This window comes from Leucoraja erinacea, chromosome 15, assembly GCF_028641065.1.
Source record: "Leucoraja erinacea ecotype New England chromosome 15, Leri_hhj_1, whole genome shotgun sequence".
In the NCBI taxonomy this organism is placed as follows: domain Eukaryota; kingdom Metazoa; phylum Chordata; class Chondrichthyes; order Rajiformes; family Rajidae; genus Leucoraja; species Leucoraja erinaceus.
The window spans coordinates 34,407,444-34,479,330 of NC_073391.1; the positions used below are offsets into that span (position 1 = coordinate 34,407,444).

The 71,887-nt window shown below is 49.7% G+C and overlaps 1 protein-coding gene across 1 annotated transcript; it reads right to left on the reverse strand.

Annotated features, from left to right (window-relative positions):
- Positions 1–11,794: 11,794 nt before the first annotated feature.
- LOC129704179 (solute carrier family 2, facilitated glucose transporter member 5-like) lies at positions 11,795–40,638 on the reverse strand. The gene is made up of 10 exons (XM_055647107.1): positions 40,479–40,638; positions 38,526–38,650; positions 36,188–36,333; positions 35,543–35,675; positions 32,949–33,142; positions 31,498–31,608; positions 25,489–25,590; positions 24,145–24,214; positions 16,027–16,154; positions 11,795–13,349 (listed from the first exon to the last, which is right to left on the reverse strand). Exons 1-10 carry the CDS (start codon positions 40,523–40,525, stop codon positions 13,107–13,109), a joined length of 1,299 nt encoding a protein of 432 aa, XP_055503082.1. The 5' UTR covers positions 40,526–40,638; the 3' UTR covers positions 11,795–13,106.
- Positions 40,639–71,887: the final 31,249 nt, after the last annotated feature.

Sequence of the window (71,887 nt, forward strand, 5' to 3'; positions counted from 1 at the left end):
TCAGAAGCCTGATAACAGAGGGGAAGATGTTGCCCCTGAGTCAGGTGGTGCTCGCTGTCAATACTGGTGGCCTTGCCAAGGCAGCGTGAAGTGTAGATGGAGTCAGTGGAAGGGTGGTTGGTTTGTGTGATGGTCTGGGATGCGTCCACAATTCTCTGCAATTTCTTGCCGTCTTGTCCCAAATTATGCTGTGATGCATCCGGATAAAAATACTTTCAATCCTCATCCCTGGAGAACTTGGATAGGTGATGTTTCGGGTCGCCTATCGGAAACATCACCTTGTTTCGGTCTGCGTGACGGACTGGGCTACACCCGCAGCTCCCTGCAATTTCGTGCGGTATTGGGCCAAGCTGTTCCCAAACCAAGCCGTGATTCATCCCGACAGTCTGCTCTCTACAGTATGATCCAAGGATTCTGGGGGGGAGCAAGTTATGGGAATGAGAGGTTGGAAGTGGCCCTGACACAAGATTGGCTTCTACTCCAAATGGAACAGGCAGGGAAGGGAGCAGCACAGTGGTGCAGTGAATAGAAACATAGAAACATAGAAATTAGGTGCAGGAGTAGGCCATTCGGCCCTTCGAGCCTGCACCGCCATTCAATATGATCATGGCTGATCATCCAACTCAGTATCCCGTACCTGCCTTCTCTCCATACCCCCTTAGCCACAAGGGCCACATCTAACTCCCTCTTAAATATAGCCAATGAACTGCTACCTCACAGCGCCAGTGTCCCAGGTTCGATCCTGACCTTGGATGCTGTCTGTGTGGAGTTTGCATGTTCACCCTGTGACCGCGTGGGCTCCGGTTTCCCTCCACATCCAATAGACATGCAGGTTTGTAGGTTAATCGGCCTCTGTAAATTGCCGCTCGTGTGTGGGGAGTGGTTGAGAAAATGGGATAATGAAGAACTAGTGGGAACGGGCGATCGATAGTTGTCGTGGACTTGGTGGATAAAAGAGCCTGTTTTCATGTTGTATTTCCCAACTAGACTCAAGCTAAACTTGTCAAAACTAAACATATTGCAGTTTTATAGGACTTTGATTAGGCCACATTTGGGGGTATTGTGTGCAGTTCTGGTCACCTCATTACAGGAAGGATGCTGTGGCTTTGTAGAGGGTGTAGAGGAGGTTTACCAGACTGCTGCATGGATTAGGGGGTATTAGTTACAAGTAGAGGTTGGACAAACTTGGACTGGATTCTTGGATCTAGAACATTGGAGGTTAAGTGTAGACGTGAGAAAAGTCTATAAAATTATGAGAAGCAAAATTATGAGTAGAGTAGACGGGCAGAATCTTTTCCGTGGATGGAAATATCAAAAGCGAACTTTACGGTAAGAGGGGCAAAGCTTAAAGTAAATGTACGGGGGCAAGCTCTTGTACACAGATGGTGGTGGATTCCTGGGATGTGCTGCCAGGGATGGTGGTGGAGGCAGATACCATGGTGACATTTAAGAGGCCTTTAGCTGAATATATGCATATGCAGGGAAAGAAGGGATACGGATCATAAGGTTCGTGTCATAGGAGCAGAAGGAGGCCATTCAGCCCATTGAGTCTACTCTGCCATTCAATCATTGCTCATCTATCTGTCTCTCTGAACCCCATTTTCCTGCCTTTTCCCCACACCCCATGACGCCCATACTAATCAACTATCTCTGCCTTAAAAAACCCAATGACCGCTGTTTGTGGCAGTGAATTCCACAATCGCTTGCAGTGAGTAGAGATGTGTTTAACTTGGCATCAATGTTGGGGATAGACATTGTGGGCCGAAGGGCCTGTCCTGTCCCTGTGCTGTGCTGTTCTATATCCTATCATGTTGGACCCAGATGCTTTGGGCCAAAGGGCCTTTTCCTGTGCTGTACTGGTGTGGGCTTCAATGGCTTTGGCTACTTGGAACAGGCACGGCCTCTTTCAGAGGGTGTGGATGGTGAGGAAGCCGCTAGCTACATTGAGGGTGGGGATGGGTGGTGTCACTGCGTGGAACCTGGTGCTGCTGGGGCAGACGTCTGGGGCTGGTCGAGGGGTCTCATTCTTGTTCTCTGCTGGAAATGGCATGTTTGGGAACGACTAGCCTGGGTGGCACCCCACCCCCCACCCCACCCACCACCCCACCCCCCCACGACCCCCTACGACACCCCCCCCCCTCCACCCCCCACCCACCACCCTAACCATCCCCTTCCAATGCCAGCGTACAATGCGTATTAGACAGACAGCAGACAGACAGAGACAGAGACAGACAGAGACAGACAGACAGACAGACAGACAGACAGACAGAGACAGACAGACAGACAGAGCAAGAGAGAGAGGGATGACTACCACATTGATAAATATGTGGACGGTAGCAGATGTATTGACAGATAGACTGATGGACACAGGGAGGGCGGCTGGTTTGACAGGGACTGACGGCTGGATAGCGTCAGTGACTGATGGGCAGGTAAATACCATAACTCTCAGTTGTGGAGTCTCCCTGTGCAGAGCTGTCCCTCTCCCTGCCCTGCCAGCAAGGCTTCACAGCTCTCTCTCTCTGTCTCGACTCCCTCTCACGCCGGCACGGCAGCTTTCCCTGGGATGTTGCACGTACAGCGAGGGGGGGGGGGAGGGGGTGGTGGTTGGTAGTGGGGGGGGGGGCCGTTATGCCACGGGCGGTGGGTGCAGGGTAGACAGAGCCGGGGAGAGCGGCAGGGGTGGGAGGTTGTGCGGGTTCACAGTGAGGTAACGAGAGACGGATGAGAGGCATGTGAATGAACCCTGCCCGAGTGAGGAGGAGGAGGGGGGGGGGGGGGGGGGGGGGGGGGGGGGAAAGGGGGGGGGGGGGGGGGGGGGCTGCATTATTTGTGTAACCGCAGATTTGGCTAATTTTATCAATTATTCAACAGATTTTCCCGTGGACTGGGTTGATTAGAAGGAATCTTTTTTTATTGCCGTGACACTGTGTGCAGAGAGAACAACAGGGGAAAGAACAGCTGAAAGGGAAAGGATTGTGCCTTTGGCAGTGCATGAACAATTAGTGCAGCTTGCATTGCTGTTTTTGCTGTTCTCTCCCTCTGTTCTGGCTTAATTGGAACCCAGAGAGAGCACTGAAATCACATTAAACTCAGCCCCGGCAGAGGGCCCATCCATCTTTTTTTATTACAGTGTAATGGGCCCTCTCACAAGTCGAAATCCGATTTGTCACTGGCCTTGTTCGCTGATAACTGGAATTTGTCATCTCATTCTCTCTCTGTTAATGTCATCATCCAGGGTCTGACAGCTGGTCCCATCAAGGGAGAGGGAAGGACGGAATATATCCGTCAACATAATATTTCTGAAACTACTGGGAAAAGACAGCAATAAATGCACATTAAGGACCTTATGAGTGGAAGTCTGTTGCCATTAATTAAAATGTGTGTGTTATTTGGAAGAAACATAGCAAAAACATATTCCTGCTCAAAGTGTTGGAGTCTCGAGGTTGATTTGGGGAAATGATGGCGGGGTCTGGCAGAGGTGAGTGTGTGAGAGGGGGAGAGAGAGGGAGGGAGAGGGAGGGAGAGTGAGAGAGTGGGTCAGTGAGAGAGAGAGAGAACGAGGGAGTGAGATGGTGTGAGAGAGAGAGAGAGAGAAAGAGAATGGGAGAGAGAGGGAGGGGGCAATCTGCAGTGATGGAGTGGCAGAGGAGAGGGAGAGAGAGGAAAGAGAGAGAGAGAGCGAGAGAGAGAGTGAGCGAGAGAGAGAGAGAGTGAGCGAGGACAGAGGAAATTATCCATCAGAGAAAGGATAACGACAATGGCTGCAGGTGTGAAAGAGAGGGACTGTGGTTTAGTGTGACTGCTGCAAGGCTCATTCCCCAAGGACCAGCAATTCATGGTAAAATATATCCAACCATCAGAGGCTGGCCTACTTATCGACCACTGATAGCAGGCACGTATGTTCCACACACAAGCCTGTGCCAGATAACAGCCGTAGGACTCATTGGACATGTCATCTTTGCAGAATCACAGAGACATCCAGCACAGAAACAGGCCCTTCATCCCAACTCGTACAAGCCGACCAAGATGCCTTATCCATGCCAGTCCCACCAGCATGCATTTGGCCCCTATCCCTCCAAACCTTTCCTGTCCATGTACCTGTCCAAATGTCTTTTAAATCCAGTATTGTACCTGCCTCAATTGTCTCCTTTTACAAGGTACACAAAAATGCTGGAGAAACGTTGCCTATTTCCTTCACTCCATAGATGCTGCTGCACCCGCTGAGTTTCTCCAGCATTTTTGTGTACCTTCGATTTTCCAGCATCTGCAGTTCCTTCTTCAATACAATACCCCCTCTACAGCTAGTTTCATATACCCACCACCCTCTGAGTGAAAATGTTGCCCCTCAGGATCCATTTCCCTTCTCACCTTAAACCTCTGCCCTTTTGGTTCTTGATTCCCCTCTTAAGGGTAAAAGACTATGTCCATTCACACTCTCTATTTCCCCCTCATGACTTTATGCACCTATACTTTAGCCTTCTAGGCTACAAGGAATAAAGTCCTAGCCTGCCCAACCTCTCCCTATAGCTCAGATCCTCGAGTCCTGGCAACATCCTCGTAAATCTTCTCTGCACTCTTTCCAACGTACCAACATGCTTCCTGTAGCAGGGAGACCAGAACTGAATACACAACTCCAACTGTGGCTTCATTCAGCTGATAATGTCCATGCCGGACTTGATGCCAAACTATTCTTCTCTATCCATATGTAATCCATACCTCCCTATCCATGCGCATCGTTTGTTATCTTCAAGTGTACCATAGAAACATAGACAAATAGGTGCAGGGGTAGGCCATTCGGCCCTTCAAACCAGCATCGCCATTCAATATGATCATGGCTGAACATCTAAAATCAGTACCCTGTCCCTGCTTTTCCCCCATATCCCTTAATTCCTTTAGCCCTAAGAGCTAAATCTAACTCTCTCTTGAAAACACTGAGGTACAGTTAGAAGCTTTTTGTTGCGTGCTATCCAGTCAGCGAAAAGACAATACATGATTACAACCTAAAAGCCTCATGAATGCCACTATTGTATCGGCCTGCACCAAAACACTTGTCCCGCACATATCCGTTAAAAACTCTCAACTTGAGGCTGTCTGTGACCTCCTACAACTCTGACTGTCTAATCTACTCCTCTCTTAATTTTAGCCAAGAGATATTGGGAACTCAAGCGATGGCCTGTTTTACCGAAACACATGGAAGCAGGCCCCCGCCATTCCATATCGCCGTTAACAAACAACCCATGCAAGTCTTGTTGTCACACATTCGCATCCTAGAGAGAATTTTACAGAAGCCAATTAACGTATAAACCTGGATGTCTTTGGAATGAGGGAGGAAACTGAAGCAACCCATGCGGTCACTGGGAGAACGTTAAAAACTCTGCGCAGACAGCACCTGTAGTCAGGATTGGACCAGCGCTGTAAGGCAGCAACTCTACTCCTCTCCTTGCAATTTTAGCTCAAGAGACGTTTCTGTGGATTGGGTGGTGGGTTGAGTAACTAGAGCTGGGAACTCCTGCTATCCATACGATCCATGAAAATGATCAAGTGAGAGGTGGGGCAGGGGGCAGGGCAGTGGGGGCGGTGCAAGGTCATACAGAGCTTGAACAGCAGGAAGGAGTCAGGAACCATGTGCAGGTATCAGGGGAATATCAGGAGGAGGTAGACGATGATGAAAATGATCAAGTGAAGGTGGGGGGGGGGGAGATACAGAACTCTGGTCAGAAGGTACAGGAGCCTGGGAACCGTGACCTTCGGGTTCAAGAACAGCTTCTTCCCCATAATCATCAGGCTCTTGAACAGTGGACAACACCAACCTCAACCCCAGCTCACCACCGACCCACCATGGACCTTGCACCACTCTGGTTGCACTAGCTACTTTGCTTTAAGCACTATCATGATCGAGTTTACTTCAAATAAAGAATAATTGATTGCATCTGTTGTCATTGCATCCAATATGCCGTAAAGCTGCAACAAATAGGAGCTTTATTATTCCGGCTGATACCCTGTGGATTTGATTTATAAACACTCTTGAGAGCACAATGAGAAGAAAGGATTTAGTTGTTTTAGTTTTAGTTTTAGAAATACAGTGCGGAAACAGGCCATTCGGCCCACCCAGTCCATGCCGACCAGCGACCACCCCGTACACTAGCACTATCCTACGCACTAGGGAAATTTTACAGGCCAATCAACCTACAAACCCACATGTCTATGGAGTGTGGGAGGAAACTGGAGCACCCGGAGAAAACCCACGCGGTCACAGGGAGAAAACTGCAAACTCTGTGCAGAGAGCAGCCATGGTCAGGATCGAACCTGGGTCACTGGCGCTGTGAGGCAGCAGTTCTACCACTGTGCCATCCCTGAGCCACTGTGCCATCCCTGGGCCACTGTGCCATCCCTGGGCCACTGTGCCATCCCTGGGCCACTGTGCCATCCCTGGGCCACTGTGCCATCCCTGGGCCACTGTGCCATCCCTGGGCCACTGTGCCATCCTAGCTCTTTGAGCTCTCTCACCCTAGGGAAAACGAACATGTTCTGGCGCCACCTTACAAATTCCAAGTCTCTGAAAAGTCCAAACTGGCCCAAGGAGATCCGCAGTCCTTTATTTCCTCACGTTCAGGCCCAGTGTCCAGGCGTCACTGGGTGGGTGAAGTAGGGGTCGGCCCGGCCCAGCGCGATGCCGTCGGCTCCTTCCACCGCCGCTTCGTGCAACTGCCGCGGGCTGCGCTCGATCTGCTCGCTCCTGTAGGGTCTCCCGCAGTCGCCTCCACCAACACCACCGCCCGCAACCACCGCAAACACGCCATCCGTCACCTCCAGCAGCCGCCCCTAGTCGAGGACGCCGTGTCCCAATTCCCTAACCGATCACGGAACTTTAGGGCGATTTCACTTCAGGGAGGTGGATAAACTGAATGCAACTCATGGTAAATCCGTTATAACTGTATCAGCAAGATGGGCATGTGAGAATGTCACTGATAACTCTAACAAATGATTAGATAAGGGGTTAATCTGCGACAACTCACACTGCCGTGCAAAGGCACATGGAGCCTGGCAAAATCAATGAGATTAGCCAGAGGACAAAGGAAAGGCTGGATAAAGTGGGATTGTTTTTCTTTGGAGTTTAGGAAGCTAAAGTGGTGACCCTACTGAGCTGTACAAGATCACGATGCACAGTGGTGCAGCGGTAGAGTTGCTGCCTCACAGCGCCAGAGACGCAGGTTCGATCCTGATTACGGGCCATGTCTGCATGGCGTTTGAACATTCTCCCTGTGACTGCGTGGGTTTTCTCCGGCTGCTCCAGCTTCCTCCTGCATCCCTGAGACGTTCGAGTTAGTAGGTTAATTGGCTTCTGTAGATTGTAAATTTGTCCCTGGTGTGTCGGATAGTGTTAGTGCATGGGGTGATCACAGGTGAGCACTGACTCGGTGGGCCGAAGGGCCTGTTTCCACGCTCTATCTCTAACAAAATGAGGGGCCTGGATAAAGTGAGCGTTCACAGTCCTTTGCCCAGGGTAGAGAATTCTAAAACTAGAACGCACAGGCTTAAGGTGAGAGGGGAGTGATTTAAGCCGGACCTCAGGGGCAACCTTTCCTCTCAGAGGGTGGTCCGTAATTGGAATGAGCTGCCAGAGGAATGTATAGCAGGGGGTACAATTATGACTTTTAAAAGATATTTGGATAGAAATACAGGTGGGTTTAGAGGGATATGGGCCAAATGCAGGCCAATGGGTATTAGTAGCTCAGTATGTCTTGGTTGGCATGGACATGGTGGGCCAAAGGGCCTGTTTCTGTGCTGTACATCTCTATGACTCAAAAAAGGTACAATTACCCAGGGTAGGGAAATCGAGAACAAGACAACAAAGGTTTAAGGGGAAAGATTTCGCCCCAGCGCAGAGGGAGAAGAGGAGGGAAGAGACTGCAGACCTAAGACTTTTGCCTCCATCACAGTGAGGAGATGCTGGGTGGACTCACTGTGGTGGATGTTAATATGTGTTTATTGTTGTTTTATTGTATTGTATTATATGTATGACTGCTGCAATTTCGTTCAGACTTCGGTCTGAATGACAATAAAAGGCTATCTATCTATTTAATAGGAACCTGAGGGGCAACTTTTTTTTACATGAAGGGTGGTGGGTATATGGAATGAGCTGTCAGAGGAGATAGTTGAGGCAGGTACTATAATACCATTTAAGAAACATTTAGACAGGTACACGAGCAGGATAGGTTTAGAGGGATATGGGCCTAATGCTGGATGTAGTTGTGGAATATGTAGTTGGGGTATATTGGTTGGCATGGGCAAGTTGGGCAAAAGGGCCTGTTTCCATCTTGTATGACCAAGGATTGGGTGGATAAGTAGTGACAGAATCTACGACCAGAAGGCACAGCCTCAGAATAAAAGGACATACCTTTAGAATGGAGATGAGGAGAAATGTCTTTAGCCAGAAGGTGGTGAGTCTGTGGAATTCATTGCCACAGACGGCAGTGGAGGCCAGGTCATTGGGTATTTTTAAAGCGGAGATTGACATATTCTTCCTTAGTAAGGGCATCAAAGATTAGGGGGAGAAGGCAGGAGAATGGGGGTTGATAGATCAGCCATGATTGAACGGTGGAGTAGACTCGAGCCACCATCTGTCCATTCCATCCACATATGCTGTGTCGAAAGGAACTGTAGATGCTGGCTTATACTGAAGATAGACACAAGAAACTGGAGTAACTCAGCGGGTCAGGCAGCATCTCTGGAAAAAACGGATGAGTGATGTTTCAAGTCTGAAGAAGAATCCCTCCCCAAAATGTCACCCATCCTTTTTCCCCAGAGACACTACACTGCCTGAGCCGCTGAGTTCCTCCACCACTTTGTGTTTTGCTCCAATCTCTCCTCTCTCCAAGCACAATTTCTATTCAATAGCATCTGTACAACGACTCGTCAGTTTTAATATGTGACAGGTGGTTATGTAAATGGCTTGACTTTAGCCTTCAGTCTTTACAGATGCAGCATGGAAACAGCTCCATTGGCCGACCGAACCTGCGCCGACCAGCGGTCATCCCGTACACTAGCGCTATCCTACACACTAGGGACAATTTACAATTTACAGAAGCCAATTAACCCACGTCTTTGGTGTGCGGAAGGAATCCGGAGCACCTGGAGAAAACCCACATGGTCACAGGGAGAACGTAAAAAATCCATACAAACAACGGCAGAGGTCAGTATCGAACCGGGGTCTCTGCCACGGTGAGGCAGCAATTCTACCGCTGCGCCACCGTGCCACCCCGACAGTGGGAGATTGCAACCTTCACGTGGCCCACCCCAATTTTCGACTAATGCAATCAACCCGACCTGCACAAACAAATAGTTCAAATAGTTCAAGAAGGAACTGCAGATGCTGGAAGATCGAAGGTACAAATAGAACAAGTCGACTTGCAACTTTAGGCTGTGCACGCCATAGGCCATGATCACATTGAATGTCGGTGCTGGCTCAAAGGGCTGAATGGCCTACTCCTGCATCTATTGTCTATGAGAAGTGCTGGGTGATACGGGATAGTGGGAGGGGAAAGATGCAGATTGAAAGGAACTAGAGGATTAGAGATGAGTGGACAGAGGAGGCGAAAGGAGCAGAGTGTCTCAGTGGGTTTGGAGTTGTTGGGAGAAACGTGTTTTTCTGCTGGGGGTGTAGGAGTGGGGGGGGGGGGGGGGGGAGGGTAGGAGAGGAGAAGGGAGGGGAGGGGGGAAAGAAAGCGGGGCCTTATTACTGGATACCAATTTCACCATATTGTACACTGTCCTCTGGGCTGGAGTTTTAGTGTGAGCTCATTTCTGCTCCTGTTCCGCCAGGTTTTAATGGAGCCCGAGACACACCTCTCTCTCTCTCAGCCGCGGCTGCTGGTGAAGGCGGGCCCGCTGGTGATACCTAATCTGCCCCGTCAGCCCTCTCTCCGAAATAGAAAAACACGCAGGCAGCAATTACCCATTCCCTCGCTCATCCCCACATTACTTAGCAGCAGGCCACGGATCGCAGATGGATTCTCTGCCTTGTTGGACGGGAGCAGGAGGAGGGGAATGAGAGAGAGGGGGGAGGGGTGGGTGGTTGATGGAGCTTCACCTAGAAGCCAGCTTATTGTTCAATGTGATTATCCGCCGCTGAAATACCTGGTTAATGCTATTTCTGCCTGCGACCCTATGCGTTGTGTGTTTACTAATGGGCCTGCCTGTCTCTCGGTATAGGTTCCGTACACTGCTAATTCCCTCGGCGAGGCACTAATGCATGTTCTCTGCAAATGAGGAACATAATTAACACTAAATTAAGGTGATACAGATGAAGACAACACAGGGTCTGACAACATGAGTGGTTTGGGAGAACAGAGAGCGCCTGTGATTCATTTTTTTAATTTACTGCGTGAATATACTGTTGGCTTAGCAAAAAAAAAAATAAGAGTCTTTAAATGGAGTTTCTCTTTCAATCCCCATTAAACTCAACTGCCCATATAATAGGACACAACACACAAAGGAAGTGAAGACTAGGCTTGCAGGACAAGTTAAAATGCCAGTGCTTCAAGCAGATTGCAAATTAGATCGTAACCCACACAGCGTGGAAACGGGCCCTTCGGCCCAACTCGTCCATGCCGACCAAGTCCCATTTGCCCTGGTTTTGGCCTAAGTGCAGGAAGGAACTGCAGTTGCTGGTTTAAGTATTAACGCACTGTGGATGGTTCCATTATAATCATGTATTGTCTTTCCGCTGACTGGTTAGCACGCCTCAAAAGCTTTTCACTGTACCTCGGCACACATGACATCAAACTAAACTCAACTGTGTGAAAATATCGCCCCTTAGATTTGTATTAAATCTTAACCCTCTCGCCTTAAAAATTTATGTTCTCTTGGCCTCGAGTCCCCTGCTCTGGGTAGCACTCTGTGTCTTTTTTCCATTGAGCCTGAAGGTGGACTCTCTCCCTGTCCCTGTCCAAACCTGTCCCTGATGTCGCCTCCTCCTGTCCTTGCTCGAAGGAGAACATCCCTGGTCTCTCCAGCACCACTGAAACAATGACTCTGGTGTGTATCAAAGATCAAAGTGCTGGCGTAACTCAGCGGGCCAGGCAACATCTCTGGAGAACATGGGTGGGTGACGTTTCGTGTCGGAGGCTTGGAGAGTCTCTGGCAAATCAGTAGAAACATAGAAACAAAACATTAGAAATTAGGTGCAGGAGTAGAGGCCATTCATCCCTTCGAGCCTGCACCGCCATTCAATATGATCATTCTTGATCATCCAACTCAGTATCCCGTACCTGCCTTCTCTCCATACCCTCTGATCCCCTTAGCCACAAGGGCCACATCTAACTCCCTCTTAAATATAGCCAATGAACTGGCCTCAACTACCCTCTGTGGCAGAGAGTTCCACAGATTCACCACTCTCTGTGTGACAAAAGCTCTCCTCATCTCGGTTTTAAAGGATGTTCCCCTTAAACTTAAGCTGTGACCCCTTGGTCCTGACTTCCCCATCGGGACCAATCTTCCCCCATCCCCCCCCAACCCCTTAAGAATTTTGTATTTATTCTATCAAGATCCCCTCTCAATCTCCTAAATTCTAGAGAGTATAAACCAAGTCTATCCAGTCTTTCTTCATAAGACAGTCCTGACACTGGACACTGACAATGACAATTAATAATGTCCTATCGAGGGATTGGCACGATGAGGGAATCGTGACAATCCCTCGATAACTTCCTTCAGAAGTATTTCATTGAAATAAACACAACAATATTTTGTTAAAACTCCAAAAATCCTTTATGTAAAAGTAAAAGCAAAAGCCTTGCATTTATTGAGAAGCTTCCAACACCTCTGGATTGTCCAAGCATTAAACAGCTCGCACAGCTGTACGGCAGAGAGAGAGATCTGTGTCTCCAGGTGCGCTAAACGTGGCGAGTCTGGTGGACAGGGCGGTGGAGAACTCTTGTAACCATGTCGGTGCCAGAAACGTGACAACTCTTGTGTACTGCCTGGGTGAGGTCTGTATATGAATTTACCTAACAAAGCATTTCACTGTACCTAGGTACATGTGATAATACAGTATATTTGAATCCTTAAATTGAATAATTGAATCAATGGTTGGGGAAGAAAGCGAGGGGGGTCTTGTCAAAATTACGTTTCATTGAGGGGGGACCTCATTGAAACGTACCGAGTAGTGAAAGACTTGGATAGAGTGGATGTGGAGAGGATGTTTCCACGAGTGAGAGAGTCTAGGACTTGAGGTCAGAGCCTCAGAATTAAAGGACGTTCCTTTAGGAAGGAGATAAGAATGAATTTCTTTAGTCAGAGGGTGGTGAATCTGTGGAATTCTTTGCCACACAAGGCTGTGGAGGCAAAGCCAATAGGTTTTTTTTAAGGCAGAGATAGATAGATTCTTGATTAGTACGGGTGCCAGGAGTTATGGGGAGAAGGCAGGAGAGTGGGGTTATGAGGGAGAGATATGCAAGAAGGAACTGCAGATGCTGGTTTAAACCAAAGATAGACACAAAAAGCTGGAGTAACTGAGCGGGACATGCAGCAAATCTGGAGGGAAGGAATGGGTGATGTTTCGGGTCGAGACCCTTCTTCAGACTGGTTAAGGATAAGGGAAAGGAGAGATATAGAGGTGATGTCGAGAGATGAAGAACAATGAATGAAAGATATGCAAAAAAAAAATAACGGTGAGAAAGGAAACGGGCTGTTTTTAGGGTGAAAATGAGAAGCTAGTGAGACTTGGGTGGGGGAGGGATAGAGAGAGAGGGGATACTGGGGCTACCTGAAGTGAGAGAAATCAAGATTCATATCACTGGGCTGTAAGCTGCCCAAGCGGAATATGAGGTGCTGTTCCTCCAATTTAGGGTTAGCCTCACTCTGACAATGGAGGAGACTGAGGGCAGTAAGGTCTATGTAGGAATTGGAAGGAGAATTAAAGTGTCCAGCAACCAGCAGGTCTGGTTGGTTCATGCGGGCCGAGCTATGAGGGAGAGAGATCGGTCAGCCATGGCCTAATTCTGCTCCTATTGCTTATGACCTTATGAAATGAACACCTCAACGACACGAAACAGAACAGCAGATGTGACCTGTCACAGTGCGTCCAATCTGCCCGCGGACGCCGCTTGCTAGAAAAACATGGAACTCTCGACAAGTGAAGAACTAGATTCCATTGTTCCGTATCCATTGAACCTCTTCAGCTGCAGCTCGTTGGGAGAACACTTAGACATGGCGGGGAGTTTGGGGGAGAACATGTGGCTGATCTCCACGAAGGTCTTGTTCTTGGTTTCAGGAATGACCACATACACGTAGATAGAGACGAGCCAGCAGATCCCGCAGAAGACCAGGTAGCAGTAGGCACCCGCCGACATCTGCAACACAGAGGGGGAGCTGGGTCAGGGGCGGGACTGAGGGAGGGGTGGGACTGATACAAACATAGAAAATAGGTGCAGGAGTAGGCCATTCGGCCCTTCGAGCCTGCACCGCCATTCGATATGATCATGGCTGATCATCCAACTCAGTATCCTGTACCTGCCTTCTCTCCATACCCCCTGATCCCTTTAGCCACAAGGGCCACATCTCACTCCCTCTTAAACATAGCCAATGAACTGGCCTCAACTACCTTCTGTGGCAGAGAATTCCAGAGGTTCACCACTCTGATTGGGGGTGGGGGGGGGGGGGGGGTGGGACTGAGGTAGGGTGGGGCTGATAGGGGGTGGGACTGAGGAGGGGGGTGGGACTGATGGGGAAAGTAGGACTGAGGGGAGGGGGTGGGACTGAGGAGGGGGGTGGGACTGAGGGGGGGGGTGGGACTGAGGGGGGTGGGGACTGATGGGGGGGGGTGGGACTGAGGAAGGGTGGGACTGAGGAGGGGTGGGACTGAGGGGGGGGTGAGGAACTGGGTGAGTGCCACACTGTGGGAGGGGTAGTATTGAGGGAGCAGTGTGCTGTGGGAGGGGGGTGGGGGGAGGGTATGTGGGTTGAGAGCATAAAACACATCAGACCACAGGGAGCAACAAATAATGTAACAAAACAGTGTAACAAAACAGTGTAACCAGATATAATTATGTAGATGTAGACACGGAACTGCGCTCAGACCATAACCCTCCATTCCTTTCCCATCCATATACCTATCCAATTTATTTTTAAATGATAAAATCGAACCTGTCTCCACCACTTCCACTGGAAGCTCATTCCACACCGCTACCACTCTGAGTAAAGAAGTTCCCCCTCATGTTACCCCTAAACGTTTGTCCCTTAATTCTGAAATCATGTCCTCTTGTTTGAATCTTCCCTACTCTCAATGGGAAAAGCTTATCCACGTCAACTCTGTCTATCCCTCTCATCATTTTAAAAACCTCTATCAAGCCCCCCCCTTAACCTTCTGCGCTCCAAAGAATAAAAACCTAACTTATTCAACCTTTCTCAGTAACTTAGTTGCTGAAACCCAGCCAACATTCTAGTAAATCTCCTCTGTACTCCTTCTATTTTGTTGACATCCTTCCTATAATTGGGCGACCAAAATTGTACACCATACTCCAGATTTGGTCTCACCAATGCCTTGTACAATTTTAACATTACATCCCAACTTCTATACTCAGATTGATTGAATGGCAGAATGGATTGAAGGGCCGAATAGCCTAATTCTGTTCCTATAACACGAATTTATGAACATAATCTGGCCTCGAAATTGCCCCGTGTGTGTAGGGAATGAATGAGAAAGTGGGATTACATCGAACTAGTGTGAACGGGAGATCGATGGTCGGTGTGGACTTTGTGCCCAAGTGCCTGTTTCATGCTGTTTCGCTAAACTAAAACTAAAAATGAACTAAAAAACACCTACACACCTGTATATATTATAAATGGAACTCTAGAAGTATAATCATAAGGTCATAAGGAATAGGAGTAGAATTGGATCAAGTCTACTCCGCCATTCAATCATGGCTGATCTATCTCTCCCTCCTCACCCCATTCTTCTGCCTACTCACCATGACCTCCCACACCTGTACTAATCAAGAATCTATCTATCTCTGCCTTAAAAATATCCACTGACGGGCCTCCACAGCCTTCTGTGGCAAAGATTCCACATTCACCACCCTCTGACTAAGGGAATGTCTCCTCATCTCTTTCCTAAAAGAACGTCCTTTAAGTCTGAGGTTATGATCCTGTGGAATTCTGTGTCATTAGAAGGAGCAAGACACATGTCCTATCAAACCTCTCCCTAGAACGCGTCTGTGGGTCCAGCTAACACCCTAGTAAATCTCTTCTGCGCCCTTTCCAACTTAAATCACTGTAAAGGGTTGACCAGAAGTGCATACAGAACTCCAGGTGTGGTCTCACTGACGACTTGTACAGTTGCATCATGATGTCCCAACATCTGTCCTCAACACCCTTCACAATGAAGGCGAGCGTGCCTAACGCCTTCTTCACCCCCCTGTCCACCTGACTCGCCACGTACAGGGAACCGTGAACCAGAGAGGCTCCCAGATCTCTCCGTTCTTCAACACGGTTCAATGTGCTAGTCATGGCCTGAGTTACAGGGAGAGGTTGGATAGGCTGGGAGTTTTTCCTCTGTAGACGTAGGAGGCTGGGGGGGGGGGGGGGTGTGACCTTACTGAGGTGTACAAGATCATGAGGGGCACGGATAAAGTGAACACTCACAGTCTATTCCCCAGGGTAGAGCATTCTAAAACTAGAGAGCGCAGGCATAAGGTGCGAGGGATGTGCGAGATTTAAGGGGGATCTCAGGGGGCACCTTTTTTCCACTCAGCGGGCAGTCCGTATCTGGAACAAGCTGCAAGAGGAAGCTATAGAAGTGGATACAATCACAATGTTTAAAATACATTGGGACGGGTCCATGGAGAGGAAGCGATTAGAGGGATATGGGCGAAATGTAGGAAATGGGTCGAGCCCAATATGTCAACTTGGTTAGCATGGGATGTTAAAGCATGTAACAGTGCCGTACCCAACACGTGACCATGGCCAGGTCACGCGTGGGCCACGGACCGTGTGCTGCCCTGTGTCACAGCCCGACACGCCCATACACACCTGTAAAAACGGGAAGACAAAACCAATGGTGAAGTTGGAGAGCCAGTTGAGGGAACCTCCAACAATGTACGCGGCCGGTCGGTGGGACTGCATGAAGAGCTCTGCCATCATGAGGAAGGGAACACCCGCTGGAGGAGAGAGAAGGTGGGGAGAGAGAGGGGAGGGATAGGGGGGGAGAGAGGGGAGGGAGAGAGGGGGGAGGGTGGAGGGAGAGGGGGAAGGAGATAGGGGGGAGAGAGAGGGGAGAGAGAGAGGGGAGGAGGAGGGGAGAGGAGAGGGGGAGAGGAGGAGAGAGGGGGAGGGAGGGAGAGGGGGGGGGAGGGAGAGGGGGAGGAGGAGAGAGGGAGAGAGAGGGAGGGAGGGGGAGAGGAGGGAGAGGGGGAGGGGAGAGGGGGAGGGGAGGGGAGGGGGGGGAGGGAGAGGGGGAGGGGGGGGGGGGAAAGAGGGAGAGAGAGGGAGGGAGGGGGGGGGAGGGGGAGGGAGAGAGAGAGAGAGGGGGAGAGAGGGGGAGAGAGAGGGGGAGAGAGAGGGGGAGAAAGAGGGAGGGGGAGAGAGAGAGGGGAGGGGGAGAGAGAGAGACAGAGGGAGAGGAGGAGAGAGAGAGGGAGAGAGAAGGAGAGGGAGGAGAGAGAGGGAGAGGGGGAGGGAGGGGGAGAGAGAGAGGGGTGGGAGGGAGAGAGGGGGAGAGAGAGAGGGAGAGGAGAGAGAGAGGGAGAGGGGAGAGGGGAGAGTGAGGGAGAGGGGGAGAGGGGGGGGGAGAGGGAGGGGGGGGAGGGAGGGGAGGAGGGGGAGGGAGGAGGGGGGGATGAGGGGGGGGGAGAGGGAGGAGGGGGGGAGAGGGGGAGGGGGGAGAGGGGAGAGAGGAGAGAGAGGAGGGAGGGGGAGGGAGGGAGGGAGGAAGAGAGGGAGAGGGGGAGAGAGAGGGGGAGGAGAGGGGAGAGAGAGGGGGAGAGAGGGAGAGGGGGCGAGAGAAGGGCAGGTATTAAGGTTAATCAAAATACGGCACCGGGTGATGTTTGAGGAGGCAGTTGGAGGGACGGAGATGGTGAGGGTGGGGGTGGGGCAGACAGAGGGATGTGGGAGGGGGAGGAGGGGACGAGAGAGAGAGGGTTACAGGGGAGAGTGGACGGTCCCACAGGGCGGACACCAGAACAGCCGAACCTCACACTGCAAACGTCACTCCCTCTACAGTATCCGGCCCTCACCAACCCCACAGAGTAGTACAGCACAGGGACAGGCCCTTCGGCCCACAATGTCCATGCCCAACATGATGCCAAGGCCAACTCTTATCTGCCTGCACAAGAGCCTCTTAAACGCCACTATCATGTCTGCCAGCGAGTAGTTGCTCCCAGCACCCAGCGTGGTGGGCAGGGAGGGGGTTTACGGAAAGGAGATTGGAGTCCCCTCACACCCACTCCTCACTCCAGCATTCCTGAGCGGGGGAGAGAAAGAGAGAGAGGGGAAAGAAAGAGAAAGAGCGCGCAAGACAGAGTGTGAGGAGAGCGGGAGGGGGAGAGCGAGAGAGGGGGGGAGAGAGAGACAGTGAGAGGGGGAGAGGGGGAGAGGGGGGGGGAGGAGGGGAGGGGGGGAGGGGGGGTGAGAGGGGGAGAGGGGGGAGAGAGGAGGAAGGAGGGGAGAGAAGGAAAGGGAGGGGAGAGGAACAAACAAGGAATTTGCCTTAATGCGCCATCCACAGGGGGGAGGGGGAGGGGGAGAGGGAGGGAGGTTATGGGAAGGGGGGGGGGGGGGAGAGAGAGAGAGAGATGGGGGGAGAAAGATGGGGGGGGAGAAAGAGCGGGGGAGGGGGGGGAGCAATGAGAGAGACAGAACCAGAGACACAGACAGAGCAGGGTGAAAACATGAACTGTCCTCTGCATACATTGCTCCATCGTTTGGCTCCCTCCCCATCATCTGCAACAGCGATGGAGACAGAGGTGTGATCCAATACACAGAGGATGCATTTAGCAAGAATTTAGTCCAAATCTGCATCATTTTTGCATAATGACATGGCAGAAGCTAATGTGATAAAATGGAAGTACACCCAATGTTGAACGCGATTGTTCATTAAGAATAAAAGAGTGGATAGATACATCATTGTTTATAAACAATGATCCATGGAAAGGACTAATTAAAGATGTAATTACACTGAATACTTTCTCAATTGTAAATGTAATATATTCTTCACGGACAGCACCAATACATCAAATACCTAAGACGCCAACATCCACATTTATCATCCTGAGGTGCTGCTGCTAATTTGCCTTCTCTGCTGCTTCCAGCGTTCAACTCCAGAGTTTAAGGGGATGTTGCCTGGACTGAGCTGCAGGGAGAGGTTGGGCAGGCTAGGTCCCTATTCCTTGGAGCACAGGAGGATGAGGGGTGATCTAGTGGAGGTGTATGAAATCATGAGGGGTACAGAGAACTAAGTGCACAGTCTTTTCCCCAGAGTGGGGGAATCTAGAACCAAAGCTCGTGGGTTTAAGGTGAGGGGGGAAAGATTGAATCGGAACGCGATGGGGCAACATTTAGTGGGGTGGATGTATGAAACGAGCTGCCAGAGGAGGTTGATGAGGCAGGTACTTTTAAAGGACATTTGGGGAGGTCTTAAGAGGTTGGACAGGCTAGATGCAGGAAGATTATTCCCGATGTTGGGGAAGTCCAGAACTAGGGGTCACAGTTTAAGGATAAGAGGGAAGTCTTTTAGGCCCGAGATGAGAAAATCATATTTTACACAGAGAGTGGTGAATCTGTGGAATTCTCTGCCACAGAAGGTAGTTGAGGCCAGTTCATTGGCTATATTTAAGAGGGAGTTAGATGTGGCCCTTGTGGCTAAAGGGATCAGGGGGTATGGAGAGAAGGCAGGGATGGGATACCGAGTTGGATGATCAGCCATGATCATATTGAATGGTGGTGCAGGCGCGAAGGGCCGAATGGCCTACTCCTGCACCTATTTTCTATGTTTCTATATTTCTACATGGATAGGAAAGGTTTAGAGGGATATGGGCCAAACCGGGCAGATGGGACTAGTATAGATGGGACATGGTGGTCGGCATGGACAAGCTGGGCCGAAGGGCCTGTTTCTGTACTGTTTCACAGTGGTGGGCATATGGAATGAGCTGCCAGAAGAGGTAGTTGAGGCAGGTACTATAGCAACAAGTAAAAGACATTTGATACACAAAAAGCTGGAGTAACTCAGCGGGACAGGCAGCATCTCTGGAGAGAAGAAATGGGTGATGTTTCAGGGTCAAGGCCCTTCTTCAGACTTCTCTTCAAGACATTTGGACAGGCACATGAGAGGGTTGTGTTGAGCTTCTGCTGTTGGAATAACTTAAATAACACGCACTGTGATTAAGATCCAAAGCGTTTATTAGCATTACAGCACAGGTAACTTCATCTTAGCACACAAGGGCAGAGAAGCTTTCTGTTAAACTAGTGGGCGTGGCTACACAGTATGACTCATAACATGAGTGACACTGATCTACATCCTCCCTCTTAAAGAATTCAATGTCAGTACAAAACCATTGACTAAATAAGGCAAGCATAACAATTGATAATACGCTGCAGGAAAGTCAAACATAGCCCGGGTACTTCACGGTGGGCTTGCAAACACAACCAGCACGACCAGTGTGCTATAGAGACCATCTCCGTTTTTCCCCACTGTGGATAGAGCCGGTGGCTTCATGGGTGACGGAGACTGAACCAGCATTCCCGGTGGGGAAACATGGGACTGCAGCGCAGGTGGAGGGGGCGTCACCACTGGGAAAGCAGCCGTTGCTGAAGCGGGTTATTGTGCTGGTGTAGGCGGACGACAGTACACTTGTACGGTCTGGATAATACGGAGGTGGAGTCGGCTCATTCACAGACAGGATACGTTGTCCGTTACGCCTGTAGGGGCTGCCATCGGCAACGACCAGATGAGAGCGTGGCTCAGAACTGAAGCAGTTCCAGAAATTACATCAATATGGTCATGGCCTTTGTCAGTCTGCAAACGAACCACCTGCCCCTTGGTTAATGGTGGCAGCAGCCTACTTGTTTTGTCATACCACCCGGACTGGAATTCCGATGGTGGAACTACCTGTGGGATCAATGCCCGATCCGCCACAGGCACCGTGGCTCGGGTCTGCCTCGACAATAAACGTTGAGCAGGTGAACCCAAAATGGAGTCACGGGAGAAGTTGCGTAAGTTGAGTAGATCCAGGAACACGTCGGAATTAGCTCTGTATGAACGTTCCTTGAGCTGTTTGGCACTTTTGACAGCCCGCTCAGCCAGTCCATTCGACTGTGGATATTCAGAGCTGGTGGTGATGTGGCGAAAATCTCAGCGTGCAGCAAACTCCTTGAAGTGTTGACTGGTAAATTGACTGCCGTTATCAGATAACAGGATGCACGGAGCTCTGTGGTCTGTAAAATGGCGAGCAAGCTTCGAAACTACCCCGCCAGAAGTGGGGCTGCTAAGAAAATCAATGTCAAACCATCCAGAATAAGAATCGACAAGTACCAGGTACTGCTTGCCATGCCAATCAAATATGTCGGTTGCCACTGTAGACCACGGGAGGGCAGGAGCCGGATGTGGAAGAAGTGGTTGCTTTTGTTGATGAGGTGCCAGGCCAGTAAAACATGTTTCTTGCCCGTAGGATGGTGGCTTCAGTGCCTGGGTGCCCTGCATGGACAGCATCAAAATACTTGCTGTGCAGTGAAACAGGGCCCACAGCCTTGTGTCCTTTTACAATAATGCCATCCTGTAGCACTAGCTCATCGCGGGCGGCAAAGAAAGGCCGAACTGGCAGCGGAACGTTGTAATGACGGAGGCGAGTGGCCGTAAAGTGCTGTCAGCAGCAGTGTGGGCAACCAAATCCTCCACACAGGACGAGGGACTCAAATGCAATACAATGCAATACGGTTTTATTCGTCACATTGCATATAAAGTGCAAGTGAAAATGAATTTGCCAGCAGCGGTACAATGATAAAGAACACACACAATACACAATAAAAAAAATTAACACAAACATCCAGCACAGCATTCGTCACTGTGGTGGATGGCACAACATTTAGGCCAGTCCTCCTCCATCCTCCTCCAAAAGACACAGTCATTATGATAAAGTCATCATCCGGCGAGGACGGACCCTCATTGGTCTTCCGGGGAGCATACGAGAGAGTGTCGGCTGGGTGCATGTCCTTGCCACATTCGTAGGTCAGAGCAATGTGGTATTTTTGAAGCTGCAGCAACATCCACTGTAGGCGGGCTGGAGAGGTCTGAATCGGTTTGTTGAAGATGCTAACCAGAGGTTGGTGGTCAGTTTCATTCGTGACCGTATGTCCGAAGATAAAGTCATTAAATTTCTTGCAGGCGAAAACAGCCGCCAACAGCTCTTTCTCCATTTGGGCATAGTGTTGTTCTGTGTCAGGCATGGTGCGTGAGGCATAGGCAACAGGCTTATTGCCGCTACCATCATTTTGAAGACATGTTGCGCCCAGTCCGTGTTGTGAAGCGTCACAAGTCAGTGTGACTGGTCGTTTAGGATCAAAATAAGCGAGAGTAGGAGCGCAAGACATCTGCTGATTAAGAGTGTCAAACGCCTTCTGCTGTTGCTCATGCCAGGTCCAAGCAGTGTCTTTGTGTGCAAGCTGGCGTAATGGGGACGGTCCGAAATAAATTTGCTCAAGTAGTTCACCATGCCAAGGAATCTCTGCAGACCGAGCACATCTGTGGGCTCGTTGATGGCACTGGTTTTCGCCGAATCAGTTTTTAGGCCATCCTTAGTGAACACATGGCCTATGTATTTCATCTCACAGGGAGACTGAATTTGCATTTTGTAGGGTTTAGCTTGAGGTTGATGGCCTTGGCGCGATCCAGGACCTTTGTCAGATTGGCATTGTGTTCTTTGACAGTTCGTCCAGCAACGAGGATGTCATCCATGACAATGGAGCATGGGTAACCTGCAAACAACTGCTCCATAGCTTGTTGCAATACTTCACTTGCAGAGCTTATGCCAAAGGGCATGCAAAGAAATCTGTAACGCCCGAACGGTGTGCTGAAGGTTGGAGGTTGTGTTCCAGCAAAATCTGCCAGAATGAACTCTTGGCATCTAGAACAGTGAATACAGTTGCCTCAGCCAACTGCACTGTAATATCGTTCACAGTGCGCATGGGATAGTGAGGTTGTTTAATGGCTGTGTTTAGTCCTTAGGATTGATACAAATCCATATTTCATCCTTATTCTTCTTTGTTGCCACGAACATGGTGGAAACCCAATCCGAGGGGTCAGCGACGGGAGCAATCACTCCGAGGGACACCATTCTGTTGAGTTCACTTTGAACACGGTCCCACATAGCATGGGGAATCTTGTGAACTGGACGGACAACTGGAATTACCTCAGGGTTAATAGTAATTGTGTATTTAACAGGCAACCTGCCCAGCTTGTTGTCAAACAAAGTTTTATATTGTGTCAGGATTTGTTGACTAAAGTCACAGGTTGTAGTCCGATGACAAACAGAAGGGCTGAAAGAGACAAGCCCTAGATCGTGACATGGGTTGGCACCCAGCAGAGACGGCACATCTTCACGAACGACATAGGTTGTAGACACGTGAGTTAAGACAGCAGCGTAGCTCAACTTGACCGATGGGTGCACTGGACCTGCTGCAAATGGGAGAAGGGAGGCAGCCGTAGGAGAGACAGTCTCTGTTTATCGTAACTTTTTGAACACAGCTAGACAAGTCACGTTACAACTGGCCCCCGTGTCAACTTTCAGATAAAAGTTCTTGCCATTAACGAGCAAAGCGACTTTGGGGTCTAGTTGTTTGTGCATTAAATCAGACAAGGAATGCACATCGATGTCAAAACCTTTGCTAGCAGCCTGCAAATCCGTGGGAGCTGGTCGAGAGCATTCCGAGAGTAAGTTCTTATGGCCAAGTGAATTAACGGATTGCCTTGTTTGAAATCTGTTGCCACGCGAACGACAGCATCTGAAGAAATGATTCAGTTTGTTATAAAATTGACATAATTTTCTATACACAGGGCAAGGGTCGTGAGCAGCAGCATGGGAACCCCCACAGTTAAAACAATTGTCTATTAGTCTCACGATAGAGTTGCCGGGCACTTGAGGTGAACGGCGAGAGATTTGATAAGACATGCCGGCAACATTAAATTCACGACCAGCAGAGTGCCCTAAAACATTTGTATGAGCGTCAGCCATTTCAGCAATGTGACAGCGGTTTTCAGCAGTCTCTAGAGTAAGCTCAGCATCCCGCAGTAACTCGTCACGTAATTTATCATTGCGGGCACCATAGATAAACGGTCACGGACTAGGCTATCACATATATCACTGAAATCGCATCGATTGGCAATGTGCTTCAACGCGCTGACGTACATCTCCACAGGTTCTCCCTGTCTCTGGCTTCAGGAAAAGAATAAATGCCTCTTCATGACCAAGTTAGTACATAACTCACATAACTGTCGGAATTTTTGTAGTAGGCAGTCAGGGTCTCGGATAGACTGAGCGGGAGCGATCTGGATACCGGCCGGGTCAAATCTAGTCGATTCATAATGAAATCTCAAGGCACGTCGAGCAGCTTCTGTGCCTGCTAGACTAAGAAGAATTGACGCTTGAACACCGGGAGCAGCAGTAGAGTGAGCCGCTTCAATGTAAATTGAGAAGTCTTCTTCAAATACGCACCACAGTTCTGCGAGGTCCTCGTCAAAGACCAGGATCTCTGGTTTTCTGAGAGCGGAAGCCATAGCAATATATACCGGAAAAACAACAAACTAAAATAAAAGCAATATCATTCAGCAAGGGGTGAGTCCGTTCACTCTGACACCATGTAAAACTTCTGCAGTTGGAATAACTTAAGTCACGTACAATGATTCAGATCCAAATACTTTATTGGCATTACAGCAAAGGTAACTTAATCTTTGCACATAACTCCAAAGTGAGGGAGAAAGGGCAGAGAAGCTTTCTGTTACATTAGTGGGCGTAGCTACAAAGTACGACTCATAACATGAGTGACACTGATCTATGGAGGGGATGGGGGGTCTAGGGGTGGGTGGGGGCTGCAGGCTATGATGGGTTTTGGGGTGGGACAGTGGCAGAGACCAGGCCTTGTGCCCACAGCATTGCCTACCTGGTCCGATGCAGAAGCCAGCGATGATCCCCACCACACACGCAACACTGACATAGTGCATCCAGGGGACCTGAAACCAGGCAGAGGGAGGGTCAGTATGGGGGGGGGGGGGGGGGGGGGGGGTAGAGAAGGGGGGGGAGAGAGAGGGGGGGGGGGATAGAGGGGGGGTAGAGATAGGGGGGGGCGAGAGGGGGGGGGGAAGAGAGAGGGGGGGGGGAGAGAGAGGGGGTAGAGAGAGAGGGGGAGAGAGAGGGAGGAGAGAGGGAGGGAGAGAGAGAGGGGAGGGGGGGGGAGAGGGGGGGAGAGAGAGGGGGAGAGAGAGGGGGAGAGGGGGAGGGGGGGGAGAGAGGGGGGGAGAGAGAGAGAGGGGGGGAGAGAGGGAGGGAGGGGAGGAGAGAGAGAGAGAGAGAGAGAGAGAGAGAGAGAGAGAGGGGGGGAGAGAGAGAGAGGGTAGAGTGGGAGAGAGAGGGCAAGAGATAGGGGAGAGAGAGGGGGAGAGAGGGGAGGGAGGGAGGGGGAGAGGTTGAGAGAGAGAAAAAAAAGAGAGGGGAGAGAGAGAGTGATGGAGAGAGGGAGAGATGGGGGAGAGAGAGAGATGTGAAGAGAGGGGAGAAAGAGAGAGAGAGGGGGAGAGAGAGAGAGAGAGAGGGGAAGAGAGGGAGGATATTAAGGGTGTGAGGGAGAGAGAGAGAGAGAGAGAGAGAGGGAGAGAGGGAGAGAGAGAGATAGAGAGAGAGAGAGAGAAAGAGAGAGGTGGGGTGGGGAGATATCTGTACCAGTAATATGATCGTGGGGCATATTGAGCTGGGGTTACCCGCAGTACCGTGTTGTGTGATGGAGGAACATGCGTTACCCGCAGTACCATGTTGTGTGATGGGGGAACATGCGTTACCTGCAGTACCGTGTTGTGTGATGGAGGAACATGCGTTACCCGCAGTACCATGTTGCGTGATGGAGGAACATGCGTTACCTGCAGTAACGTGTTGCGTGATGGAGGAACATGCGTTACCTGCAGTAACGTGTTGTGTGATGGAGGAACATGCGTTACCTGCAGTAACGTGTTGTGTGATGGAGGAACATGCGTTACCCGCAGCACCATGTTGTGTGATGGAGGAACATGCGTTACCTGCATACCGTGTTGTGTGATGGGGGAACATGCGTTACCTGCAGTACCGTGTTGCGTGATGGAGGAACATGCGTTACCTACAGCACCATGTTGCGTGATGGAGGAACATGCGTTACCTGCAGTAACGTGTTGCGTGATGGAGGAACATGCGTTACCCGCAGTAACGTGTTGCGTGATGGAGGAACATGCGTTACCTGCAGTAACGTGTTGCGTGTTACCTGCACCAGTAGCGTGATCGTGATCCCAGCGCTCGACAGCCCCATGAAGCTGAATCCACCGATCAGTAGCGGCCTCCGCCCCACCCTCTCAATGATGAGGCTCTGGGACACAGGAGGGAACGAGGGGACAAGAGTCAAGAATAGAAACAAGGAACGGCAGATGCTGGCCGACAAAAAGGAAAGAGACAAACTGCTGGAGTAACTAAGTGGGTCAGGCAGCAGATCACAGGTCGGTGAAGTTTCGTGTTAGGAAGCTCCTTCAGACTCTTTGAGACCCTTTTCGATCAGCGTGGAGCAGGGTCCCAACCCCCGAAACGTCACCTATCCGTGCTCTCCACAGATGCTGCCTGACCCACTGAGTAACTCCAGCACTCTGTATCCTTCAAGAGCGTTTTATTGTCATCTGTACCGAAACGATGAAAATGTTACTACCAGCAGCAGCAGCACAACAAGTTTGTAAACACCATCCTCCATTGATCATAAAATGAACAAAAGAAAAATGTTCAGTAAATTAAATACAGTGCCAAAAAAAATCAATGAAAGACAATGAAAAATGGGCATCAACGTGGAGGAGAGGGGGCAAAGCGGACGAAATTTAATCATTAAAGCTTTGCCCTCTGGCCTTAATGCCATGCCCTCTAGTCTTTGCATTTCCACCCTGGGGAAGGACGTTCTGACTGTCTATCTCCTATCTTGTCGCCCCCCCCCCTCGGTCATGACTGACCATGGGTGTTGCATCCTAGTTGTTGGCCGCCTGCTCCAAACCTCGGCTAGAGCAGCGTCGCTTGTGGCTGGAGAGACCAATGCGGGAGTGACAAGTTTGTTGAAGTTGCGTCGCTCCCCTCTCTGCGTGCCCACCTGTCTGTCGCTCCGGTCAACAGTTTCTCTTGCCCCGTTGTGAGATGTTGGTTCAGGGTCAGCTGCGAGGCTTTCCCCAGGACTCCACATCCATCCCCCTATCTACGCCTCTCATAATCTTATAGGTTTCGATCAGGTCTCCCTTCAACTTCCGACGCTGCAGAGAAAACAATCCAAGTCTGTCCAAAACCTCTCCCCTGTAGCGAATACCCCCAAATTCAGGCACCGTTCCGGTAAACCTCCTCTGCACCCTCTCCAAAGCCTCCACATCCTTCCTGGAAAAGGGGGGGGGGAGGGGGGGGGGGACCAGAACTGCACACGATACTCCAAGTAAATATATACAGGGGTAACAGAATCCTGGGGTGAGGTACAGGCTGCTATCTAATTGAGGGGATAGACAAAAAAAACACTGGAGTAACTCAGCAGGACAGGCAGTATCTCTGGAGATAGAAAGGTCGAGACCCTTGACCTGCAACGTCAGCCATTCCTTCCCTCCAGGGATGCTGCCTGTCCCGCCGAGTTACTCCAGCATTTTTGTGTCTATCTTCAGTGATAAAAACCAGCATCTGCAGTTCCTTCCTACACATCTAATTGAGGGGGCTGGGAATGTTTACAGCGCTGGGTCAGTGTTCAGCTGCAAAGGATTTGTCCTGTGGGGAGGAATGGAGTTTGCTGATTGTGCAGAGTTTAATTGGGTCAGATAGTGGCAAAGACGGCATACGTACACTATGCTTGCCTTCATCGGTCAGGGCTTTGAGTATAGGAGTCAGGGAGTCATGATGCAGATTTGTAACATAGAAACATAGAAAATAGGTGCAGGAGGAGGCCATTCGGCCCTTCGAGCCAGCACCGCCATTCATTGTGATCATGGCTGATCGTCCCCTATCAATAACCCGTGCCTGCCTTCTCCCCATATCCCTTGACTCCACTAGCCCCTAGAGCTCTATCTAACTCTCTCTTAAATCCATCCAGTGACTTGGCCTCCACTGCCCTCTGTGGCAGGGAATTCCATAAATTCACGACTCTCTGGGTGAAAACGTTTTTTCTCACCTCAGTCTTAAATGACTTCCACTTTCATCTAAGACTGTGGCCCCCGGTTCTGGACTCGCCCAACATTGGGAACATGTTTCCCGCATCTAGCTTGTAGGAGTTTGGTTAGGCCGCATGTGGAGTATTCAGTGCTGTTCTGGTCGCACCCCATTACAGGAAGGATGGGGGAGGCTTTGGAGAGGGTGCGGAGGAGCTTTAATAGAATGGTGCCTGGTTCAGGGGGTATTCGCTACAGGGAGCGGTTGGACAGACCTGGATTGATTTTTTCTAGAACGTCAGAGGCTTGAGGGTATATCTGATAGAAGGTATATCAAATTATGAGGCTTCGATAGGGCAGAGTCAGAGGCTTTTTTCCAGGATGGAAATGTCAAATACTAGAGGGCACGGCTTTTACACGTTTAAAGGAGAGGCTGGGGCAACTCAGCAGGTCCGGCAGCACCTTTGGAGAAATGGAATAGGTAACGTTTCGGGAAGGTTTTCTTTTTTAGAGAGAGTGGTGGGTGCCTGGAAAATGAGCTGCTGGGGTGGTGGTGGAGGCAGATAAGATTGTGGTGTTTCAGAGGCATTTAGAAAGGCTGTTTGCTGGTCTGCTCCACACACGCAGGCTGCTGATGGACACAGCCCCCAGCGGTGCATGTTGGCGTTGAAACGGCCGACCCCTGCACGGAGCACGGTTGGTAGTGGTGGAGGCAGATACGATTGTGGTGTTGAAGAGGGATTTTGTAAAGGCAGGTGGATACGCACGGAATGTGAGGACATGGGTCACGGGCAGGCAGAGGAGAGGTTGTCTTGGCATCACGTTCGGCTGGGATAGACAGCGTGGGCCGAAGGGCCTGATCCTGTGCTGACCTGCTCCATGTTCCAATGTGGTGTGGAGAGGAGACTTGTTGTGGGCCGAAAGGCCTGGTCTCCGTGCTCTGTTCTCGTGCTCCCGCTTGCCGGCAGTAATTCACCAGGACAGGCTCGGAACGTTAGTGGACCCCTACAGTTTGTGTGAGATGAGTTTCAGCAGCAGGGGGGGGGGGGGGAGGGGGGGGGGGGGGACCAGGAGTTGAGGGAGGGGGGGGGGGGGGGGGGTGGGGGGGGGAGGAGGGCTGGAGAGAGAGCTGTAACAAATGGCTGTAATTTTACAAACTAATCCTCCAACTCTGCTGGGGAACATTGGATCGGACACCCCGGGCCGATAATGATGACAAGACTTCCAGTTTCCCTGAGTTACTGCGCAGACTGAGGTTAAAGCCCAGGCCATGTAAGGGGCTTACATCTGCCAACACGTCAGGTCTGCAGTCTTAGCTCAGAGTGAGAGAGCTCTCCGGCCCAAGCCCACGCCCACTTTGGTTTATTAAACGCAAAAATGCACCCGCCAATCTCACTCCCGGGATCCAGACCCCTGGCATCAGTCTCTTTAGCTGTCAGACGGCCTCATTCAATGTTATATAGCGCGCGGCCCTTGTGGCCCAGTTACTGCAGGGAACAGCGTGCAGGGAAGAGTCACCTTTTGGCCAAGCTAACCATTAGAGAGAGGGGGGTATCTACTGGGGGGGGGGAGGAGGAGGTGGGGGGGGGGAGGGGTGGGGGGGGGGGTGGAGGGGGGGAAGGGGGGGGGAGGGGGGGAGAAGGGAGGGAAGGGAGGGGGGAAGAGGGAGAGAGAGGGAGAGAGGGAGGGAGAGAGGGAGGGAGGGTGGAGGGGAGGGAGAGGAGGGGGAGAGGGAGTGAGGGAGTGAGGGAGAAAGAGAGAGAGAGAGAGAGAGAGAGAGAGAGAGAGAGAGAGGGAGAGAGGGAGGGGGGAAGGGAGGAAAGAGAGAGGGAGGGGAGAGAGGGAGAGAGAGAGAGAGAGAGAGGGAGAGGGAGAGGGAGAGGAATGAAGAGAGGAGCAGAGAATAGAGAGAGAGAGAGAGAGAGAGAAATGGGGCAGGGGATAGAGAGGGGTGAGAGGGAGGAAGCGATGAGAGAGGGAGGAAGAGATAGAGAGAAAGAAAAAGAGCAGGGTGAGTGAGAGAGGGGTGTTGCTGTGGGAGAGAGGACATGGGTAGAGAAAAAGGGGAGAGAGAGAGGGAGAAAAATAGGGAGAGAGGGTGAGAGAAAGGGGAGAGGATAAGGAAATAAAGAAAGATGAGGGAGAGGGAGAGAGAAAAAAAAATGGAAGAAAGGAGGAGAGAGAATGGAAGGAAAAATGTTGAGCAATGAAAGGAAAAGGTGAAACCAAGGATGAAAACGAGAGGAAAAGCTGGGAGAAACGGAGGGAGAATATGTTGATGGGAGCAGAATTAGGCCATTCGGCCCGTCATGTTTACTCCGCCATTCAATCATGGCTGTTCTATCTCTCCCTCCCAACCCCATTCTTCTGCCTTCACCCCATAACCTCCGACACCCGCACTAATCAAGATGTGATTCCAAGAAGGAGAGTGAGAAATGAAGGAAAAATAGAATGCAAGGGTGCTGGGTGTCTGGAACACACAGCCAGGGGGGGTGGAGGCAGATACGATAGTGGCGTTGAAGAGGCTTTTAGATAGACACATTGATATGGAATGGAGGGATGTGGGTCATGGTGCATTATGTTCGGCATGGACATTGTGGGCCGAAGGGCCTGCCCTGTGCTGTACAGTTCTGTTAACCCATTCAGCCTCTCCCCTTATTCTATCTCCCTCCCCAGAGGCTGCCAGACCCACTGAACAATGCCAGTGCTCTTGGGCATGGCTGCCTCCTCTCTGCCACCGACCTCTGGTCAGCGTTGGGGCCGTTACCTCCACATACAAGAACACTTTCTTCCCAACAACTAATCAGGGTCTTGAACACCACAAGCCCGAGAAAACAATTTACCGGGCTGCGTCACAGCTCGGTTTGGGAACAGCTCCATCCAAGACCGCAAGAAATTGCAGAGAATTGTGGACGCAGCCCAGACCATCGCGCAAACCAACCTCTCACCCACAGGCTCCATCTACACCTCACGCTGACTTGGTGAGGCCACCAGCATAATCAAGGGCCAGTCTCACCCTGGCCACTCCCTCTTCTCCCCTCAGGCAAGAGGTACAGAAGTGTGAAAACGCACACCTCCAGATTCACGGATAGTTTCTTCCCAGCTGTTATCAGGCAACTGAACCATCCTATCACCAACTAGAGAGCGGTCCTGACCTCCCATCTAGCTCGCTGGAGACACACGGACTCTCTTTATTCAGACTTTAGCTGACTTTATCTGCACTAAATGGTATTCCCTTTATTCTGTACGTGCACAGTGTGGACGGCTCGATTGTAGCCATGACTGGTTAGCGTGGAACAAAAAGCTTTTCACTGTACCCTCGGTACACGGGACGGTAAACTACACTAAAACTAAACCACATGATCTAAACTATCAACTACAAACTGTCTTGCTTGCACTAAAAGGACTTTGGAGTTTTTGCAATAATGTTGCTTTTTGGAATTTATTGCATTTTTTTTGGTTACTATATTATTTTTGAGTACTGTGTTTACAGATGCATGCCAGAGTCTCTTGCCCAGAGCAGGTGAATCGAGGACCGGAGAACGTAGGTTTAAGGTGATGGGGGAAAAGATTGAATAGGAATCTGAGGGGTGGATCTGAGGCTAAAGGCGATGGGTACTTGGATCAAGGTGCTTAAGCAGGTAGAAAAACATAGAAACATAGAAAATAGGTTCAGGAGTAGGCCATTCGGCCCTTCGAACCTGCACCGCCATTCAATATGATCATGGCTGATCATCCAACTCAGTATCCCGTACCTGCCTTCTCTCCATACCCCCTGATCCCCTTTAGCCACAAGGGCCACATCTAACTCCCTCTTAAATATAGCCAATGAACTGGCCTCAACTACCATCTGTGGCAGAGAATTCCAGGTAGTTGAAGCACAGACTATCCCAATGTTTAAGAAACAGTTAGACGGGTTTGGAGGGATATTGGCCAAAACATGGGCAGGTGGAACTAGTGTAGTTGGGACATGTTGGCCAGTATGGGCAAGTTGGGCCGAAGGGTCTGTTTCCTCTGTGACCTGCAATGCTGCGGCTGCTGTAATGATTCTGTTTTTGGTCAGTATGACCAGTGGACGGTCTTGCCCCTTGCTCAACCTGCCGTGGTCTGTGGACGTAACTCACCCCGACCAGCCCTGCCACGACCTCGATAACCCCCGTGCCCACGGTGGTGTACTGGATGTACGGCTGGGGAATCCCCGAGTGCTTGAATATGATGCTGGTGTAGAACCAAATCTGAAAGGCAAGCACATCCGTCAGTCGCTCAAGCTGCTCAGCAAATGACGAGGCGTGGAGTCGTGCAGCGCGGAAACAGACCCTTCGGCCCAACTCGCCCGTGCCGACCCACCTAAACGGGTCCCATTTCCCCACAGATAGACACAAAGTGCTGGAGTAACTGAGATGATCAGCCATGATCATATTGAATGGTGGTGCTGGCTCAAAGGGCCGAATGGCCTACTCCTGCACCTATTTTTCTATGTTTTCAACTCAGCGGGTCAGGCGGCATCCCTGATGAATTTGGCAAGAGGAAAGATTCACCATCTTCTCCAGAGATGCTGCCTGACCCGCTGAGTTACTCCAGTACTTTGAATCTAGCTTCGGTACTAACCAGCATCTGCAGTTCCTTGCTATGATGTTACACCATACAATGTTTGTCCCATATCCCTCTAAACCTTCCCATCCATGTACCTGTCCCAATGCCTTTTAAGCCTCCTAGAAACATAGAAAATAGGTGTAGGAGCACCTTCGAGCCTGCACCGCCATTCAATATGATCATGGCTGATCATCCAACTCAGTATCCTGTACCTGCCTTCTCTCCATATCCCCCGATACCTTTAGCCACAAGGGCCACATCCAACTCCCTCTTAAATATAGCCAATGAACTGGCCTCAACTACCTTCCGTGGCAGAGAATTCCACAGATTTACTACTCTCTGTGTGAAAAATGTTTTTCTCATCGCGGTCCTAAAAGATTTCCCCCTTATCCTTAAACTGTGACCCCTTGTTCTGGACTTCCCCAACATCGGGAACAATCTTCCTGCATCTAGCCTGTCCAACCCATTAAGAATTTTGTAAGTTTCTATAAGATCCCCCGTCAATCTTCTAAATTCTAGCGAGTACAAGCCGAGTCTATCCAGTCTTTCTTCATATGAAAGTCCTGACATCCCAGGAATCAGTCTGGTTAGGGTTAGTCTGAGCTTGCAAAATCTCTCCCTGTAGATCAGGACCTTGTCCTGGAAACATCCTCGTAAATCATCTCTGCGCTCTTTCCAGCTTAATGACATCCTTCTCGAAAAATGAAACTAAAGCTAGGTGTCTTTTGAATGTTGTTACTGTACATTCCTTAACTAAGGCTTGTTCCATAAGGTCACCCCTCAGCCTCCTGCGCTCCATGGAATAAAGCCCTAGCCTGCCCGACATCTCCCTGTAGCTCAGTCCCTTGCACACAACACCCTTGCTTTGTCCAAACCCGCCCATCTGATAGATGGATGGACCTCCCTCACCTCCGAGCCTGCCCCTTCTACAGATCCCAGGGAAGCTCCCTCAAGCCCGGGCGTCTGTTCCTGTGCCACTCACCGCGTCGATCCCGGACAGCTGCATGCCAACGTTGACCACCATGATGGACACCAGCTGCCAGCGGACGGAGCGGTCGGCCATCAGCTGCCACACGCTGATGGTCTTAATGGAGGACAGGGAACGCTGCTCCTCCTGCATCTCCTCGATCTCCGCCTGCATGTTCGTGTTGTCCTTACTCCGGTACCACCTCAGTGCTAGAAGGATCACATAGGGTCACAGAACAGTATAGCATGGAAACAGGCCCTTCGGCCCACCTTGTCCATACTAACCAAGTTGTCAGACTGGGCTAGTCCCATTTGGCTGTATTATCGAGTCATAGAGCACCGAAACAGGCCCTTCTGCCCAACTTGCCCGAGCCGACCAACATGCCCCACCTACACTGGATCCACCTGCACCTGCCTGTTTTTGGCCCATATCCCTCTAAACCTATCCTATCCATGTAACTGTCCCAATGTTACTTAAATATGGTGATAGTAATTACAGCATAGATACAGGCCCTTCGGCCCAACGAGTCCATACTAAAAATCAATCACCCATTCACACAAGTTCTATGCTATCCCACTTGCTCAACCACTCAGTGCACACTAGGGGCAATTCACAGAGACTTTGGTACATCGTTAGTGTGCGGGAGGAAACCAGAGCACTCGGAAGAGATCCAAGCAGCCGCAGGGAGAACGTGCAAACTCCACACAGACAGCACCCAAGGTCAAGATTGAACCGGGGTCTCTGGCACTGAGGCATCAACTCTACCACTGTGCTGCCATTTGTTCTATCTTTCTAACCCCTACTACAATGTCTGAAGGAGGGTCTCGTCCAGAAACATCATCTATCCATGTTCTCCAGTGATGCTGCCCCTGAGTTACTCCAGCACTTTGTGCATTGTAATCCCCCATGAAACCCTTCCTATCTATATATCTGTCCAAATGTCTTTTAACAGTTGCAATTGTATCCGCTTCTGTAGCTTCCTCTGGAAACTCGTTGCAGATACGAGCCACCCTCTGAGTGAGAAAGTTCCCCCCGAGGTCCTTCTTAAACCTCTCCCCTCTCACCTTAAGCCTGTACCCTCTTATTCTAGAATCCTCAACCCTGGAAAAAGATTGTGGGCATTCACTTTATCCGTGCCACTCACGATCTTGTACACTTCAATGAGGTCACCCCTCAGCCTCTTAAGCTCCACAGTAAAATGCCCCCGTCTATCCAACCTCTTCCTGTAACTCAAGCCCACAAGCCCAGGTACTGGTGAATCTCTTCTGCACCCTTTCCAATTAGTGCCAATCCTCCTGTAGTTGGGTGACACATCTACTGGCCAAACGTGACCCTTCAATGTCCCAGATGACCAGAGCTATTTCTTCCCCCCACTCTGGCTAGTTGGCCACTGGCCAGTCAATATCACCAGCCACCCATATCGTGGCTGGACCACCCATATCGAAGCAATGTCGAAGAACACACCCCAACGCCTCTTCTTCCTTAGAAGACGTTGGCGATTTGGCATGTCACCAACAACTCTCACCAACTTCTGCAGATGCGCTGTGGAAAGCATTTTATCAGGACGCATCACGGCACGGTTTGGGAACAGCTCCATCCAAGACCGCGATATATTGCAGAGAATTGTGGACGTAACCCAGACCATCACAAGCACCAACCTCCATTCCACTGACTGCATCTACACTTCCCGCTGCTTTGGAAAGGCCACCAGCGTAATCAAGGACCAGTCTCACCCCGGTCACTCCCTCTTCTTCCCTCTCTCATCAGGCAATAGGTGCAGAAGTGTGAAAACGCACACCTCCAGATTCAGGGACAGTTTCTTCCCAGCTGTTATCAGGTGACGGAACCATCCCATCACCAACTAGAGAGGTGTCCTGACCTCCCATCTACCTCATTGGAGACACTTGGACTATCTTTAATTTGACTTTAGCTTGCACTAAATGTTATTCCTTTATCCTATATCTGTACACTGTGGATGGTTTGATTGTAATCATGTATAGTCTGACTGGATAAGACACAACAAACACTTTTCACTGTACCTCGGTACATGTGACAATGAACTAAATTGAACTAGACCGATGGAAGACAAGTTGCTCTTGCTCGTGACCCTCACCCCCTCCATCACTATGGAGAGGTGTCGCTGAGGGTCAGAAAACAGAGTTTAATAGATAGTCATTTATAGTCACTCAGCAGGTCAAGCAGCATCTCTTGAGAACATGGATAGGTGACGTATCTAAAGAATGAAGAAGGGTTACCCATCCACGCTCTCCAGAGCTGCTGCCTGACCCACTAAATTACTCCAGCACTTTGTGTCCTATTGAGTATTAACCAGCATCTGTAGTTCCTTGTTTATGAATGTATAAATATTTATCCCTGTAAAGTCATAAATATCTCTGGAGTTTGAGAGCTGGATGTTCACTCTTGTGACAGAATCCCCCCCAGTCACTGTTTCACCCCTCGCCCTCCACCCCCACGCCCTTCGCCCCCCCCCCCCCCCCCCCCCCCCCCCCCCCCCCCCCCCCCCCCCCCCCCCCCCCCCCCCCCCCCCCCCCCCCCCCCCCACCCCCCCCCCCCCCTGCCTCTACACTCCCGCCCCACTCATCTCCCACCTTGGACGGTGGCATCGTAGTCCCCCTTCTGGATCATCAGGTAACGTGGGCTCTCCGGGAACCAGGGCAGGAAGCAGAGCTCCACCAGGGCTGGCAGTACGATGACCGACAGCAGCAGTGGCCAGTACTCCTCCTGCAGGCAGACACGGGCACACGTTACACCAGGGGCACAGATAGAGGGAGGTGAGAGAGAGAGAGAGAGGTTGGGCAGAATAGGGCTTTATGCCTTGGAGCGCCTGAGGATGAGGAGTGACCCCATAGAGATGTATAAGATCACAAGGGGAATAGACAGGCACAAGGGGAATAGACAGAGTATTTTACTCAGCACAGTTACATCAAGAACCATGAGACATAGGTTTACGGTGAGAGGAGAAAGATTTCATAGGACCCTGAGGGGCAACAGTGTTGTGGGTGTATGGAATTAGCTGCCAGAGGGGGTAGTTAAAGCAGATACTGTAATAACATGTAAACAACATTGGGACAGGTACACAGATCGGAAAGGTTGAGAGGTTAAGGGCTAAAAGCAGGCAGGTGTGACGAGGGTAGATGGGGCATCTTTGGTGGGCATGGAGGAGTTGGGCCAAAGGGCCCGTTTCCATGCTGGATGACTCCATGACTCAATCCCCATGGCCAATGGTTGCTCACCTGTCCCAAGACCTCCTTCAGACCCAGCACCTGTGCAGCAAACACTCCCAGGCAGATAAAGATGGTGGGGATCAGGCCCAGGAATCCCCGCAGGTTTTTGGGGGCAATTTCGCCCAGGTACATGGGGACAACGCTGAGCGAGATACCTGGAGACAGAGAGAGAGAGATGGCCGTTAGCTGGCAGCGAGCCTGGTGTCACACCCACACTCCGCCCCCTTCGCCCTGTCACCTCCATCTCCCCTCTACCCACCTCCAACTCTCCCCAGGGACCAGCCAAACCACGGGTTAACTCTCCCCTCCATCACCCTTCCCCGACCACCCAACCTATCATCAAAGACACCACCCACCCAGCACACAAACTGTTCACCCTCCTACCTTCCGGTAAGCGCTACCGCAGTATGCGGAGCAAAACCACCAGATTCAAAAACAGCTTTTTCCCTCAGGCCATCAGACTACTCAACAGACTTCAGAAAATTCCATGAATAGTACCCAAACAAAGACAAACAAACTGTGAAAATAACTTTGGCTCAATGTCTCCAGTATGAAATTTGCACTTTTTCTATATTGCACCTTTCATTGTTGCACCCTTTTTAAAATACCTCAAAGTTTTTGCTACATTTTGGCACACTGTGAATATTTTAATATTTTAAATAATGTAATGTCTATTGTCTATTTTTATTGGTATGTTGTCTGTCTATTTTGCATTTTGGTATGTTAATTTCAATGTCTACTGTGTTAAAGTTTTTGAACTTTGAGATGGGGTAGACATTCTTTTTCCTCACTTGGAAACACTACTAGAGGGCATAGCGATGGTGAGAAAGACAACGTTAAATGGAGATGTGCGGGAATTTTTACATGGTGGGTTCCTGGAACTGGCAGGGGTGTGGTGGAAAGATAATAGTGGTGTCAAGAATAGGCACATGGATATGCAAATAATGGACCACATGTTATGAGTTGGTCTTGGTAGAACTTTGGTAGGTATGGGAATCGTGGCTGACATCTGCCACAATTTTTGGCGCTTTTAGAGGGGGGCGGGTTTAAAACGCGATCAGGGTGTTGCAATCGAAAATATAGTAAATCATTAAACAAAATCGCTAGAGACCCCGTCGCAAAAGGTAGTTTTTATGGCGATAAGGTGAGTTTAAAAAAACAGACAACGCAGCCCCAGGGTTTTAAAAGCAAACAATGGTAGTACCTGTTTTTACATTAAATGGGGCAAACCCTGTATATAAAGTTTACTATAGCGACATTTTGGGCTCTTTATATCCCGCAGTATTTTTCTGGGCACTTGAGGGCACAAATGCGCTGTGAACGTTCTAAACCAGCGCGTGGAACCCACTAGGGGACTTTAATTTTACAGCAATTGAACACTAAATTCCTTCCATTTGGATAAATTGATGTAAATGAGATTTAAAAATCATGTTTCATTGTGAATTATTTGTGAATATTATTTGGACACTTGGGCTATTTAAAAAAATGGAAATGGATAGATGTTTAGATCTATAAAAAGTGGGTGTCTAAAATGTTATAGATGTTTAGCTATCTAGTAATTGAAGTTTGAAATTAGCTACAATTGGGTAACTAACTAATTATATGCTTTAATTTCAGGTTTTTTTATAGGCACATGGATATGATAACTGAAAATTTCATTCAGGTATGGAGGGATGGGCTTTTGACTGTCCACGATCACAGCTTTTTTGTTATGTCAGATCAATAGAGAACAAGATGCTAATGTCCGAGTATGAAAATGGCCATAACTTTTTTATTACTTGAGATATGAAAGTGAATTAGGTGTCAAATTAAACTTATTGTTATGCTTTATCTGATGGGATAAATTACAGACTTGATTTTTTAAATCTCAAAATTTTGTAACATTGCTACGTTTGGCACAGAATTTGTACATCAATGCTGTTAAAGATCTTGCCATTAGTTGTGTACTTTCCCTTTTGATTTCCTAACTCGCCATCCCTCTGCACATCCTTCCTTCCTTCATTCCTACTTCCCCTTGTAATCAGGCTTCTGAACAATTCTTCCATAAGCGAGGGAACTGTCCGATTCACCTCTACCTCATTGTGGATATTGGACCGTGTCTGAAGCACTACAATGCTGAGAACTATATTCTGCACTCTGTATCTTCCCTTTTGCTCTGCCTATTGCACTTAGCTTGATGTGTAGTATTATATAATTGGATAGCATGCAAAACAATGTGCCTCTGTACAGGTGACAATAATAAAACTAAACCGAAAGCTCTCCTTCCTTGCCACGCTCCCTTGTCCAGGTGAAGAGGTGGTGTGTGTGTGTGTGTGTGTCCCCAGCGATCGTCGGACTCCCCGGTTACCTGAGTGGATGCCAGTCATGAAGCGGCCCAGTATCACCATCTCTGGGGAGCGGAGTATCCTGCTGAGGCCCATCAGTAGCCCGGCCAGGAACACCAGGAGGGTGCTGTACACCAGCGTGCTCTTCCTGACAATGAGAGGGAGACGTGGTCAATGGGAGACACAGGATCGCACATGCACACACAGTGGCTCAATGAGTCACAATGGCCCGAACCCAACTCGCAATGTCTGAATCCCAGCTTCAATGACCTGAGCTCAACTCTCAACTCGATACATCATCAATCTTTTCCTCCCGAGATGCTGCCTGACCTGCCAAGTTATTCCAGCACTTGTATCTATCTTCAATGACCAAACCCAACCCTAAATGATTAAACACAACCCTTACAAACCAAACCCAACTCCCAACAAACAACCCTAACTCCCAATGACCAAACCCAACTCCCAAACCCATCCCCCAATGACCAAACCCCCAAACCCATCCCCCAATGACCAAACCCCCAAACCCATCCCCCAATGACCAAACCCCCAAACCCATCCCCCAATGACCAAACCCCCAAACCCATCCCCCAATGGCCAAACCCAACTCCCAATGGCCAAACCAAACTCCCAATGGCCAAACCCAACTGTCAATGACCAAACCCATCCCCCAATGACCAAACCCATCTCCCAGTGACCAAACCCATCCCCCAATGACCAAACGCCAATGGCAAATCCAACCCCCAATAGCCAAACCCAACTCCCAATGGCCAAACCCAACTCTGAATGAGGAAGAACGAGGAGGAACTCCCTGCGCCCACCTTAACATCACCCATGGTTCTGATCTGATGGCTCTCCCACCTTTGACTGAGCTCTGAGGATTAGCCAGAGTCCCCAAATCTGAAAAAAGGGAGGGGGAGGGAGGAAGGGAGGGAATGAAAGAGGAGGAGGAAGAGAGGGAGGTGAGATAGAAGAGAATGAGAAATGGGAGTACAGTAGAAAGGGAACGATGCTGGAGTAACTCAGTGGGTCAGGCAGCACCCCTGGAGAACATGGTTAAAGTTGACAAAATGTGTTAGAAGAAGGGCCTTGACCCGAAATGTCACCCATTCCTTCTCTCCAGAGATGCTGCCTGTTCTGCTGAGTTACTCCAGTATTTTGTGTCTATCTTATGGATAGGTGATGTTTTGAGTCGGGACCCTTCTTCAGACGTATTCTCCCCCCTCTTCCCTGCGTCCCACCTGGATACGCACTAATTTCTCCCACAATTCCAGGTGAGAGAGTGCACGTCATCTAACTTCATCTACTGCATTCACTGTTCCCCCACCTGTCCTCTCTCAGCTTAACCTGATGTCCTCTGGTTCTCGATTTCTCCACTCTGGGTAAAAACCTGTGCATTCACCCTCTCTATTCCATTCACGATTTATACACTTCTATAAGGTCACCCCTATTTATAACGTCTATACAGCCTCCTGTACAAGGTATAAGGTCCTAGGCTGCCCAACCTCTCCCTATAGCTCAGGCCCTTGAGTCCTGACAACATCCTCATAAATCTTCACATTCTTTCCAGCTTTATGACATACTCTGCTAAAACTAAAGCTAACACCATGTGTTGTTTAAATGTTGTTATAGTACCTGCCTCAATTACCTCCAATGGAAGCTCATTCCCTATATACGACACCCTCTGTGTGGAAATGTTACCCCTCAAGATTTCCCTGCCCTGCCCTTGGTAAAACACCCTTGTGCATTCAGCCGATCTATTCCACTAATGATTTTATGGCACCTCAGCTTCCTGCGCTCCAAAGACCAAAGACCTACCCTGACCCAACCTCTCCCTGTTGCTCAGGCCCTCGAGTCTTGGCAACATCCTCATAAATCTTCTCTGAAGTCTTTCCATCTCTTTGGGAGTGTTTGCTGCAGGGAGTCTGTGGAAAGGTTCTGACTGTCACGGGCGAGGCAGCGGTGAGCCAGATACTTACTGACCAAACTTGGAGACCAGCAGCCCCACCAGCAGGGCCCCGAACATGCCCCCCACGGCGAAGATGGAGACGGTGACAGAGTACAGTAACACCAGGCCGTGGGTCGATATGGTGTGATTGTACCGTTCCTGGATGGTCTCGTTGTAGAAATCTTTAATGTACTGTGGACACACAACATGCCTGGGTTTCAACAACTAAGTTACAGAGAAAGGTTGAATAGGTTAGGTCTTTATTCTCTGGAGCACAGAAGGTTAAGGGGGGACTTGATAGAGGTCTTTAAAATGATGAGAGGGATAGACAGAGTTGATGTAGGACAAGTTGGTCAAATAGGGCCAAAGGGGACTGTTTCAGAATTAAGGGACAGCAGTATAGGGGTACTGAGGGGAAACTCTTTACTCAGAGAGGCGTAGAGTGTGGAATGAGCTTCCAGTACAGTGCGGAGGCACTTGGTCCTTTAAAAATAAATTGGAGAGATATGCATGAGAGCTGGAGGAGGGGGGGACACAGCTGGAGAATGGGCACAGCTGGAGAGGGGGCACAGCTGGAGAGGGGGCACAGCTGGGTAGAGGGGGCACAGCTGTAGAGGGGGATACAGTGCTGGAGAGGGGGACGAGTGTAGATGGGACAGCTTGAGAGGGGGCACAGCTGTATGAGAGGGGACACCCACTGCGGAGTGTAGAGAGGGCGCGGAAATAGGTCAGCTGGAAAGACAGCACAGCTGGAGAGAGGGCGCAGCTGGAAGCTGGAGACAGCACAGCTGGAGAGGGGGCGCAGCTGGAAAGGGGCACAGCTGGAGAGGGGGCGCAGCTGGAGAGGGGGCACAGCTGGAGAGAGGGCGCAGTTAGAGAAGGGGACGCACGGTCAGAGGGGCACAGCACAGCTGGAGGGGGGCACAGCATTGGAAGCGGCACAGCTGTAGGGGGGCACAGCTGGAGAGGGGGCGCAGCTGGAGAGAGGGGGCACAGCTGGAGAGAGGGCACAGCTGGAGAGAGGGCACAGCTGGAGAGAGGGCGCAGTGGAGAGGGGGCGCAGCTGGAGAGGGGGCGCAGCTGGAGAGGGGGCGCAGCTGGAGAGGGGGACGAGCTCAGCTGGAGGGGGGACGACAGCCAGGTTGTATCCGAGGGGGACACAGCTGAAGAGGGGGACACAGCTGGAGAGGGGACACAGGTGGAGAGGGGACACAGCTGGAGAGGGGGGGGAAGGTCTGCAGCACCGAGAGGGGGTCGCGTCGGCTTGGAGAGGGGACACAGGCCAGGCAGAGGGGCAGACACCCCCCCCCCCCCCCCCGCACCCCGGGACACAGCTGAGGCATTGAGGGACACCCAGCTGGGCAGAGAGGGCGCAGCTGGGGAGAGGGCTCAGCGTGCTGTGGTCAGAGGGCACAGCTGGAGAGGGGACACGCCGCTGGGTGGGACAGTGGGGGGGGAGGGATCTCCCTGGGGTGGTTGGATTTGCCTGTGGGGGGGGGTTGTCGGTTGACGGACAGCGAGATGTTGAAGTCCGTAGGGAATGGAGGAATGCCGAAGCACAAGGCATGAGGAGGGCAGCCAGGAGCAGGGGTACAGGTCAGGTAATTATAGGAAGGAGTCAACAAAATAGAGAGAGGGGAGAGGTCACTGCAGCACCGCCACACCAGAACTAAGTACCTTCCGGAAGGTCGCGTCGGGCTTTGCAGAGAGCGCCCCCCCCTGGGGGGACCCTGGCTGAAAAAAGTGAGGCATTGACTGACCCCAGAGGGGACGTGGGAGAGGGGGACCCATTGAGGGGGGAAGTTCAAACATGGGGACATGTGGGAGGGACTGAAGTTTAGGGGTAACTGTGGTCAGAGGTCTTTACTAGTGAGTGGGGGTGTGGAATGAGCCAGTGGGGTGGTGGAGGGGTTCGTTTTATCAGTGGGTTATATGGATGGAGGGGTGGGGGGTCACAGTGGGGGGAGGGATCTCCCTGGGGAGGTTATGTGTTCACGGACTGGGGGGGTCGAGGGGTTGTTGGGTGCTGGGGGTTCTATGGTTATCACCGAGATATGGGGGAGCATCACACACAGGGAGCAGAGATCTTTACTGCACAGAAACTGGCCGTTCGGCTCGCAATGTCTGTGCCAAACATGATGCTGTTAAACTAATCTCCTCAGCCTGCACATGATCCACATCCCTCCATATCCATGTGCCAATCCAAAAGTCTCTTAAACACCACTATCGTACCTGCCCCCACCACCAACTCTAGCCGTGCGTCCCAGGCACCCAGCACCCTCTGTGTAAAAAAACCTGCCCAGGACATCTCCTTTAAACTTTGCCCCTCTCAACTTAAACCTGTGCCCTCTAGATTTTGATATTTCCACCCTGAGGAAAAGGTTCTGACTGTCTACCCCATCTTTGCCTCTCATCATTTTATATACTTCTATCTTGTCTTCCCAGAGAAAGCAATGCGTCTGTCCCGTCTCTCCTTGTAGCAATACCCTCTAATCCAGGCGTCATTCTGGTAAACCTCCTCTGCAAAAATAGACACAAGACACTGGAAAAACTCAACAGGTCAGGCATAATCCCTGGAGAACATGGATAGGTGCCGTTTAGGGTCGGGACCCTTCTTCAGACTTCTTCATCACCTAGCCATGTGTTCTCGCGAGATGCTACCTGACCTGCTGAGTTACTCCAGCACTTTGTGTCTTTTTTTTTTAATAAACCAGCATCCGCAGTTCCTTGCTTCTACATTCTAAACCTCCTCTGCATTCTTACCCGAGTATTTGATTTTTCCATCTTGGTACTCTCTCCCCGACATAATGCTATATACTTCTATCAGGTCTCCCCGTATCCTCCAGCATTCAAGAGAAATTGATCCAAGTCTGTTCAACCTCTCCCTGTAGCTAATACCCTCTCGTGCAGGCATCATTCTGGTGCACCTCCTCTGCACTTTTTCCAAAGCCTCTGTGTCCTTCCTGTAATGGGGCCACCAGAACTGATTTCAATATTCAAAATGTAAACTGACACAAGTCTTCCTGACTTCCTGACTCTTATACTCAATGCCCCGGCCAATGAAGGCAAGTATTTACCACTCAATCCATTTGTGCTGTTACTTTCAAGGAGTTATAGACTTTCCAGAATCTAAGTTTCTTCCAGTAAATCCAAGGAGGAGGTTAGAAACCTAGAAACATAGAAATTAGGTGCAGGAGTAGGCCATTCGGCCCTTCGAGCCTGCACCGCCACTCAATATGATCATGGCTGATCATCCACTCAGTATCCAGTACCTGCCTTCTCTCCATACCCTCTGATCCCCTTGGCCACAAGGGCCACATCTAACTCCCTCTTAAATATAGCCAATGAACTGGCGTCAATTACCCTCTGTGGCAGAGTTCCAGAGATTCACCACTCTCTGTGTGAAAAAGGTTCTCCTCATCTCGGTAAAAAAGTTCTCCTCATCTCGGTCGAGGCAGGTACTGTCACCATGTTTGGACAGGTACGTGGATAGGGAAGATTTAGAAGGATATGGGCCAAACGCAGCCAGGTGGGAATAGTGTAGATGGGGCATGTTGGTCGGCGTGGGCAAGTTGCATCGAAGGACCTTTATCCGTGCTGTGACTCTAGGACTGAAAATGACGTTGGTCATTGAAGGTTACAGAGCATGGTGATAACTGATAAAATGGATGGGGTGGGGGGGGGGGGGGGGAGCAGGCCTGCGGGGGGGGGGGGGGGGGGGGGGGTGGCGATGGGCAGCAACAGGCGGCTGTCTCCATTCACGCGGCCTCACGGGTTTGCTGGGCTAGAGATCGTGACAAGGAAATTCAATTGTCCCATTTGCAGTTTCCACAAGTATTTCCTCTGAATGCTTCGCAAACACAGCAGCAGTGTTTACACGTGGTTCTCGGAGCTGCTCGCCGCTAAACCTCACAACAAGCATTAGCCTCCTACTACAGAACCACTCCACCAGGGAGGGTGGGGGGGGGGGGGGGGGGGGGAGGGGGGGGGGGAGGCAGGAGGTAGGGGCTCGGCCAGTGAGGAGGGAGCTGAGGGCGGGGGGAGGGGGGGGAGGAGAGAGTGTGTGAGAAAGAGGAAGAGAGAGAGAGAGAGAGAGAGAGGGGAGGGGGTCAGCCCAAGGTTGCAACTAAACTCTTTGAAGTATTAATCATTGAGAGAGGGGGAGTGTGTGCGTGAGAGAGTGTGTAAGAGGGGGACAATGTGAGAGAGAGAGAGTGTGAGAGTGAGAGAGAAGTGAGAGAGAGAGAGAGAGAGAGAAGTGAGGGAGGGAGAGTGTGTGTGTGAGAGAGAGAGGGAGTGAGGAACATCAGAGGCTGAGGGGTGACCAAATAAAATGATACAAAATGGTGAGAGGCATAGATAGGGTAGCAAGTCAGAACATTTTTCCCCAGGATGGAAATGTCAAAGACGAAGGCAAAGTTTAAAGGGGATGTACGGGGCAGGTTCATTCACACAGTGGGTGGTGGGGGGCTGGAACGCGCTGCCAGAGGTGGTGGTGGAGGCAGATACGGCAGTGCCTTTTAGCGCGGGAGACTTTGAGCTTTGTACATGGATATGCAGGGAATGGAGGGATATGGATCCCGTGCAGAGGAGACTAGTTTAACCCGACATCGTGTTCGACACAGACATTATGGTCTGTTTCTGATTTTGTTCCCAACATGGATTGATTCTGCCTGCAGTGTGAAAATAGGCGCAATCCCATTGAAGGATGCAAGCTACTCGACGGCCCGAATGGGTTCTCCCTGTCCCATCAAAGCTTGTACACCCTCCACCAGGTTGGGAGATGAGGGCGATGGTGGGGACCGGGGGGCGAGAAGAGAGACAGCTAACATTCCTCGTGCCTCGTGACGGATGGTGAAAGTTGGAGGAGGGAGATAAGATGCCAGCTGTGTGTCACCATCATCCCCCCCACTGCAGATGTTTAACGCACTGAGTAACGCTTGCCAGATTCACGACTCAACCCCAATTTTCCGAGTCTTGCGATTACAGAAGTCCCTCTCAGCCTGAGGTCGCGACTAAGCTCTTTGAAGTATTAATCAGAGTTTCAGCGATTCCATATCTCCTCTCCGATAGGATTCTAGGGCGTTAAGGCATCTGCTCCCGACTCCCCGTAGTCATTTAGACTTCGCAGTTTCTTGTGTGACAGATGCTACATTGACCTACACATATGTTATCGGATTACACAACCTGACTTGATGTGATCAATTCACTTGCCACATCTGCCACTCCCCAAATCCTCTCATTCCTACACAATTTTCATTCGGAGAGGACCAATTGAGTCCTTGACAATCTGCGAATTGGGCTCGTTGCAAGAGCTACTGATGTCTACTTAACTATCGTAAGGAAAACTATTTATAACATTCTTGGAAATGGGGGGGGGGAGCACAGAACGGGAAGGACACGTAGAGGTCTCTCTGAGATGTTATTGGGTGTGGTGTGGGGGGTGTGGGGGACGGGGACGGGACGTGGCATCGACAGGGCAGCACAAGGGAGCAAAGTGTAATAAGAAGTAACTGCAGCTGCTGGGTTATACCAAAGGCACAACGTGCTGGAATGACTCAGTGGGTCAGGCAGCATCTCTGGAGGACATGGACTGGTGAAGTTACTCAGTCTGGGTCCCGATCTGACATGTCACCTGTCCATGTTCTTCAGACTGGTTCCCTGACCCACTGAGTTACTCTTGCACTTTGTGCATATCTTTAGAAGTGAGGAGGAATTTCTTCACTCCGAGGGTGGCGAATCTTTGGAGCGGTGGAGAGTAGGGGAGTTGAAATCCCTGGAGAAATGATAGGACAGTGAGGCCACCATCTCACTGAATGGAGATGCAGACAAAGTAATAGTCATACAGCACCGAAACAGGCCCTTCGGCCCAACTCGTCCACCTGCCCGCATTTGACCCACAACCTCCTGGACCTTTCCTATCCGTGTACCTGTCCAAGTCTCCTCTAAACGATGAAACAAAGAACTGCAGATGCTGGTTTATACCAAAGAGAAGCACAAAGTGCTGGAGTAACTAAACGGGTCAGGCAGCATCTCTGGAGAAGATGGATGGGTAACCGCAGATGCTGGTTTATACCAAAGATAACTGATCGTTTGAAGAAGGGTCATGACTCAAACCATCACCCATTGTTTTTCTCCAAAGATGTTGCCTGACCTGTGGAGTTACTCCAGCACTTTGTATCTATCTTTTAAATGCTGTTGTTGCACCTGCCTCAACTACCTGCTCTGGCAAAAGAATATCCCTCTAAACCTTTTATATTCATGTACCTGCCCCGATTCCCAACTGAATTGTCCCAACCCAAAATGACATTTGTCCATTATCTCCACATTGCTGGAGGAACTCAGTGGGTCAGGCTGCATCTGTGGCGGGAAATAGACAGGCGACATTTTAGGTTGGGACCCTTCTTCAGACTGTATATCCCTTCCCCCTTTACATTTCACTCCTCCACCACTCTGCGCCTTACACCCTTTTGTCTCCTTATCACCTCCAGCATTTGACACTTACTCCGACCATCTACCAACTACCCCCCCTTCACCTGTATCCACCTATCACTCGCCGGGCTTTGTCCCACCACCACCTTTCTTTTCCCCCCGAGTTTTCTCCCCTCGCAAACGTAACCCCACTTTTTAAGAAGGGAGGGAGAGAGAAAATGGGGAATTACAGACCAGTTAGTCTAACATCGGTAGTGGGGAAAACTGCTAGAGTCAGTTATTAAAGATGGGATAGCAGCACATTTGGAAAGTGGTGAAATCATTGGACAAAGTCAGCATGGATTTACGAAAGGTAAATCATGTCTGACGAATCTTATAGAATTTTTCGAGGATGTAACTAGTAGCGTGGATAGGGGGAGAACCAGTGGATGTGGTGTATCTGGACTTCCAGAAGGCTTTCGACAAGGTCCCACATAAGAAATTAGTATACAAACTTAAAGCACAAGGCATTGGGGGTTCAGTATTGATGTGGATAGAGAACTGGCTGGCAAACAGGAAGCAAAGAGTAGGAGTAAACGGGTCCTTTTCACAATGGCAGGCAGTGACTAGTGGGGTACCCCAAGGCTCAGTACTGGGACCCCAGCTATTTACAATATATATTAATGATCTGGATGAGGGAATTGAAGGCAATATCTCCAAGTTTGCGGATGACACTAAGCTGGGGGGGCAGTGTTAGCTGTGAGGAGGATGCTAGGAGACTGCAGGGTGACTTAGATAGGTTGAGTGAGTGGGCAAATGTTTGGCAGATGCAGTATAATGTGGATAAATGTGAGGTTATCCATTTTGGTGGCAAAAACAGGAAAGCAGACTATTATCTAAATGGTGGCCGATTGGGAAAGGGGGAGATGCAGCGAGACCTAGGTGTCATGGTACACCAGTCATTGAAGGTAGGCATGCAGGTGCAGCAGGCAGTAAAGAAAGCGAATGGTATGTTAGCTTTCATTGCAAAAGGATTTGAGTATAGGAGCAGAGAGGTTCTACTGCAGTTGTACAGGGTCTTGGTGAGACCACACCTGGAGTATTGCGTACATTTTTGGTCTCCAAATCTGAGGAAGGACATTATTGCCATAGAGGGAGTGCAGAGACGGTTCACCAGACTGATTCCTGGGATGTCAGGACTGTCTTATGAAGAAAGACTGGATAGACTTGGTTTATACTCTCTAGAATTTAGAAGATTGAGAGGGGATCTTATAGAAACTTACAAAATTCTTAAGGGGTTGGACAGGCTAGATGCAGGAAGATTGTTCCCGATGTTGGGGAAGTCCAGGACAAGGGGTCACAGCTTAAGGATAAAGGGAAATCCTTTAAAACCGAGATGAGAAGAACTTTTTTCACGCAGAGAGTGGTGAATCTCTGGAACTCTCTGCCACAGAGGGTAGTTGAGGCCAGTTCATTGGCTATATTTAAGAGGGAGTTAGATGTGGCCCTTGTGGCTAAGGGGATCAGGGGGTATGGAGAGAAGGCAGGTACGGGATACTGAGTTGGATGATCAGCCATGATCATATTGAATGGCGGTGCAGGCTCGAAGGGCCGAATGGCCTACTCCTGCACCTAATTTCTATGTTTCTATGTTTCTATGTATATTACTGTCACGTGCAAACGCGACACCGCGAAAAACTTGTTCAAGAAGGAACTGCAGATGCTGGAAAATCGAAGGTGCACAAAAAAGCTGGAGAAACTCAGCGGGTGCAGCAGCATCGATGGAGCGAAGGAAACAGGCAACGTTGCCTATTTCCTTCGCTCCATCGAAGCTGCTGCACCCGCTGAGTTTCTCCAGCTTTTTTGTGTACCGCGATAAACTTCCTCGTTTTGACCGGCACGGGGGAAAGCTGTGTGATATTTAACATGTTTCCCCGTGCATAGTCTTGTCGTAGTTCAGGGAATTCCATAAAGTTAACGCGACCCAATGCAGCAGCTCTTCCAAAGAGTTTTGAAAACACTTAAAGAACTTTAAGAAGTAGGAAATTAAAAAAAATATATATATATTTCCTGAAAGACGGCTTACCCCGATGATTTTCCCGTCGGAGTTCGAGAGGTAAGACTCCTCCACCATGATCACAGCCAGATGTTCCCAGCCAGTCCGGATGTTTTAAGGAGATGTTTCCAAAGATCATTTCATTCCCCTGGACTGAGACCGGTGCAGGCTGCAAGGATGACTGACGGACCCGCTGGACAATGAGCGGAGAGAAGGCTGGGTCACACAAAGTAGCCCCACGGGTTGCGAGCGGGAGTTGCCAGAGATGAAGAGATCCTCGCAGCGATCACATGAACAGAATTAAGCCTGCGATTATAATGAGTACATTTAGTTCTTATTTGGAAGTGCAGCGGTTTAATTTACGAGAAGGAGCGATGACCCCCCCCCCCCCCCTCCCTCTCTCCACCCCCCTCTCTCCACCCACCTTCTGCTGACGAACTGACCCAGAGAATTGGAATGGGGCCTCGCACAAGGAGCTGCAGATGCTGCAATCCTGAGCGAAAGTCCAGGGAGAACTCTTGCGGGTCAGGCAGCACCTGTGGAGGGGATGGACAGAGGGAGAACTTCTTCAACGTAGGTGTAAGAAAGAACTGCAGATGCTGGTTTAAATCGAAGGTAGACACAAAATACTGGAGTGACTCAGCGGGTGAGGCAGCATCTCTGGAGAAAAGGAATGGGCGACGTTTCGGGTCGAGACCCTTCTTCAGACCTTCTTCAATGTAGGCATGTTCAGGAGATAGGCAATGCAATACAATACAATACAATACAATTTATTTGTCACTTGAACCTCATAGAGGCTCAAATGAAATGTTGTTTCTGCAGTCATACATACAAGAAAAAAAAGACCCAAGACACAACACAATTTACACAGACACCCATCACAGCGCATCTCCTCCTCGCTGTGATGGAAGGCAAAAAAACTTATCTCTCCCCTGCACTTCCCTCTTCCCCCCCCCCCCCCCCATGTCAGAGTCAAAGTCAGAGCCCAAAGTCAATGCCAGGAGATAGCTCTGGCGGGTAGCATTGAGGACCATCCCAAAAGATTTTATGAATACATAAGGGGGAAAAGGGTAACTAAAGAGAGACTGGGACCTCTCAGGAATCAAAGTGGTCAGCTCTGTGCCACAGGAGATGGGCAAGGTCCTCAATGAGTATTTCTCCTCTGTATTTACCGAGGAGAAAGACAGTAGGACGGAGGAACTTGGGCCAGTCATTGGACGTGTCTTGAGAGCAGTCAGTGTTACCGTTGAAGAAGTACTGAAGGCACTGTCGTGTATGAAGGTAGACAAATCTCCAGGGCCTGATCAGATATATCTGAGGACATTGTGGGAAACTAGAGAGGAAATTGCGGGAGCCCTGGTTGAAATTTACGAGTCGTCCTTAAATTCAGGAGAGGTGCCGGCAGACTGGAGGGTGGCAAATGTTGTGCCTCTTTTCAAGAAGGGCTGCAGGAAAAATGCTGGGAACTATAGGCCAGTGAGCTTAACATCTGTAGTTGGAAAGTTACTGGAGAGTATTCTGAGGGATAGGTTATACAGGCATTTGGATGGGCAAGGGCTGATTAGGGATAGTCAACATGGTTTTGTACGTGGGAGGTCGTGTCTCTAAATCTGATTGATTTTTTTGAAGACGTGACCAAAAAGGTCGATGAGGGCAGAGGTGTAGATGTTGTACACATGGATTTCAGTAAGGTATTCAACAAGGTCTGGGAAGGTTAGATCACATGGGATCCAAGGTGAGATAGCTGAATGGACAGCAAATTGGCTCCATGGAAGGAAGCTGAGGGTTGATGGTTGCTTCTCTGACTAGAGGCCTGTGATTAGTGGTATGCCTCAGGCTTCAGTGCTGGGCCCGTTACTGCTTGTCATCTACATCAATTAATTGGATGAGAAAATACAGGGCAAGATTAGCAAGTTTTCTGATGACACAAAAGTGAGTGGTTTTGCAGATAGTGAAGATGGTTGTGAAAGATTGCAGCAGGAACTGGATCGATTGGCCAGGTGGGTGGAGGAATGGTTGATGGAATTTAATACAGAGAAGTGTGTGGTGTTGCAATTTTGCATATCGAACAAGGGTAGGACCTACACAGTAAATGGTAAGCCTCTGGGTAGTGTTGTAGAGGAGAGGGATCTGTGAGTGCAAGTGCATGGTTCCTTGAATGTCAAGTCGCAGGTAGATAAGGTGGTCAAAAAGGCTTTTGGCACTTTTGCCTCCATCAGTCAGAGTATTGAGTATACAGTAGAAGTTGGGAGGTCATGTTGCAGTTGTATAAGACATTGGTGAGACCGCATTTAGAATATTGTGTTCAGTTCTGGGCACCATGTTATAGGAATGATATTGTCAAGCTTGAAAGGGTTCAGAAAGGATTTACGAGGATGTTGGCAGGACTAGAGGGTGTGCGCTATAGGGAGAGGTTGAGTAGGCTGGGTCTCTATTGCATGGAACGCAGGAGGATGAGGGGGGATCTTATAGAGGTGTATAAAATCATGAGAGGAATAGATCGGGTAGATGCACAGAGTCTCTTGCCCAGAGTAAGGGAATCGAGGACCAGAGGGCATAGGTTCAAGGTGAAGGGGAAAAGATTTAATAGGAATCCGAGGGGTAACTTTTTCACACAAAGGATAGGTGGTGCATGGAACAAGCTGCCAGAGGAGATAGTTGAGGCTGGGACTATCCCTTCATTTAAGAAACAGTTAGATAGGTACATGGATAGGACAGGTTTGGAGGAAAATGGACCAAGCGCAGGCAAGTGGGACTGGTGTAGCTGGGACATTGTTGGCCGGTGTGGGCAGGTTGGGTTGAAGAGCCTGTTTCCACACTGTATCACTCTATGACTATATTGGTTTGTAGGTTAATTGGCATCGGTAAGTTGTAATAATAATATGTAGAATAATGTTAGTGTTTAGTTTAGTTTATTGTCACAATTACCAAGGTACAGTGAAAAGCTTTTGTTGCCTGCTAGCTGGTCAGCAGAAAGACAATACATGATTACAATCAATCCATTTACAGTGTATGATACATGATAAGGGAATAACATTTAGTGCAAGATAAAGCCAGCAAAGTCCGATCAAGGATAGTCCGAGGGTCACCAAAGAGGTAGATAGTAGTTCAGCACCGCTCCCTGGTTGTGGTAGCAGGATTCAATTGCCTGATAACAGCTGGTAAGAAACTGTCCCTGAATCTGATGGTGTGCATATTCACACTTCTATACCTTTTGCCTGATGGGAGAAGGGAGAAGAGGAAGTGGCCAAGGGTGTGACTCGTCCTTGATTATGCTGCTGGCCTTGCTGAGGCAGCGTGAGGTATAAATGGGAGACAATAGAAGGGAGGTTGGTTTGTGTGATGGCCTGGGCTGTGTCCACAATTTGCTGCAATTTCATGGGGTCTTGGGTGGAGCTGTTCCCAAACCAAGCTGTGATGTATCCTGATAAAATGCTTTCTATGGTGCATCTGTAGAAGTTGGTGAGAGTTGTAGGGGACATGCCAAACTGCCTAACCCTTCTAAGGAAGTAGCGTGGTGTGCTTTCTTGGCCGTTGTTTCAATATGGGTGGTCCAGGAGAAGTTGTTGGTGATATTGACTCCTAGGAATGAAGTTTTCAACCATCTCTACTTTGGCACCATCAATGTAAACTAGGCTATGTGTTACCGGTTCACTTCCTGAAGTCGATGACCATCTCCTTCATCTTGCTGATAGTGAGAGAAAGGTTGTTGTCTCGACACCAGGACACGAGGTTCTCGATCTCCTTCCTGGTCTCCGTCTCATTATTATTTGATACCCGGCCCACAATGATGGTGTTGTCTGGGAATTTGACATTTGAATTAGATCTGTACATGGATGCACAGTCGTGGGTGTACAAGGAGTGAAGAAGGGGGCTGAGAACGCAGCCTTGTGGAGCCCCTGTGTTGAGGATTATTGTGGAGGATGATTTGTCCCCAACCCTCACTGATTGGGGTCTGTTGGTCAGGAAGTCGAGGATCCAGTTGCAGAGATGAATGCTGACACCAAGTCCCGCTAGTTTGGTGATGAGCTTGGATGGTATAATGGTATAAGAGGCAGAGCTGTAGTCTATGAATAGGAGTCTGATGTGTGTGTCTCTCTTATTCAGGTGTTGTAGGGATGAGTGTAGGGCTCGGGCGATGGTATCGTCCGTGGACCTGTTGTGGTGTATGGGGTGATTGCTGTTTGGTGCGGACTCGGTGGGCCAAAGGGCCTGTTTCTGCACTGCATCTCTAAAGTCTAACAAGAGGGAAAGCCGGGACAGAGTGGATGTGGAGATGATGTTTCCACTAGTGGGAGAGTCTAGGACCAGAGGCCACAGCATCAGAATTGAAGCACGTACCTTTTGAAAGGAGATGAGGGGGAATTTATTTCATCAGACGGTGGTGAATCTGTGGAATTCATTCCCACAGATGGCTGTGGAGGCCAAATCCATGGATATTTTAAAAGATATTCATAGATGCTTGGTTCGCATGGGAGTCAGGGGTTATGAGGAGAAGGCTGGAAAATGGCGCTGATAGAGAAAGATAGATCAGCCATGATTGAATGCTGGAGTAGATTTGATGGGCCAAATGTCCTAATTCTGTTCTTATGATTTATGAGCTTATGAAGCAGAAAGATATTTTTGGTGACACACTGCTACTCCCTTCTGTAAAGGATAACCAACTGCAGAACATACCAATGCATTTTATTGCCCGGCACGTGATCTCGAAGACAATTTATTTTGATTGAAATTAATTAGGAGTGGATCTAATTAAATTATTTGGGATTATCACTGTGGATCAATTTATATAATATCGGCAAATGCCGGTGGCTAACTGTTTCTCTTTTTTTACCAGAGCTTTTTGTGATAAATCACGTTGCATAACACATATTTTGTGGGAAAACTTAATTAGAGTCGCAAGTAAAACAAATTAAATTGGATTATAACTCTTAGATCAATTTGTTTTAATACAAGACAGCAGTATAGTTTGCCAGCATTCCTGTGCATTAAGTTAGAAAGTAATTAACTAGAGTAAAGCTCGAAGCTGATGCGTATTGTTGTAAATGTTGATTACCACGCCAACTTCTGTTACTACAGATAGCCGCTCATCTGTTACGACACAACATGTGGTCGCTAGGTGCTCAGCGTTTCACACAGCATGTGGATCCCGTCAAATTGACTGCTAACATGGTTGGAGCAGAATTCATTTCACAAGGACCTCATCGGCACCTCCTCCTTCCCTCCCAGCGTGGGAGGTGGATTAGAGTCATACAGCACGGAAACAGGCCCCTCGGCCCAACTTGCCCGCATCGACCAACAACATGCCCCATCTACACTAGTCCCACCTGCCTGCGCTGGCCCAAATCCCTCTAAACTTATCATATCCATTTACCTGTCTAAATGTTCCTTAAACGTTGTGATAGTACCTGGCTCAACTACAGCTCAATCCACAGACCGACAACCCTTTATGTAAAAAAAAGTTGCTCCTCAGGTTCCTATTAAATCTTTTCCCTCTCACCTTAAACCTATGTCCTCTGGTTCTCGATTCCCTTACTCTGGGTAAAAGAGTCTGCATATTGACCCTATCAATTCCTCTCATTACCTTGTGCACCTCTATATGATCACCCCTCATTCACCTGCACTCCAAGGAATAGAGTCCTAACCTGGCCGACCTCTCCCGATAGCTCAGGCCCTTGAATCCTGGCGACATCCTTGTAAATTGTTCATAGATTGTCGATCGTTTGGGCCCATCTCATTCCATCACAGAGTACAGGAGGGAAATTAATAATCTGATTTAATGGTGCCAGAACTACAAGCTTGCTCTATGTGTATCTAAGCATGGTTTGGGAACAGCTCCATCGAAGGTCGCAAGAAATTGCAGAGAATTGTGGGCGCAGCCCAGACCATCACATAAACCGATCTACCTTCCATTGACTCTATTTACACCTCACGCTGCCTCAGCAAGGCCACCAGCCTAATCAAGGACTAGTCGCACCCTGGCCACTCCCTCTTCTCCCCTCTGGCCAAGCGTATAGAAGTGTGAAAACGCACACCTGCAGACTCAGGGGCGGCTTCTTCCCAGTTGTTATCAAGCAAATGAACCATCCTATCACCAAGTAGTGAGCAGTCCTGAACTACTATCTATCTCACTGGAGACCCTTGGTTAATCTTTGATCGGACTTTACTGGCTTTATCTTGCACTAAATGTTATTCCAGTTATCATGTATCTATCTGTACGTTGTAACCATATATTGTCTTTCTGCTGATAGGTTAGCACGCAGCGAACATTTTTTACTGTACCTCTACACACGTGACAATAAACTAAACACATTCGCTCACACCAGCAAGACCAAGGAGATGATTGTTGACTTTAGAACATGAAGGCCATTGACCCACGAGGGGGGCCAGTGGAGGGTGGAGCAGAGGTTGGGCAGTGGGCAGTAGAGGGAGGGGGGGGGGGGGGGGGGGGGTTGTGAGCAGTGTAGGGGGGCAGTGAGCAGGGGAGGGGGGGCATTGGGCAGAGGAGGGGTAGGCAGTGGGGCAAGTGAACAGAGGAGGGAGAGTGATGAGGAGGAGGGGAGGGGAGGGAGGAGGCTGAATGAGACTCCAGGGACAGGTAACAAGTGGGGCCTGATTAGAGCAGAGAGCAGAGGAATCCTCTGCTGGGTAATGAGACTAATGACTAGCTTGCCAAGCTCACCCTGCGGAACTCACCCGCAGTGCACTCTTCATTAACCCAATGAAACCACACAGACAGCCGGCAGAGAAGGCAGCATCAACTTAGTGCAGGGACCGAGAGCCTGTGCTCTCACAATCCTGAAGGCATCTTCACAGTCAATAGGCCCTTCGGCCCAACTTGCCCAGGCTGACCAAGATGCCCCATCTACGCAAATCCCACTCTCCCGCCTTTTGGCTCATATCTGTGTAAACCTTAGAGAGACACCGAGTGCTGGAGTAGCTCAGCGGGTCAGGCAGCATCTACGGAGACAAAGGTGGGGGTAGAACTGGAGGTAGGAAAAGGCCAGAACAGATCAGGGCTGGCAACAGATGACCAAGGAAGAGTGGAGCCCACAATGGCCCATTGTTGGCTGGGGAAGAGGTGATAATGAGAGGACTACGGGGATGTGAACAATTGTCGGCACAGTGGCGCAGTGGGAGATTGTTGCCAGTGATCAGGCTTCAATCCCGACCACAGGTGCTTTTCTGTACGGAGTTTGCTCACTCTCCCCGTGTCCAGGGACCCTTCTTCAGATTTATTCTTAAGACTTTGCCTATCCATGTTCTCCATAGATGATGCCTGATCCACCAGTGTCTACCTCCTCTGGCAGCTCATTCCATATATTCACCCACCCTCTGAGTGGAAAAGTTGCCCCTCAGGTTCCTATTAAATCTTTCCCTTCTCACCTTAAACCTATGCCTTCTGGTTCTTGATTCCGCCACTCTGGATAAAAGATTCCGTGCATGCACCCTATTCATTCCACTCATGATTTTACACACCCTTTATAAGATCACCCCTCATCCTCCTGAGTTCCAATGGACAAAGTCCGAGCCTGCCCCAACCTATAGCTCAGGCCCTAGAGTCCTGGCAACTTCCTCGTAAATCCACTCAACACCTTGTCCTACAATAACAGTTGGACAGGTTCGTGGACAAGAAAGGTTTAGAGGGATATGGGGCAAATACAGGAAAATGCGACAAGCCTCGATGAGGCTTCTTGGTATGAGTTGGGCTGAAGGACCTGTTTCCGTGCTGTATGACTCTGTAACTCTAAGAGATTGGGACTAGATTTTAGAGATAGTGTGGAGACAGGCCCTTCGGCCCACCGAGTCCGTGTCGACCAGCCATCCACTAGCACTATCCTACACTCTTGGGATAATTTACAATTTACCAAAGTCAATTAACCCACAAACCTGTATGTCTTTGGTAGTGTGTGTGGAAACCCATAGGGTCACAAGGAGAATATACAAACTTTGTACCAGCAGCACCTGTGGTCAGGATTGAACCCGGGTCTCTGGCGCTGTGAGGCAGCAGCACTACCCGCTGTGCCGCTGTCTGCAGAGTCACTGCCGAAGTGACTTTCTAGGCTTTATTCACTGCGCTACTAAGTGACATCAGCGAAGTGGGTTGAATCCGTATTAATGGCAAGTTAGTCATAATGAGTTTTAAATCCAGCCCTCTGGTATGCCGCCCCATTAGAACCACTCACAGCAAAACGTTCAATGAATTATTTGCCCATCGGAAAACTCCATGACAGCACTAATTACGAATCAGGTTCCCTCGGCTTGGATAAAATATGAGATCGCCTTGCCCAGGCAGTGGGAAATGTCTTGTAATTTTCACACCGAGGCTGCCAAAGTGACTGCCTCTTCATTTCTCAAAGCTTCCAAGCAAAATGTAACTCTCCCCTTTACTTAATTATTGTACAAGCCCTCCAATGCAAGGTCCCAGGCCTGTGCGCTAACTTGCGTACGGCTGATGGATGGTTGCGGCAAAAATCTAATAACCTCAGCCCCCCAGCAGCAAGCAAGATAAATATGAGGGGAAGGGGGCAGTCAGTTGGTGTTGGTGAGCAATGCCCCTGGTGGGGTAAAGTGGATGTCTGTGTCGCTCAGGATAGTCAGGATACAGGCACCTATCCCTGGTAGAGTGTGACAAAGGTGGCCGACTGACTCCCCAAATAAGACAGTACATCACAGTCCCTGGCCCTATGAACACACCATCCTGGCCGCGCTCTCATCTCGCTGCAACCATCGGGAAGAAGGTGCAGGAGCCTGAAAACCCTGACCTCCAGGTTCAAAGACCAGCTTCTTCCCAGAAACCATCAAGCTTTTGAACACTAACCTCATGCAACTGTGATCTTCCATGGACTGTGTCTTATTTTTTTTTAATTAAAAAATGTATTCAATTATTAAAAAAGAATATTTACACTACAATTAAACAAGCCAGAACCCACCACCATAATATAATACAAACAAATATCCACAATAAACGACTATGCAACTATGTTACAATCCTTATCGAGGATAAATTCAACCCCCTGCGGAGCCCAGCGGGCCCGGAACTCCCTCAGGGTGCCCGTGGACAGGGCGTATTCCCTTTCTAACCCCACCCGGGCATGGACGTATCCCCGGAAAAGGGGCACGCAGCCATCTCGGGTAGAGCCCTCCACCGCCTGGCGCCTTGACTCGCGGATGGCCAGTTTGGCCAGGCCCAGGAGCAACCCAACCAGGACATCTTCAGCCCTACCCTCTCCCCTACGCACAGGGTGACCAAAGATGAGGATGGTGGGTGGAAAATGCAGCCAGAAGGCAAGGAGCAGCCCCTTTAGGTATTCAAACAGTGGCTGCAGCCTCACGCACTCCATGTACACGTGGTACACAGACTATCGACTGTGTCTTTGGTTGCACTACAGACTTCTGTTTTGCATTATTATGGTTACCCTGTACTGCAGTAATCAATTTATTGTCCAGGGACTCCCCAACTTACGTTCCGTGAACACTTGCGTAAGTCAGATTTTAAGTAAGGTGGAATCACCATCCACATGCCCTCTCCGAAATCGCTCACAGAATCCGAAGAAGGGTCTAGACCCAAAACGTTACCTGCCCTTGTTCTTCAGAGATGCTGCCTGGCCCGCTGAGTTGCTCCAGCACTTTGTGAAACGTCATCTATCCATGTTCTCCAGAGATGCTGCCTGGCCCGCAGAGTTACTCCAGCACGCTGTGTGTCTGCCACAGAGAGCATTACCTGGCTCAGCAGCATCCGGCTGCATCCAGGGCACTTTCTGTGGCGAGCGGCCTTTGGGTAAACATTGCCGCCACGGCTGGTGTGTTTCCGGCGTAAACCTGAGTGAAACCAGAACAAGGGGTCACAGTTTAAGGATAAGGGGAAAATCTTTTAGGACCGAGATGAGAAAAACATTTTTCACACAGAGAGTGGTGAATCTCTGGAATTCTCTGCCACAGAAGGTAGTTGAGGCCAGTTCATTGGCTATATTTAAGAGGGAGTTAGATGTGGCCATTGTGGCTAAAGGGATCAGGGGGTATGGAGAGAAGGCAGGGTATGGGATACTGAGTTGGATGATCAGCCATGATCGTATTGAATGGCGGTGCAGGCTCGAAGGGCCGAATGGCCTACTCCTGCACCTATTTTCTATGTTTCTATGTTTTGACGATTGTACAGCGGTGTGGAAATTACAAACTGCCTGAATTACTCACGTAATTATGCGAGCTTACGCGTCACCTATTGCTTAAGTCTGTGAGGGGGGTGGGGGGGTGTCTGTATCATTGATTATTGTATATCAATCTGTGTCATCATCGGTGGTCACTCGAAACGAGTATGACTTTCCTCTCGTGGAAGACGCCTGTGTGTGACTTTGTTTTGTAATGAGTGGAGTCGTACACACGTCAAGATACAACACATATTTATTAAAGTCCACTTACAGCTTTGGTCTGCAGGACGTTACAGCAACCAGCAGCTACTCAGACTGAATTATGCAAGCAAGATCTTGGTCATGAAAATCGCATTTTAGGCAAAGCTACTACTAACAAGCACTACAATTGGTTAGTAGGAAATAAACAATCTACTCCAGACTGAAGAAAGGTTTCGGCCCGAAACGTTGCCTTTTTCCTTCACTCCATAGATGCTGTTGCACCCGCTGAGTTTCTCCGGCACTTTTGTCTACAAACAATTTCCATCTTTCCTTGTAGAAACAAAATAATGCGTAGATACGTGGATCCATGGTGGCGAAACAATACAGCAGCCAAAACGTTAATAATGCATATGGAGAAGTATAGATGGTTACACAAAATCTCCGTATCCAATGGGTGGCCTGCTGACCCGTCCGGCGTGTGTGCGGTACAAATCCGCATCTCCTCCTTTCACCGGTGAAGTGACTGGGGAGGGGACTGGGGATGTGACCGGGGAGGGCACCAGAGACCCACCGGTTAGAGTTCGTGACATAGGCGAGCTGGGCGCTGAACGCCATGGAGAGGCCGCGGGGGACACGGTCTCTGGCAGTGGAGCAGTCGGCCCGATAGTGGGAGGGTGTACAAAACGCAAGACCTCTGGATACGGAGTGGCAGGATGTGGTTCCTTCACAGGAAGGAGATGTTGACGGTTGCGTCTGTAAATGGCCCCGTGTTCGCTAACCAGGTAGGAGCGCGGTTCTTTGGCAGGGCTGTGGATGTGACCCAGAAGGCTATAACCCTTGTTGGTCTGGAGGCGAACAACCTGTCCACTGGAGAGAGGTTTAAGTGGCTTACTGGACTTGTGCATCGTTTTTGTACATCGCGCTTGTATTGTAGTTGTTTCTGGACTGCGGGCGGAGAACGAACCCGTGGCTGCAGAAGCTGCTGGGGTACAGGCAGGGCAGCACGGGCTTGATGAGACATCAGTGGTTGGGCTGGGGGACCCAGTATGGGATCACGGTCAACGTTCCATAAATTGAGCAGGTCCAGGTAGACGTCAGATTTAGCAACGTAAGAACGCTCCATCAGTTGTTTTGCGTTAAGGACGGCCCGTTTGGCGAGTTCGTTGGACTGTGGAAACTCAGGGCTGCTGGTGATGTGTCGAAAGTCAGGCTTTTGCAGATGGTGCAGACTTCAGTTTTGTCACCTATGTACTTCATCATACCAGGCCAGTAATATATGCTCCCCGCCCGTTGTAGGGTTGCCTCCACACCGGGGTGGCCCCTGTGGACGGCAACCCTACAACATGGGGAGACTGGTGCACAGACGGCCACCACACGGTCCTTGACAGATCTGGGTCAGGAACCAGTGGCATGGAATCCAAGACAACCGGGGACCCTTTCCTGCTGCAGCCCTCATCCGCCTTCCCAGCCGTTGTGACGCTCCAATAAAGTCAGCCATCATCCTCCGCCTGTTCCACCATTGAGGTCTTGGCTGGATTGCTCTTTGTCAGGGACCTCCCCCTCGACCTTACCGCCGTGGGTGGCCCTACCAGGAGAATAGCTTCACACGGCATAGCTCCCCGGATCTCAGGGCCACAGAAGCTTCTCCACCACGACAAGGTGACAACCCACGGAGAAGTGTGTTGCTGTGTTGAAGGGCCTGTTAAACTGCGGCAAGTAACAGCTTCATTTGAACATATGACAATTCAACACTCATGTCCCTAGACTCTTGCTGGGAAAATGTTGCTCTTGAACCTGGAGGTCACGGTTTTCCGGCTCCCGATGAAATGGGAGCGTAGCCAGGGTGTTGCGGGTCTTTGATGATATTGGCTGCCTTTTTGAGGCAGCATCTCCTGCAGATCCCTTCAAATGATGGGGAGGTCAGTACCTGCGATGGACCGGGCAGGGTCCACCGCAAAGGAAGACAATTTTGCTATTAAAGACTTCAAATAGTTGTGTAGATGGGGGAGAAGGGGGGGGGGGGGGGGGGGGGGGGGGGGGGGGGGGCAGTCAGTGTTTGACGTTGGGCCTAGTCACTTATCCCAGTCCCACTTGGGGAAAGCAGCAGATCTGTTGCAAGCATTAGAACATAGAACAGTACAGACACAAAATGCTGGAATATCTCAGCGGGATAAGCAGCATCTGTGGAGAGAAGGAATGGGTGGTGTTTCGGGTCCAGAACCTTCTTCAGACTGTATTTCATGGGAAAGGGAAATGGGAGATATAGACGATGATGTAGAGAGATATAGAACAATGAATGAAAGATGTGCACACGTCTCCTACATAAAACAGTACAGCACAGGAAGAAGTCCTCCGGACCACAATGTTCATGACAAACATGATTACTAGTTAAACTGATCCCATCTGCCTGCATGAGATTTAAATCTCTCTATTTCCATGTACCTATTTCCATGTGTATTTCCATGTGCCTATTTCTATGTACTTTGAATCACTTCCCTCTGGAAGGCGACTCCGGACTGTCAAAGCTGCCACAGCCAGACATAAAAAAAGCTTTTTTTCCCCACGAGTAGTAGCTCTACTCAATAACCAAAAATCTATAGCCTCCTTTTGCTCTGGTATTTCATTTAATTCGCATGTTTAATCAATAATGTTTCATTATTAATGTTTAATGTTTTATGTGTCATTCCTAACTGTCACTGTATGTCATGTTCTCACTTGCGGGTGGAGCACCAAGGCAAATTCCTTGTATGTGAATACTTGGCCAATAAACGTATTCATTCATTCATTTCCATGTGCCTATTTAATAGTAAGATTAAACGAGTACTTACCAGTACGAAGTTTGATCTGTATTTTATGAGGAGTTACGATGAGGGATTACGTGAAGAACCCACCCAGCGCGCAGGCGCGGCATACTTCCAAGCAGCGGTGTGGAATCACAGATAGACACTAGTTGAAGTAAAGATAGTAAAGACCAACGAGACATTAGTCCGAATTTGATCTATATAATGAGGGTGGGAGCGGAGGGCACGTAATCCCTCATCGTAACTCCTCATAAAATACAGATCAAACTTCGTACTGGTAAGTACTCGTTTAATCTTACTATTTTACTTCGGAGTCACGTGAGTGACTACGTGAAGACTTCAAAGGTCTGTGATTTCAAACCGTGTAACAGTTATATCACTCACTGCCGAAAGATCATCGAGGGAGGAAGTGGTAGCTAGAGACCAACAAGTTTGTTTAGTTATAAAAGAAATATTTATTAACTATAACAAAAAACAAAAATAGCTCACATGGGCTATAAATGATAACATTGCGGATTTTAAAACGGTATCCGCAAAGACGTCCTGTTCCATCAGCGGTTTGTTGTAAAATCGTTGGAATGTCGATTCCCTTGACCATCCCGCTGCTCTGAGGATGTGGTCGAGGGGAACCTGCATCCTATCCGCCGCTGAGGTGGACGCTGCCCTGGTTGAATGGGATTTAAAAACATTTGTGTTAATCCCTGCCATGCTGAGGACCTGTTTCAACCATCTGGATAATGTTTGGCTGGTTACCCGTCCAAAAGGCTTTCTGTGGCTAACCCATAAGGCTTTCTCTCTCCCTCTTAGCGTTTGGGTTGTGTCTAGGTAATGATGAAGGTGGGTCACCACACACAGCCTAGGTTCTGGAGGGTAAGCCCGGAAGATCAACGGGGAGTTTGATGTACCTGGTCTACTTTGTTTTACCAACCCCGGCATGGTGAAAGTAATGGTATCTGGGGTGGTCACCATGTAGTTCAGATTAAGCTGATGGAGCGAATGGACCCTTTGTGCTGAGACAAGCGCCATGAGCATGAGGGTTTTGTAAGTGGCCTGTTCCAGGCTCAGGGATCCCACCGGAGGCCAACCTCGAAGGTGTGTAAGAACTACACTCACATCCCACATGTGAGTGTATCTAGGTGTAGGGGGTTTGGTATTAAAGATCCCCTTAAGGAGTCTGATGACTAGAGGGTGGGATCCCACACTATGCTGTTCTATCGGCATGAGGTATGCGGACAGTGCGCTCCGAGCCGTATTGATGGCACTGTAGCTCATCTTGAGGTCATGGTGCAGGTGGGCCAGGAACTCCAGCACATCCGAGATCGAAGTCGTCGTGTAGGATGTCCCTGCGTCCAGACAGTACTGTTCCCATTTCCTGATGAAGGTCAGGTACTGTTTCTTGGTGGAAACTCGCAGGGATGCCGACATGGTGGTGATTGTTCTGTCTGATAACCCCAATCCCCGGTAAGGCCTGTTCAAAATCTGGAAACCAGGAGTTTCAATTTTTGGTGGCATGGATGGCTAATGCCAGTTACCGGGTGAGTCAATAATTGGGGGTGGTGTTGAAGGACCATTGGTGTCTCTACCACCATGTCGTGGAACATTGGGAACCATGGTTGGGTAGGCCAGTCGGGCACGACCAGAATGCCAGAGGCTGAGTCTGCCTGAATTTTCTGGAGTACCCGACTGATGAGGCAGAAGGGAGGGAAAGCATAGAAAAAGAAATTTCCCCAGTCCAGCGTGAAGGCATCTACCGCTGCTGCCTCTGGGTCTGGTTCCCAAGCCACATACATGGGTAGTTGGTGATTTAACCTAGACGCAAACAAATCTATATCTGGCGTACCATATTGCTTGATAATTTTAGCAAATAATTTTGGGTCCAACATCCACTCGATGTTGTCGTTGAATTTTCGTGACCTGGTGTCCGCCACTAAATTTAGTTTGCCTGGTAAATAGGCAGCTGATAGCCAAATATGTCTCTCGACACACCATTGCCAGATTATAGCAGTTAATTTGTCGCATGATACTGATTTAATGCCACCCATGTGCTGGATATAAGATACTGCCGTAGTGTTGTCGATCATAATTCTAACATGCACGTGTCGCATACCAGATGCATATGCTTTTAGCCCATAAAAGGCGGCGAGCATTTCCAAAAAGTTAATGCCCAGTGATTGTAGTAGCGATGCCTCTGAGTTAGTCCATCTGCCACCTGTGCTGTCTTTGGAGTTAGTAGCTCCCCAGCCTAAAGCACTGGCATCCGTTGCAATGGTTATGTTAGGATTGGTTACGGTGATAGGACTGTGACTGTGCCAAATATTGTCAACCCACCACTGAAGTTCTGATTTGGCTTCAGCGGGTAAATCCATTTTGCGATCATAATGCCCCCTATGAAGGCGTAATGCATGAGTCCTTGCTCTTTGTAAATTTTGATAATGCAAGGGCCCATGTTGGGCAGCCGGAAATGCTGCTACTATAGAGCCAATAACTCTGGCTACATGCCGTATTCTAGGTTGTGGTGTGGCAATTAAATGGCTACAAGCTTCAATGAGTGAAACTGTTTTGTTTCTGGGCAGAGTGACAGTCATGTGAATCGTGTCAATAGTGAAGCCTAAGTAATCCATGTTAGTGGTAGGCTCCAATATTGATTTATCTGGGTGGAGGATAAAACCCAAAGTTTCAAGGAGTTGTTTAGTGGCTAACACTCCTGCGACAGCTTGTTCCCGTGTTCTTCCTAATATGAGAACATCGTCCAGATAGGCCACTACTAAATGTTTTAGTTCTCTCAATTTCTTCATGGCCACTTTAAGAATTTTCGTAAATAGTCTGGGAGCTGTCGTTAAACCATTGGGCAAAGCTCGGTACTGCCATAGTTGGCCCCTCCAGATAAATTTCAGATATTTAAAGTAATCTTTATGAATGGGTACCAAATAGTAAGCATCTTTGATATCTATGCTTGCCATGTAGTATCCCTTGGAGATCAGTTGTCTGGCAGTGACAAATGTCTCCATTTTGAAATGTTGATACTCAACAGACTGATTGAGTGATGTCAGATCAATAATAATGCGACATCCACCATCTTTTTTGGTTTTGAGAAAAATATTTGATACAAATTCTTGCGGCTCGTGTGTGGTCATTTCTATGATGCCTTTAGCCACGAGCCGATCAAGTTCAGCTTGTCCTTCTACCTTCTCAACTGCCGAGGGAAGGAACACCCTTTGGGGCATGTGCTGAACTGGCGGTTCTACGCCTGGTTTGAATTCAATCTTGTATCCACTAATACTGTTGAGTATAAACTGATTGTTAGTAAGGGAGCACCAAACATGCTTGAAGAACCTCAAACGTCCCCCTGTTAATACTACACCCTTTGTCTGTGTATGTTGACAGGAACCAGACCCACCTACCTCCATGTTCACTTGTGGGGTCGTTTCCGGTGGGTCTGGCCCAAGGTTGTCCGTGTTGGTGCTGCGGTGGGGCGGCGCATCTTCCCACGGCTCCGCCCTGGGCCCCGCTCTAAAAAAGAGCACTGGGGGTAGTGGGAGGCGGTCACCAGGCTTTCACCAGCTCGGTATCTGCTGGTGGCTGCCGAGGCGTGCGGCCAACTGGGTGTCTTCGCCCTGCTCGGTCCTGGCCCTGCCCTCATGAGGCCTACTGGTTTTGCCGCCTCTTCCAACTCCTTGAGCCTTTTGGCCAGATCCGCACCAAATAGCAGCGCCTGTCGTTCGGGCGCTGGAGCTTTACAGAGGCCGGCATACGTTGGGTTGAGGGCAGGCCTGATGTTGTCCCGCCGTAGGTTGTTTAGCTCATACGTGGTGCTGCACATCAGTGCGAGGGCATCCTGCTGGGGTATGGTCAAGTCTTCATCCCCAACGGACCGAGCAAAGGCGGTGACGGCTGCTGAGTGGAGCTTCAGGACTCGCTGCATTTTGACCTCCTGAGCCCTTATGTGCTGCCCCAGCTGGTTCCAGATCTGCCCATTTACCGTCTTGACCCTCAGCGCCTCGCAATTTTCGGGCGCAATGTAGTTGTCAAGGGCCTGCTGGACAGCCTTGTCCTGCAGCGGGTTGTTGGACAGCCTGTTTATAGTTGCCGCCATTCTGGGTGGCAACACCATCCCAGTTGTTGGTGGTGCCGCATATCGGCCCACTACACCCAGTAGCTCTTCTTCCGGCACGCCCGGCATGCTGACGATATCCTCCGCCTGCCCTTGGGATAGGCCAGCCCAGTCCTGGCCTCCCTTACTGCCCTCGAATATAGAGGGTACAGAAGGGTGTGGAGAGGAGGAGGCCAAAGCCCGTCCTCCTGGGAGATGCCGCATCTCCTCATTGATCATACGCTCGAGGAGCTGCCTCATGCAGCTTATCCGAGCGTCTCCCCTTTTCGGTGGGGGAGAGTGTTCCCGTTCCTCCGAATCATCGGAGGACACCGGCCGGTCGGTTTTCTGTGTCGCCTTCCTCCCTGTGCGGGGCGTTGAGATCTGCAGCACTGGGGGCGGCTCGGTGTCGGGTGAGCGGGAGCGTTGAAAAAGCTCCTCCGCTGCGAGAGGCTGCCGTCCCGCTATGGACCCGTCCTCGGGTGGAGTAGGGCAGGCAGTCCTCCTGGCTGGTCGCTTGCGAGAGGCCATTATTCTCTCTAGCGCGACTCTGTAACAAAAAAGACACTTACCTGAGGTCTCGTCTTTATGCTGCAGCTGGAGAGCCTGGCTCCAGCTGCTGCCGCTGTTGCACTGCTGACGTAATGCCGCGCCTGCGCGCTGGGTGGGTTCTTCACGTAGTCACTCACGTGACTCCGAAGTAAAATCACATTCTAATCTAAACTAAACTAAGCATTCATTCACAAATCAACTACCCATGGGCGTTCCCACACTGGCTAGACAGTCAGCATCTTTTCCGCCATGGTGGAATTATCCAAAATTCTAAAATGCCATTATCATATCTGCCTCCACCGGTAGCTCGTTCCTTCTGTGTGAGAAACACTTGCTCAATACATCTCATTTCATGTTTCCTCCTCTCACCTTATAGGTCTGCCCTCTAGTGTTGGAAATGTCCACTCTGGGGAAAAAATTTGACTGGGGAGTTCCCGAGGCAGCAGATCTGTGAATGAATGAGGTTAGCATTCCCCTCCTTCCCCCAGCCTTGTACATCCAGTCATTGCATCAAATCTCTCTTGAACATCTGTGCAATTAATTAAATATTACAGCTGCACATTGTCATGTTCGCCGCTTACATCCTGGTGCATTGTCCGCTTTCCCGATTCCTCCTCAGCCAGTAATGAGCTTGCGTCCGGTCTGACCCAGGACACACACACACGCATGCACACACAGACATGCATGCACACACACACGCGGACACACACACGAACGCACACACACACACAGAAACGCACACACACACACACAAACGCACACACACACTCACAAATACATGCACACACACACATACAGACACACACACGTTCAGTACAGGGTCCATCCATGACCACAAGAAATTGCAGAGTTGTGGACGTAGCCCAGACCATCACACAAACCAACCTCTCTTCCATTAACACCATCTACGCTTCACGCTGCCTCGGCAAAGCCACCATCCTCACCCCGATCACTGACTCTTCTCCCTCTCCTACCTGGCAAGAGGTACAGTAATGTGAACATGCACACCCCCAGATACAGGAACAGTTTCTTCCCAGCTCAATCAGGCAACTGAACCATCGATCACCAACTAGAGAGCGGTCCTGACCTGCCATCTACCTCATTAGAGACCCTCGGACTACCTTTAATCTGACTTTACTGGACTTTATCTTGCACTAAACATTATTCACTTTATACTGTATCTGTACATTGTGGGCAGCTTGATTGTAATTTTCGCTGACTGGATAACGCGCAAGAAAAAGATTTTCACTGTACCTCAGTACATGTGACAGTAATGAACTAAATAAAACTATAGGAACTAACGTTGGTTGGAGATGTCTGGGAGGTGATTAGGAAATAGTAGAACTTATCATTGAATAAGGAGAGGTATTAGATGTTTCTTGGTGGTCATCATTTTGGCCAAATTCCCAGGAAACACAAGGAACTGCGGATGCTGGAATTTTGAACAAAACACAAATTGTTGGAGTAACTCAGTGGGTCAGACAGCATCTTTAGTTTAGTTTAGAGATACAGTGCGGAAACAGTAACACTAACACTATCCTACACACAGGAGGGGCGTTACAATTTTCTCAAGCTAATAGTGTCATTGAATGATACAGTGTGGAAACAGGCCCATCGGCCCAACTTGCCCACACCGGCCAACACGTCCCAGCTACATTAGTCCTACCTGTCTGCGTTTGGTCCATATCCTTCCAAACTTGTCCTTTCCATGTACCTGTCCAACTGTTCCTTAAACGCTGGGATAGTCCCAGCCCCAACTACCTCCTCTGGCAGCATGTTCCTTACACCCGCCACCTTTTGTGTGAAAACATTAACCCTCAGATTCCTATTAAATCTTTTCCCCTTGAACCTATGTCCTCTGGTCCTCGATACCCCTACTCTGGGTAAGAGATTCTGTGCATGTACCCGGTATATCCTCTCATGATTGTATCCACCTCTATAAGATCACCCCTCATCCTCCTGCTCTCCAAGGAATAGAGACCTAGCCTACTCAACCTCTCCCGATAGCTCAGACCCTCTAGTGCTGGCAACATCCTCGTAAATCTTCTCTGAACCCTTTCAAGCTTGATGATATCTTTCCTATAGCACAGTGCCCAGAACTGAACAGAATACTCTAAATGCCGTCTCATCAACGTCTTAACATCACCTCTTAGATACTCAATACTCTGACTGGAGTGTGTCTTTGGAGTGTGGGAAGAAACTGGAGAAAACCCAGTACCCGTAGTCAGGATTGAACCCAGGTCTCCGGAGCTGTGAGGCAGCAACTCTACCGCTGCGCCACTGTGCAGCCCTGTGGAGGGAGCGGACAGAGAAATGAATAAATGCCCAGGGCTTCCAAGCATAGGCTTGGCGATCGTTTCGCCGAACACCTCTGCTTGGTCCGCATTAACTAACCTGTCCTCCCGGTAGCTCAGCAATTCAACTCCCCCTCCCATTCTGTATCCGACCTCTCTGTCCTGGGCCTCCTCCATGGCCAGAGTGAGCAACACCAGAAATTGGAGGAACAGCACCTCAAATTCCGCTTGGGTAGTCTGCATCCTGGTGTCATGAACATTGAATTCTCACTCCTCCCCTTACTACCTCTCCCTCAGCCCCCAGGCACCTCCCGCTCCCTTTTCCTTTCTTCTCTCCCCCCATCAGTCTGAAGAAGGGTTTCGGCCCAAAACATTGCCTGTTTCCTTCACTCCATAGATGCTGCTGCACCCACTGAGTTTCTCCAGCACTTTTGAGTACCTATGCCAGGATGATATAGGGGGCTAGAAGAGATTGCCCTTTCAGAGATGTTTAAATCTTCACTGACCACAGGTGGTTCAATGGTTCAAATATGGTTCCTTTATTTAATTAAGGCAGCAGAAATAATAACGGGCCTGCATCTTTAATGCCAAGGTTTGGGAAGTTATTGGAAATAACCTGTGGGACACGATAAAAGTACCCTGTGAAAAGCTGGGATTGCCTTTGTTGGAGGGAGATTCTATCTGACTGAATTTTTTGAAGAGGTAACAATATATATTAAGGAGAGCAGCGAGGTTGGTGGAATCTGGTTCAGTTTGTTGCATACTATCCAGTCAGTGAAAAGACTAGACATTGATTACAGTCAAGCCATCCACAGTGTACAGATACAGGATAAAGGGAATAACGTTTAATGCAAGATAAAGTCCAGTTAAATCCGATTAAAGATAGTCCTAGGGTCTCCAATGAGATTAGATGGTAGCTCAGGACAGCTCACTAGTTGTTGATAGGATGGTTCAATTGCCTGATAACAATTGGGAAGAAACTGTCCCTGAATCTGGAATGATGCGTTCTCACACATCTGTACCTCTTGCCTGATGGGAGAGGGGAGAGGGGAGAAGGAGGGGTGATTGGGGTGCGACTAGTCCTTGATTATGCTGGTGGCTTTTCTTGCTGAGGCAGCATGAAGTGTAGATGGAGTCAATGGAAGGGATGATCTTGGCTGCGTCCGCAACTCTCTGCAATTTCTTGCAGTCTTGGATGGAGCCGTTTCCAAACCATGCTGTGATGCGTCTCGATAAAATGCTTTCTACCGCTATTTTTTTGTATTTTGTTTTTGGGGGCGAGGGGAGGGAGGGGGTGGGTGGGGGAGGAGGGTGGAGGGGGGGGCCTGCCCGGATGATTGGTGTGCCTGACTGGATTTGAGAGGGGAGCACAGGGCTTCTCCATCGAGCTCTGAGCTCGCTGCAGCGGTCAGGAACAAAGAACGGGCCTTCCCGTAAGCAGACAGCTGGAGCCGAGAGGCAGCTTGGTGGAGGGGAGAGCGAAAAAAAAACAGGGCAGAGAACAGGCAAGAAATAAAAAATGCAAATGCATGGCTTTGGAGTGCCTTTGCTTCGCTAATCTTTCCTCTGGGACAGCACTGCTGTTGTAATCCAATTATACCAACATAAGCAATTTGTTAGACACTCTACATAATGTAGCAATTTCCCAATGAGCTCCGACTTGTAATAACAGCACCGAGTTCCTGCATAAATCTGCCTGAATCAAGGCGCTTTTCAGACAAGCGACTGGGGGACTGGAGCGTTGGCTCAGCATTTCTTTGGCTGATTGTGTGCCGAGCACGACCACGCCTCCTGCCCGATGCTTCTGTACAGTCTTCAGTTATCGACGTGCACACACACACTCACGTACTCACACTCACGTACTCACACAGGCGCGCACATGTACACACACGCACAGTGCTGGAGGAACTCAGCCGACCAGCTAGCATCGTCGAGCGAAATGAACTGGTGACATTAGGGGTCGGGACCCTTCTTCAAATTGATTGGGGTAGGGATGGAGAAAGCTGGAAAAGAGAGGTGGGATTGAGACAATGCCTGGCGAGCGATACAGTTGTGTGGGAAGGAACCGCAGATGCTAGTATGTACACAACATGCTGGCGTAACTCAGCGGGTCAGGCAGCATCTCTGCCGAACATGGATGGGTGATGTTTAGGGTCTGAAGAAGAGTCCAGACCCAAAGCATCAGCTATTCTTTTCCTCCATATATACTGCCTGACCCACTGTTGCTCCAGCATTTTGCATCGATCTAAGTGATGCCCTTCAGCCCTACTCTCCATGCTAACCAAGGGCATAATCATAGAGCTAAACAAGGAAACAGGCCCTTCAGCCTAATTTTCCATGCTAACCAAGGGCATAGTCATAACGCTACACTGCATGGAAATAGACCCTTCAGCCCAATTCCCCATTCCAACAAAGGGCAGTCACAGAGCTAAAGATACTGGAGTAACTTGGCGGCTCAGGAAGCATTTCTGGAGAAAAGGGAATAGGTGACGTTTCGGGCCGAGACCCTTCTTTATACTGAGAGTCAAGGGAGAGGGAAACTAGAGATATGAAAAGGTTCACAGCACACAAACAGGCCTTTCAGCCCAACTTTCCATGCTAACCAAGGGTCGAGTCATAGAGATATACAGCAGAGAAACAGCCCTTCAGCCCATCGTGTCAATGCCAGCCTAGTTGGCATACTGGGTTTGTCCCTTTTCCCTGCATTTGGCCGAGAGCCCTCGAAACCCTCCCTATCCAGATGTCTGTCCAGGTCAGAATTTTATGAAAGAACACCAAGGAACAGCATGGCATCAGTCATACCACACGTCTGCCTTCGGACTTGAGGACGGAGAGAGAGAGGGGATATTTGAGTTACTGGGAGTTTCTTGAATGAACTATAGTCATA

Excerpts from the sequence above, each read along its gene's own strand:
- LOC129704179 (XM_055647107.1), bottom strand. The coding sequence starts at position 40,525 with ATGTTCGGGGCCCTGCTGGTGGGGCTGCTGGTCTCCAAGTTTGGTCA. Across the intron at positions 36,334-38,525 it reads CATGACTGGCATCCACTCAG|GTATCTCGCTCAGCGTTGTC; the intron begins GTAACCGGGGAG and ends CTCTGTCTCCAG. Across the intron at positions 16,155-24,144 it reads TGGCTTCTGCATCGGACCAG|CGGGTGTTCCCTTCCTCATG; the intron begins GTAGGCAATGCT and ends TCTCTCCTCCAG.